Genomic DNA, 72,089 nt, shown 5'->3' with positions numbered 1-72,089 from the left:
TAAAAGACAATCGAAACGGGATTTATTTATTTATTTCAGAGTCGCCACTTAGGAGATTTATGGTGTCCCAAGTCACCTGTTGAATCCCGAATCGAGGAAAATATTGACTCTGTTTAACAGTATGCGCACCAGAAATCCGGATAAGGAATTCTGTTAACCCGGGAGAAGGTGTTAGGCATTCCCGAGTTCCGTGGTTCTAGCACGGTCGCTCAACTGTTATATTCGGCTTGGTTATCTGATATAATATATGTTGAACATATGTGCGAATTTTGACTTTTAACCGCTTTTATCATTATTATTATTTTTATCGAGAATTGCAACATCGTGAAAATATATCTCGAACCACGTCACATCAATGTAATCGTGGTTATCGACATATTTCGACTCTGTTGAGATTTGGATTTGGGTCACATAAATGTGCACCCGAGTTTAAGAAAATAAATTGTTAAAGGCGCGCCTAAAGCGACTAGCATATCATTATTTTTGGGGTAAGGTCGTGAAATTTGCTAAACGGCCGATCCCGAAGTCTATACAATTATTAATCTTTTATTGAGGGCCCCGCAACTTATACGTTTTATTGGGTGAGGCTCATCTCATTTATTTTAACAGGATAATCTTAAAGTGCCTACATTTTTCTATTAAATTTGTCTCTACAAAATGAAAGAGAAAAGGTCCTAATTTATTTACATGCTTACAAGTTGTTATAGTTGGGTTCCGAATATGGTTTGTAAAATCTGAAAATGATGCAAGCAGGGTAGTTTGTTGCCAATGCGGGCCCAGACCCAATGTGTATGGTACAAACTGGACCCGGGTCATCTCATTCACATGTTACTACCTAGTTACATTGTACTAGGCATGCTCACAGTTTGTCAAATTAAAAAAAAAACTTGGCAATCTAATTTTAATCCTAAATCATTTACATGCTGAAATTAACCAATAGTATTTAGCTAAACAATATTCCTACAAGTTCCGAAATGATCTATTCGTTTAATGAACTAACTGTTGAATGTTTAAAAATAGTCTAAATCAGCTAACATGTTTTTTTTTTGACATGATAATCATCCAATAATAACGAATTAACTAGACAGAGTTACTACACCATTTATTTATTTTTAGGCAATACATAGATGGTTCGTCCGCTAAGCTACCGTCAGATGTTCCATTATATATTAAACAGCTACATGATTCTAATTAGAGTAAGCTAAATAATGTATATATACAAATAAAATTCAGTATATAATTAAGATAAATTCAGAACTTCAACTCTTCATTTCATATTCATGCTTCATGTTTCAGTTTACAGTAACCAGCGTGTCAGTTGTGTACCTGATATTGGAAGCAAAAGAAAAGGAAGATCAACAGAAATGCAGTAGCATACAACAACAGCAACACCCAGCAACCAGTAACAACCAGCAATGATAAACCAGTGACAAATTTTAAAATCAAGATAAAAATCCAGCAAACAAGTGAAGTAGTGGCAAACAAGCAACCAAACTCAAGGAACAAATCAAATGAAAATCCAGAGACACCAACAACAATCAACGGGCAGAAGCAAAGGGAATCTTTTCAGATTGAAAGACTAGTTAATGTTTAACCCTTAATTTCTGAATCCGTATATCAGAATATTTAGATTGTATATCAGGTGTATACTACACTCTCTTTAAATTTCCAGAATGTTTTTTTTTTATTTTTTTGGAAGTCTTAATATTTTCGGGATTCCCTCTCTCTTCAATATCCAGCCCCTCTATTTTGTGCCCAGTCCCCCTATTTTATAGCCAAACTCTCCTTATTTAAATTAAATCTCACTATCTTCCACCCATCCCCTTTTAATTTCCCACTACCTAATGTTTTATCCCCCACTATATTAAACAGTGTATTAACACATCACTTATTGCCCCACTACCGCATGCTTTGTCCCCCACTATATTAAACAATGTAAAAATTCTCCACCATTATGTCTTGTCCCCCACTACGTATTATTTTAATATTATTTAAATATTATTTAATCTTAATGGACAGAGCACTAAAAATAAAAAATTGTTCAGATTTTCAATTCAGAAATACCCCTTTGAAATTACTGAAATTACCATTTTACCCTTGAAAATACTGCAATTGACCATTCTACTACCATCAGCTATAACCAATTCACCTAATCAATTCTAACCAAAATACAGCAACTATAACCAATTCTTAATCAAATTCAATCAACAAAATCAAACTAAATGATGAACAACAAAGAAACAACTGGAATTATTTTGACTGAACAATATTTTTAAACAACAAATCTACTTTCAGATTCAACAACAATAACAAACAAGTATATTCAAATCATTGAGCTCAAATTCAAATTAAACTTAAACAGAACAAATAAACGGATTCAAATCACTAAACTCAATAATCAATTGATCTTCAAATTAAATCTAACAACATTACAACAAAGATGAATGATTCAAACTAAATCAAAAAATTAAAAACCAAAACATAAGCTCACATTAAATCACTGGATTAAAAACGAAATTCAAACAAAAAAATGAACACGAATTAAATCTATATTAAACAACAAAGATGACGGATTCAAGTTATCAAACTAACATATTTCTATATTAAAACTAAATCTTTTTAAATTAATAAAAACAAACTGAAGAAATAATTAATTGAACTTCAACTTAAATCTAACAACATTATAATTAAACTAACAATTTCTACCTAAAAAATAAACAAGAAAAAATGAAACAAACTGAAAAAAATAAAAAAACGATAAACACGAACAAAAACAAGAATCAAACATTTACTGATTTCAGATCCGAAAATATCAAACAAATTACGGATAGAAACGAAACTTAAACCAACTAACCGGATCGGAACGACGATGAACTTGAACAAAAACAAATCTGTCCGGAACCAATTATCGCACCATAATAACTTGACGCCGAAGACGACCATGAACAAACGATCGAAAAAGATGGTCGTTTGGTGTCGTTTGAAGACGAAGCAGTGGCGGCGAGGAGGCGGTGAAGCAGTAGCAGTTGCTACTGCTGAACATGCTCGACGGAGGGCAGCTTTGGTGGTCGTCCATGGTTGGACGTAGCAGAAGGCAGCAGAAGCGACGCTGCAGCTCGTCCATGGCTGGACGTAGCAGGAGCAGCAGTGGCGACGCTGCAGAAACTGGATGAAGCAGCAGCAGCAACGCGGGCAGCCTTGGTCGTGCGTCGTAAATCTGGTCGAGCTGCTGGTCGTTTGGGACGAGGAGGTGGAGCTCGTTTTGGACTGGTTCGCTGCGTGCCGAAGAAGATAACGAAGCAGTGGCAGCAGCAGGTGGTGACGATGAGGAGGATGACGCAGCAGGGGTAGGCAGCCATGGTTGCCGGAGGTGATGGTGACGATGAGGAAGAAGCCATGGCTGCTAGGGTTTGGAGGGATTTGGAGAAGAGAAGAGGGAGGGGGCGGGTAGGTTCTTAGGTTTTTTGGGTTTGTTTTTTATGAAATGAAAGATATGGAGATATGGGTGTTGGTTTTTTGGTTTATGGACTGGGTCGACCCGGTTTTAAATGGACCGGGTCGTAGGGGAAGGTTGGGTATCTTTGGGCTTGTGGTCTAAAATTGAAGAAAAGGCCCAATCCGGTCTTCTTCTATTTTTGTTCTTTTATATTTATTCAATTTCCTAAATAATAAAGCTAAAAATGCTAAGATTAAATTATAAAAGCCAAAATTATCTAGAAATACTAATTAACAATTAATAATAATTAACACATAATTAAATAGCGATTAACGATAAAATCACACAATTTGGACATTAAATGCTAAAAATGCAACGTACATTATTTTTATGATTTTTTTTATTTTGTAAAACAAACTTATTTAAATATCAAATGCAAATGCGACATATTTTTTATTAATTTAACACATTAACATGCACATGCAAAAATACAAATAATTATCAAATAATGTCACGAAAATTCAAAAATTGCACACAAAGGAAAATTATTTTATTTTGAATTTTTTGGGAGTAACCCTCATACAGGGCAAAAGTCACGTGCTTACAATGTTAATATTAAAATTATCAGATGCAATTGTTTTCTGTATATGTCTGAACAAATTCTACTATTTTATTTTAGGTATATAAAATGTACAGCTAAATCTATTATCGAATAGAATCTGGTTTCTACGTCTAGCTTAAACTTTTCTAAACTTGAGGTAAGGCTTCTAGCAAATATTTCTGGATTATAGGTACCTAAATTAATAGGCATTAAAAAAATTATTTTTGTTTTTATGGTAATTTATGGTACTGTAAAATTTATAAGGTAAAAAGGTAAAAATTTTTGGTGATTAAAGTCTTATGTTGTAAAATTCTACTCGTTACTCTCTCTCTCTCTCTCTATCTTTCTCTCTTATTCTGTAAACCTATATTGTTACAGTATTATCAAAATTACTTTTTTTTAATTCTTCACTCTGTTCATCTCTTCTTCCCAACTTTTTAAAGAAATAAATCTATTCTTAACTCTCTTTTTCTTTAATTTCACCCTGGCCACGGTTGAATATATATACCCATTCTTGGTTAATTTTGAGTCTAACTTAACCGGTTTCTCCTAGGAATTTATAGGTTAATCCATCAAAATTATTAAGAAATTGGAAAGATAATCATATACTAAGAGTGATGTCTAGTTATTTACAAACTAATAATTGAGGAATAATAAACATAAAGCTATACATAATAACATAAAACTGTAAAAATAGGGGTAATATCTAAAAACATAATTTAGATAAAAATAAGTAACTTACATGCTTACAGGAGAGAGATTTCCCTTTCGGGAAACCCGGAAAAGTTTATTAGACTTGGGAATTAAAGACGAACACACATAAGCGTAAGGATTTATTTATTTTACAGGCTTGAAGTAGGAATTACTAAGTCACACATAAGGAAATATTTTAGAAATGTATAATACAAGGTGTTTGGAGAATGGTGGGTGATGAAGGAGGGTGTTTGGATGACTTTCTTCAGAGTGTTCTTTCTTGTACTTGTGTCTTTCTCTTCTTCTTTCTTCCCCTTTTTATAACTAAGTTTTTTAAACGGATTTGAAAATGGACTTCAAATATTTCCAGAAATCTTTCTTGTCTAGCCTTGTAGGGTACTTCATTGGGCCCCATCTTCACATGGCTTCGGCAGAGATTCCCTTAGTGTTTGCAACTATTTCTTCCACTCAAAAATTCAGCTTGTCTTGTAATACTACCTTTTGTCATATCTTCTTTTCTTTATGTCATTTCTTCTTTTCTTTATGTCACTTCTTCTTTTTCAATTGTCTCCCGCATTATTGCTCTTAGTTCTCTTTGTATCTACTGCTCTTACTTGCTTCTAACTGAGACCTTGCTTCATTTTATGTGTCTAAGTTATGTAGAGCTATTGAATCAAAACTCATTCTTGAATCATCTTTGTATGGATCTTGAGCATCTTGATAATTTAGGTGGTTTTCATCTTTATAATTATCATCTTCCCCCGAGCTTTGAGACATTTTTGGACTTGGATTAAAACCGAAATTTTTAATCATATGTTTGTCTTGTTTTTTTTTCTTGAAAGAAATTTTCTAATATCTGTTTAATTATGTCTTCTATTTTCTCATTTTTTTTTCTTTTTAGAAATTATACTCTTCCTTTTTAATGTTTCTCTCTGTGTTAGTGTTCTAGGTAGTCATCGTCTTGATGAACCTTCATCTTCACTTTTTGGCAAAGTGACAACCATAAACAGATTTGATGTATCTTTACCGGTCATTGTTTGAACCAGACTAGCTGTATTATTATTCGATACAGTAGATTTTGCTGCATTCATTAGGGAATGCACACCCTTCTCATCCATTTTTCTTGAGATGGAGAACTCTGTTTTGGACTACTCATCTCCGTGTCTTGTTGAGAAATAGTTTTAGTTTGGGATTGTGCCAGTTCAAATTTAATGCATGTACTCTCTGTTTTAGTACCTTCACTTACTCCATAAGTCTTGTTTTTTCTTGTGTCAGGATTTCATTCTTCTGGTTTATTCGTTTGAAGGCTTCCGTCATTGAACAATGATCACAGAATATTATTTTATCGTTGTCTTTTTAGATGTTATATTGGGGGGGTTTTCTGGGTTTTGTCTGAGTGCTGGGGAGATATAGTAGTATGGTCCTACTATTCTTCTTGCATAGTCTAATGCTTCAGTGAAGTCATTGAAACCTTTGAAAAGCGTTTTTTCTAAATCTTTAATAGAGTCTAGTACTTCTAACCATGTCTGAAAATACCATTTGTCTTACCATGTATAACTACAGTAGTTAAATCTTTTTTCTTGATTTTTGTCTGTAAAATATTGTCCCAAGGCATTAAGAGCCGCTATAAAATATTTAGTGTCTTTTTTATTATATGTTATCCATAAGTTATCTATTAAACATATTTGAGGTCTATCTATGACATATTCTGATAAAACTCTAAATGATATGTTTGATGGTGGAAAGAATATTAAATTATATTTTCCAAAACTTATCCTATCCATATTAATTTGTTCTACAAGCAGTTATGGCTTAAAATGAAGATTACTTAATACTGTCTGCAAGTATTTGTCTGAGGGTGAGACTTGAATGTCCTTTCCCTTGTCTTCAGTCTTGGGAACTGTTGGTCTCATGATGTACATGTAAAATATTTTTATTAATTGACAGTAATTTTAAGCCTACTTAACTGATCTGTTAGATTATTATCTTTTCCTTTAATATGTTCAAAAACCAAATTATATATTGATATAGTATCAATAAAATTTAACCATCTTCTTCTACTACTATTCTTTACAGTTACCTTTTGGTGAAACTTAACTATAGCTCCGCAGCCATTTCTAATTGTTACTTCTTGTTTATTCAATATATATAATTTAAAGCTATTTAATCCGTAGATTACAACTAATATTCCTGCATATATACTACTCATATTTCCTTTTTCTCTATATTTACCACTTTGGTAAGCACATATTTTTTTTGTATTCTTATTAATATATTTATTTGATTTTTCCATCAAAATTGCTCCTCATCCTTCAAAGCTCCTGTCTGTTTCTATAATTAAGCAGTTTGTTTCTAATGACATATTTAAATCAGGAATATTTTTATTTTTTCTTTAATTTTTTGTACTAATTTAATGTCTTCTGTATTGAAATATTTTTGTCCTGTAGAGCTTGTCTTAGCATATAGTGGTCATGCTATTTTTCCTAAGTCTTTTATAAAATTTCTTGCATAATTTGCTATTCCTAAAAACTTTTGTAGTTCTTCAGTATTGTCCAATTTATCTGGCATTTCTAGAGTATTTTTAGTTATATGGGGTTGTAATTTAATTTTTTCATCCCCTAAAACTACTCCTAAAAATTTATATAATTTTTACATAGTTCCATTTTATTTTTACTAATTATTATTCCATTATCTACAAATAATCTAAATACTGTCTGTACATGCCCTAAATGTTCTTTAATATCCTTACTAAATACTAATATATCATCTACATATACTAAAACAAATCTCTTATATTCTCTAAATATACTATCTATTTTTCGTTGAAAAATTGGTGGAGTTGTTTTTAGTCCGAACGACATTACTAACCATTCGAAATGCCCTCTGGACAAGTAAATGTTGTCCATTCAATACTTTCTTCATGCTTTTTTACTTGCCAATACCCTGATTTACAATTAAACTTACTGAATATCCTTTTTTCTTGTATTCTATTTATCAGTTCTGTTTTATCAGGTAACTTATATCCGTCTGTTCTAGTGTTATCATTAAGTCTCGTTATGGTTTATTACCATTCTTGCTTTTTCTCTTATTATTTCACTATGATTTCTAACCATGAAGGTTGTTGGCCTATATTTAGAAGTAGATCTCCTTAATACTCCTAAATTCATGAGTTCTTTAATTTGAATTTTAACGTCTTCTAAATCTTGATTTGTAGCTTCTATTGAAGTTGTTTTAATTATATATTCTGGATTAATTATATATAATTTATACATAACTTTATTGTTTTCCCAAATGTTTTAAAGGTTTTTCTCCTATTATTTCTATTTCATCTAATATTTTTATTATATTATTTAGACCCTTTTCATTTTTTATTATTCTTATTTTTTGTATTCCTGTTTTAAAATTATATAATTCTGTTTTGATATCTATTAAAGTATAGTCTTTTTCTAATATATCTTTGTCTTCATTTTCTTCTAGTAATGAAGTTTTAGATTCTTCTTTAATCTTACAACATGTATTTTTATCTTTACATTCTTTACAACAGTCTTTCTGATTTTCTTGCAAGTTTTTCTGGTTTGCGTTCAATCGTGTCCTTATCCTGGTTGCAGTTTCTATTGTTTGTACTGGTGTATGAGTAATATTATTACTCCATCTCTGCTGAGTAGGCAGGTACCATTGTTATGTAATATAAAACTTAATCCTAATACAAAGTCTACATTTATATTTAAGCCTCTCACCCGGATTTTATCTACCTTGTAGCTAGGTTTATAGAAGTCTAAACATGTGTTTATAAAGCTAATCTGTAATTTATCTACGTAATGTCTGTATATATTGTGGGTTCCATTCATCTGCATAGCTATAACTAGCTTATCTAAGGTTTTGATTAAATTTGGTGGAACTATCTTTTTATTTATTATACATCTTGTACATCCGGAATCTACTAAAGCTAACGTTTCTATTTCGTAATCTTCTATTTTGATTCTTGCTAAAAAAATTATTGTACTTGATCTTTTATCTTCATTACATATCAACGTGCCATAGTTTTCTATACTTATTAGTTCTTTTATCTACTTTTGTTATATTTTCTGTGATGTTTTCTAATTTATGTTTTCCCTTTTCCATTTTTTTGTATTTTTTTTCTAATTCATTTATTCTGGTTTCCAATGTTATTATTCTCAAATTCATAGTAGAATCATTTATCTCTTGGTATTTTTTTTCTTTATTTATTTTTGTTTCAAATTCCTTTTCTATACATGAAATACATCCCTTTAGATAGCATAGTTTACATTTAGCCCTTTTATCTTTACTAGGGTACCATTTGCATATAAAACGCTGATTACTATCTAATCCTTTATTCCTTTCAAAATTATGGGTACATTCTTCCGATATGTTTACAAAAGTATTTGCTTGTATTTCTTCTAAATCTAATTTTTCTAATTCTATCTCATTTATTAATTCTTTTTCTTCTGATTATGAGGTGTTTATTTGAGTTTTTTCTTCTATATCTACACTTACTATAGAGAATATACTTTCATTATCTGACATATATTCGTCTGTGTTTATTAGATTTTCTTGAAAATCTTCTATTAATTGCGAATTTTTTGTTTTATTATTAATTCTTTTTGGGCACGTATTTGCTAAGTGTTCTACACTTTCACAAGTAAAACATTCTAGTTTATTTTTATAGTTTTTTTCTGTTCTATACTTTCTAACATGTCTATTTTTATCTAGGTATGGTTTTCTAGCTGATGATTTTCTAAGATAATAATTTTTTCTATTATATCCCCTATTATATTGAGGTTTATATTTTCTATATTTTTTCTTTTTATATTCATTCTTATCATAACTTTGTGTTGTATACACATTTGATCTGCAGAAGCTCATATTATTATGTTTTAGTTGTTTTTGTATCTGTATATGGGTACACTTTTCTTGTAGTATTTCCATTATATGTTGTATTTTTGTCCTATAGACCATTTTTGCATTTGGATTTTGTATTACTCCATCACTTTTATACCATCTGTCACGCCTCCTTTTTACCCGCGCCACCGCAAAGGGGTGCGGAGGGAGTTTTTTCCAATTAAAGGACAATCGAAACGGGATTTATTATTAAAGGTCAGAGTCACCACTTGAGAGATTTATGGTGTCCCAAGTCACCGGTTGAATCCCGAATTGAGGAAACTATTGACTCTATTTAACAGTCCGCGCACCAGAAATTCGAGTAAGGAATTATGTTAACCCGGGAGAAGGTGTTAGACATTCCCGTGTTCCTGGTTCTAGCACGGTCGCTCGACTGTCACATTCGGCTTATTTATCTAATTTTAATACATGTTGAACCTATGTGCAAATTTGAACTCTTTACCGCCTTTATTATTATTATTTTTAATAAGAATTGCGACGTCGCAAAAATATATCTCGAACCACGTCACATCAATGCACCCGTGGTTATCGACACATTTCGACTCCGTCGAGATTTGGATATGGGTCACATAAATGTGCACCCGAGTTTCATAAAGTAAATTATTAAAAGCGCGCCTAAAGTGACTAGCGCGTTATTATTTTGGGAAAGCCATGAAATTCGCTAAACGGCCCGTCCCGAAATCTAAGCAATCAATATATACATTTAACGAGGGCCCCATGATTTATTTATTTTGTTCGGCGAGGCTCGTCTCATTTTAATTTTAAAAGGGCAAACCTAAAACAATCTATAATTTTCTACTTTATTTGTCTCTAAAATAAGAAGAAAAAGTCCTAATTAATTAATATTACAAAATCGGGCCTCAAGTTCAAGTCCGGATCCAAACGAAAGGACGAACCTTTTAATTTGAATCCACTACCTAACTTAAAAGCCCAGTCCATCCTTAAGTGCTAACGTGCCATATCAGTCTTGGGTCCAAAGAGCCCAAACCATAAAATTCGTGCAGGCCAACCGTGAATTTTCAGTGGCCCAAAGCGGGCCTAGGACTAGCCTAGTTCAAATGAACAGGATCAGGCCGAGAAGATCGCGGGATAAGCATTTCCACACCACAATTACTCCAATTCTCCAGAGTGTGTTTACCAAATAGTAATAAAATACTACGACGTACGCTCGTTCAAATTAACTACTTATTCATATCCAATTATCATGACCAATTTGTTTAGTCAGTGCTAATGGTGCCTGCTTATTTTAAACAAGTTACTGATGATGCCTACTGATATTACTAGCCTAAACTGTTGATGCCTACTGATATTAGGTTTAACTCGAAATCAAACTTGATGACCCATCATACATTTGCAACCCCAATCATGTTTCTGAATTTGATTTTTTAACAGAATAGTGCTATACTAAAGTGAGCACTATCTATACTAAAGTGGTTGCTAGATAATCATGAATTCAAGTAGTCCCAAAACAAACCAGCGCACATTCGAACATTCTGATGCTTCTGTTTCTAATTAAATTATTGTCCCTAACTAATTGCCTACTTTGACATGAATCACTTATAGCAGAACAAATCAAGAGTTCAAATAACTTCATCTAGTACTAATTGTTATGGTAAAGCAAACTGACAACCAAGCAGCTCAAATTTGTAAACTAACAGCATGTCAACATGAGCGTAGCAGTTCAGTAGCTCTTAATTACAATCCGTGTGTATCCACTATTCACATAATACAAAACATATAATCAATATCGACTAGGTATAATTAACTAACAATTCATCCAATTGTAAACAACAGGCAGCCTACAAATGAACACAAATCTGTGAATATTTCCATTTTTCAACTTCAAGGAGCTACATCAAGGCGATTCAAAAAGTGTACCTGGAATTGGAACAGAAATAAAGTAGAAGAGAGATCAGCAACAACAGTAATACGAGCAGCAATACAATAGCAGTTCAACAACAACAGTTGGGAGTTCAAAACAGCTACCGACACAGCCCATAAAGTTTGTAAAAGACCAAACAACAGCAACCAATATCACCACAAACAAACTCAACCAAGCGTATATTAAACCCGAAACTGAACCAGTAGACCACTAAACTACTTAAGCAATCAAAGGGAATAAGATTCACTATCCAGAATTCGAGTTACTCCTACAGATGCAATGAAACAGGATCTTTCTTTTTTGTTTTCTCTTTTTAAACTCTCCAGCACTCTCTTTCAGATTTTCAGAATCATCCCCTAAAATCTGTCTTAAATGACTCTATTTATAACTAAACACTGACCCTGCCAGTTCTTAGGAGCACTAAAGCTAATTAAGAGAGTATTTTTTTCCATCATATTCCCTTACAGCCCATTATCAACTGTCTTCTGTCCAAAGGCATGAGCAGCTTATAATATTCAATTAATCTCCCCATGCTATTATGTTTTGTTCCCCATTAGCACTAACAAATGCATTAGTTTAATGTTACTTAAGTGCTTTACTGACAGCCCACTTAAACTAGCCAATTTCTGAACTTTTCAATCCCCAAATTACCCCTTAACGCTTGTGTATTATCCTACCTCAACCCCTTTCAATCTGTACCAAATCCATCAGCTATAACCAATTCAACTAAGTTAGAAATCCTAACCATTGACTAAACTAAGGCTCAAAGGTGAACTCAAGTTCAATTCATTATCAGACCTCAAACATAGTTATTTAACCTAGCAAACTCAAACAACAAATGAATTCAAACCAGATCAAAATAGCATTGCAACAAGATGAAGGACATGGTGATTCAGGGAATGAACTAAACATAATTCCATGTCAAACCTAAATACGAACAATACTGTAAATACATTAAATGAAAACACTGAATTCATATACAAAGTGATGGGTAATCACAGATGACATACTTTGAACTTACACTAATCGCGAGCAATTACGCGAATAACTATAATTTATACAAAACTTACTAATACTGACTGATTCGAATCATTCAGGAAAACAAAGAAGAAACAAAATATAGAGTAAGAACAAAACATTCGAATTTAAACAAAAAAAATAAGATAAGAAAGGAGTAGAGTATGAATTTACTGAACAAAAACTAAATAGAAAAAGAAGATACAACGAACCTACCAATTAAACTGGGTCTGGGTTCGAACCTCCGATGCCTTTTGGACTTGGGGCCAAGACGGACCCTAGTCGAGTGTTCCTGAACAAGAACACATTCGACTAAGGTCCGTTTTGACTTCATTCTCTGATCTAGCTTCAGATCACCATTCTGAAACCCTTGATTTGAGACTTTCCGGGATGATTCAATGCAAACTAAGGGTGGTTTGGGAACGAGGGAGGTCAGGGGGTGGCAGGGTGTGAGTTTGGTGGCATATGAACGGATTAGGGTTTGGGTCGATTTCTTTGACCTAAGATTCGAGAAGCTCGGGGGTGATTCGAAGAAAACTGAGCATGGGACTGGAACGAGGAAGTCGTGGGGAAGCTGTGGTATGAATTTGGTGGCATTTGAATGGAGTAGGGATCCGGCCTGATTTTTGATCTACTATTCGAAGCACACGGCTGGGATTCGAGGGATAAGAGTTAGGGATTCAGAATGGGGAGGTCAAGGGGAATCAGTGGTGAAAAGATGGGGTCGTTTGGACCACCGGAACCGCCGTGAGGCGATTTCCGGTGGGCGATGCACGGTGGCAAGAGGCGGGGGATCTGTTTGGTCTTTGAAGCTCAGAGGCAAAGATGTAAGGGGGGTTTGGTTTAGGGGCGGGGTAGGATTTAGGAATATATACGACGTGAGGGATTTAATCACGGTCGTTAGATCAATTAAGATCAACTGCTAGGATCAAGGAACTAATCAAATACGGTGTCGTTTGGGGTGTCTTTGAAATGGACTGGACCAAAGTCGCTTGGGCCTGTTTGAACGGGCAAAACGGGGTGGGTCTAGGCCCAATCCGACTTTTTTTTTCCTTTTCTTGTTTTATTTGTTTCCTTTTCTTCTCAAACTAATTTTCCAAGTTAAAAACCAAAATCCTACATTGATTTATAAATCAAATTAACTTATAAAAATGCTAATTAATTATCACACATAATTGACTAACAAATGGGAAAACAAAATCGCACAATCGGACATCAAATGCTAAAAATGCACAGTACATCATTTTTGTGATTTTCGTTCTCGCAAAGCCAAAATTGTTTTAATTAATTCCTAAATGCACAGGCAACACATATTTTTGTATTTTTCTTAACTAAAGTAAAAATAAACATGCACAGACAAAAAATACAAATAAATCACAAACAACACAAAACCATTTTATTTTGAATTTTTGGGAGTAGTTCTCATAGGGCAAAAATCACGTGCTCATAGCTGCCCCTCTTTGTCCGAAAACACAAAGAGTTTTCGTGCAAAGACAAAGTGAGTGGATACGAACGATTTTTTCCCGTTGGAATACTCCGTGTGAAGCATTTTTGAAAAGATTTAACCGAACCTTTGCTTCAAAGGTTTCCTACGTATCCCTGGCTAGAAGGGAATCAGGTTAATATATTTCGGGAAGTTTGGGTAGCTGGGACTACCATGGGACTGCAATGTTGTTGCTGCTGTTGCATGTTGTTACTACTACTTTTCGACCTCCTTATTACACTGGGCCAAAAGAAAACAAGAAGCTAGACTAAACTGGGAATTGCAACATCTTATCTATTTTCAACTCGCTCTTGTAGTCTTCCTTCTGATTTCTGCGATGGGATTCATGCTGGGGGTATTTTGTTGTAACCCTCCGCATTACTGACCTCTGATTTGATCCTGAAATGTATTCCTCTGTTCTGCAGGCGGGCTCCTGACTTTAACAACTTAAAAGTAACACCTTCGTTCTACGGGCGGGCTTCCGACTGCACAACTCTAAAGTTTAACAACCTCCATTCTACAGGCGGGCACCTGATTTCATCAACTTAAAATTTAACAACCTCCATTCTACAGGCGGACACCTGATTTTCTTCGACTTGAAATTATAACAACCTCCGTTCTACAGGCGGGCTCCTCACTCCAACAACGACTTTGAAAGTAAATCAGCCTCCATTCTCCAGGCGGGCTCCTAACTTCATCTACAAATTAAAGATAATTCAGCCTCCATTCTCTAGGCGGACTCCTGACTTCATCAGCAACTTTGAAAATAAATCAACCTCCATTCTCCAGGCGGGCTCCTGACTTCATCTACAACTTAAAAATAATTCAGCCTCCATTCTCCAGGCGGGCTCCTGACTCTAACAGCAACTTTGAAAGAATCAACCTCCATTCTCTAGGCGGGCTCCTGACTTCATCTTGAAATTGTAACAACCTCCGTTCTCCAGGCGGGCTCCTGACTTCAACAACTTCTTAAAAATATAGTACCTCTATTTTTCAGGGGGGCTCCTGATTTCAACAGCTTCTTAAAAATATAACTCCTCTATTTTTCAGGCGGGCTCCTGATTTCAACAATTTCTTAAAAATATAACTCCTCTATTTTTTAGGCGAGCTCTTGATTTCAACAATTTCTTAAAGACATAACACCTCCATTTTTCAGGCGGGCTCCCGACTTCAATTTATGACTTAAAGTGTAACACCTCCGTTCTTCGGGCGGGTTCCTGACTTCAATAAACTTTAAAATGTAACACCTCCGTTCTTCAGGCGGGCTCCTGACTTCAACTATTTCGTAAAATGTAATACCTCCATTCTCCAGGCGGGTTCCTGACTTCAACAGCTTCTTAAAAATACAGTACCTCTATTTTTCAGGCGGGCTCTTGACTTCAACAACTTCTTAAAATTGTAACATCTCCATTTTTCAGGCGGGCTCCTGACTTCAAAAATATAACACCTCTATTTTTCTAGGGGGGTTCCTGACTTCGATAAACAATTTAAAGATAATACCTCCATTCTCCAGGCGGGCTCCTAACTTCAACTACTTCTTTAAAATATAATACCTCCGTTCTTCAGTCGGGCTCCTGACTTCAACAACTTCTTAAAATTGTAACACCTCCATTTTTCAGGCGGGCTCCTGACTTCGACTTGAAATTGTAACAACCTCCATTCTCCAGGCGGGCTCCTGACTCCTTTAACTTGAATCATCTTCTTTCAGGACTGCTTCCCTCAAAACTGGTGTTTTATTCCTCTGAAAACTGCTGGGGATAACACCGATATTTTATTCACAAATATGTTATTTTCCTTCTTCAAAGACTACTTCCTTTAAAACTAGTGCTTTCACTTCCCTGAAACCTGTCGGGGATAACACTGCTGGGGAATTATCTTCCTCCTTTAAGACTAGTTACTCTCCTCCTTTTAATAATGGTGGGGATGATACTGACTCAAAGTCCACTATCTTTAAAACTTTGGGTTATATTGCTTCTTCCAAGATTGATTTCTTTTAAACTTGTATTGCCTTCTCCCGTAAACTACCGGGGATACCATTTTTCCCAAAACTTGTGCTATCTTGCTTCTTCCCCAAGTGGGTACCGGACATCCAGAAAATTTTCAAAATGAAAGAAAACTTCCTGCTCCAGTTTGACAATCTTTCTTGTTATCATGACGTCTTTTCATCATCTATAACATTTCCTGTCCCTGCTTCGAATCAAAGAAAAATTTTGTTAGTTTAAAACGTGGCGAATGGTCGTTCCACTCCTGCTGGGGATGGTTTTTTTTCTTCATTTCCCTGCTTTGTGCTTTATTAAAAAACTTGCTGAGGATGATATTATTTGCTGGGGATGATATTCCTGCCGGGGATGGTTTTTCTTTTCTCTTCCTTCCCCACTATGTGTTGTCCAACCATCGCGGAACTTAGTCGATAATCTGTCGGAGTTGTTCCTGCATCTTGCAAATCTGCTAGGGATCCTCTTGGAGTTTGATCCACACTTTTCCATTGTTGTTGTTTTTCTCTGTTTTTATCCAACTTCCCCTGTAATCCTAGACCAATCCATCATTTGGTCTTGCAACGAACGTCTTTCTCGTTCCATTGCATTATCTTTGGCCCGTCCTATCCACATTGTGCTTTTGCACCATCTTGGCAACTGGTAATAAGCTCTGAAAAATCCTTTTCAAAAACAAACTGCTGGGGGATAAAGTCTTTAGACCAAAAATGAAAAAAATGACGATTTCAAAAGATAGAGAAAGAAGAAGTCTTTCTGAACAAATGCTCGGGAAAAAGAAAGAAAAGAACTTAGCTGAATGATATAACCGATCCCAACGATCATGTCGTGCATTCCTGATTAATCAAACCAGTCTACTTGTATCAATCAATCTTTCGGACGACCTCATCTTGCTGGGGATAAACAGGCACTCAACTCTTTGCCAACTGCGGATTCTTTCCGCCAATCTTGTCTTGTCGCCTCATAGTGCCATTCGAGGGGTTTTCACTAATAAGACTCTCTCATTTCTCTCAACTCCCGTCGCCTTGTGGTGCCTATGAAGGTTTTCACCGATAAGACTCTCTCGTTTTATTTCTCTTAACTTACGTCGCCTTATGGTGCCTATGGAGGTTTTCACCGATAAGACTCTCTCATTTTATTTTATTTTTCAGCTGGGAATTGGAGTGTTACCGATATGACTCTCTCTGCTGGGGATTCTTTCGGTTATCAATTTATTTCCAGTTTATGATCCTCTTCTCTGCTAGGGATCAGAGTGTTATTCCGGACTTCCATTTGCATGACTTGACACTTCTTAGATACTGATCGGGAGGTCTTTTTTTGGACATCAATATGGGTTTTTGTGTATGGCTAAAAGAAAAAGGGTAAAAGGTTCAAAATAATTTTGATGGGTAAAACATTACAACCTTTGGAATCAACTTTCTTTTCCCAAAATTATAAACACAACTTCTGCCCCAGTTTTTCTTGCTTGGGGATTTTTATTTTTGTTACACTATGACCAAGCCGTGAGGTGCCTACGTATCCTTCTTTGAGGAATCAGGTCAAACGTAGTTCCCAATTCCTTTGTTTTTCTTGTGACTTTTCTTTTATCTTTGTTATCATTATTTTTCTCTTCTCTTTTCCTTTCATTTTTATTACTAATTCCAAAAGATGGGTATGAAAGAATAAATAAGGCTCAAAAGGGGAAGCAAATGTTAAAGTGTTTGGATAGAAGAAAGAATTGCCTCCGTCATTTCATTCTCCGATAAATGCCAAGTACAAACAGACAACAATTACAATTAAAAGAAATCATACATAATATCTCTTAACTGCGTCAGAATTGATAGCCATGTCGACGTATTTCCCTTCGATATTTGTTAAACATAAAGCGCCATTGGACAACACTCTGGTTACAATGAATGGCCCTTGCCAATTTGGGGCGAACTTACCCTTTGCCTCAGCCTGATGTGGGAGGATGCGTTTCAACACTTGCTGGCCCATTTCAAACTTCCGGGGACGCACCTTTTTGTTGTATGCTCTTGCCATTCTCCTTTGATATAACTGGCCATGACACACAGCTGCCAATCTTTTTTATCAATCAAGTTCAACTGCTCCAAATGGGTTTTGACCCACTCATCATCATCAATCTCAGCCTCAGCGACAATCCGAAGGGACGGAATTTCTACTTCTGCCGGTATCACTGCTTCAGTTCCGTATACCAACAAATAAGGAGTTGCACCTACTGAAGTACGAACAGTAGTGCGATAACCCAACAATGCAAATGGTAATTTTTCATGCCATTGCCTTGAACCTTCTACCATCTTCCGAAGTATCTTTTTTATGTTTTTGTTGGCTGCCTCAACTGCTCCATTCGCCTTGGGACGATATGGGGTGGAATTGCGGTGTGTAATCTTGAACTGATGACATACTTCTTTCATCAAACCGCTGTTAAGATTAGCCCCATTGTCCGTGATGATCACTTTTGGGATCCTAAATCTACAGATGATATGGGAATGAACAAAATCTACCACTGCCTTCTTGGTTACCGACTTGAAAGTTTTAGCTTCAGCCCACTTAGTGAAATAATCGATGGTGACCAGAATGAACCTATGACCGTTGGAAGCTGCTGGCTCAATCGGTCCAATGACATCCATGCCCCATGCAACAAATGGCCATGGTGCTGACATTGTATGCAATTCTGTCGGCGGAGAATGAATCAGATCTCCGTATATCTGACACTGATGGCATTTCCGCACGAAACTGATACAATCACGCTCCATAGTGAGCCAATAGTACCCTGCTCGAAGAATCTTCTTCGCCAATACATATCCGCTCATATGTGGCCCACAAACTCCAGCATGTACCTCTATCATAACTGTCGCGGCTTGACTAGCATCTATACATCTCAGCAATCCCAAGTCTAGTGTTCTTTTGTACAACACTCCTCCACTGAGGAAGAACCCATTTGCCAGTCGCCGAATGACTCTCTTTTGATATTCGGTGGCCTACTCCGGGTATATCCCCATCCTGAGGTATTCCTTGAGATTATAAAACCATGGCTCGCCATCCATTTCTTCCTCTATTATGTTGCAATAAGCATTTTGATCACGAACCTGGATATGCAAAGGGTCAACATGAATTTTGTCTGGGTGATGCAACATCGATGCTAAAGTGGCCAAAGTATCGGCAACCTCATTATGAACTCTTGGGATGTGTCTGAACTCCACTGATCGAAATCGTTTACTCAGATCAAGCAAGCATTGCCGATATGGTATGAGTTTCAAATCCCTTGTTTCCCATTCACCCTGAATCTGATGCACCAGGAGGTACGAGTCTCCCAAGACCAAGACGTCCTGGATATCCATGTCTGCAGCTAGTCGTAGACCCAAAATGCATGCCTCATACTCAGCCATATTGTTGGTACAATAGAAATGCAGTTGAGCCGTAACAGGATAATGATGTCCCGTTTCAGAAAAAAGTACCGCTCTTATTCCAACTCCTTTCGCATTTGCGGCTCCATCAAAGAAGAGCTTCCAACCTGGTTCCTAGGTAATTCCAACTCATCTATATGCATCACTTCTTCATCAGGAAAATACGTCTTCAATGGCTCGTATTCTTCATCAACAGGATTCTCAGCCAAGTGATCAGCCAATGCTTGGGCCTTCATGGCCGTCCTCGTCACATAGACGATGTCGAATTCTGTGAGTAATATCTGACATTTTGCCAATCTCCCTATAGGAATAGGCTTCTGAAAAATATACTTTAGTGGATCCAAGCGTGAAATGAGATAGGTAGTATATGATGACAGATATTGCTTCAATTTCTAGGCCACCCAAGTGAGGGCGCAACATGTCTTCTCGAGTTGAGTGTACTTAACCTCATAGCCTGTAAACTTCTTGCTGAGATAATAGATGGCTTGCTCCTTCCTTCCTGTAATGTCGTGTTGCCCCAGTACGCAGCCAAACGAATTCTCCAGGACCGTTAGATAAAGAATTAACGGTCTTCCCGACTCAGGTGGAACTAATACAGGTGGATTTGATAAATATCCTTTGATTTGGTCAAATTCTTCTTGACATTCTGCAGTCCATTCTACCGCTGCATCTTTCTTCAGTAGCCGAAAAATGGGTTCGCAAGTTGCTGTGAGTTGAGCAATAAACCTGCTGATATAATTCAACCTTCCCAACAGACTCATTACTTTTGTCTTGTTCTTCGGCGGTGGCAGATCTTGGATGGATTTGATCTTTGACGGGTCCAACTCAATGCCTCGCCTACTGATGATGAATCCCAACAGCTTTCCAGATGTAACACCAAATGCACATTTGGCCGGGTTGAGCTTAATATCATACCTTCGAAGTCTTTGGAAAAACTTCCTTATGTCTGCTACGTGGTCTTCCTGATGCTTGGATTTTATGATCACATCGTCCACGTACACCTCAATCTCTTTGTGTATCATGTCATGAAACACAGTAGTCATTGCTCTCATGTACATTGCTCCAGCATTCTTCAAACTAAATGGCATTACCCGATAGTAATAAGTCCCCCACGGTGTAATGAAAGCAGTCTTTTCCGCATCTTCTTCATCCATCAGAATCTGATGATACCCATCATAGCAATCCACAAAAGACTCGATCTCACGTCCGGCACAATTATCGATCAAGATATAGATGTTGGGTAATGGAAAGTTATCCTTTGGGCTTGCCCTATTCAGATTGTGGTAATCGACACACACCCTGATCTTCCCATCTTTCTTCGGCACTGGCACCACATTAGCCAACCAATCAGGATATCGAGTGACCCGAATAACCTTTGTTCGCAGCTGCTTGGTTACTTCCTTTTTAATCTTCACACTCATGTCTGTTTTGAACTTCCTTAATTTCTGCTTGACGGGAGGGCATGCCGTGTTAATGGGCAATTTGTGAACCACTAAATCCGTGCTTAACCCCGGCATGTCATCATACGACCATGCAAAAACGTCTTTGAACTCAATAAGTGCTTTGATTAGTTCTTCCCTGATATTTGGTGCAATGTGGATGCTTATTTTAGTTTCCCTGATGTCATCTGCATCCCCTAAATTGATGGCTTCTATGTCATTTAAGTTGGGTTTGGATTTCTCTTCAAATTGGCTTAACTCTCTGTTTATCTCTTCGAAGGCTTCATCCTCATCGTATTCCGATTCATCATCATAATCGACCTCTTGTACAATTATTTAGGTTTCAGATCGATTTTTTAGACTGGGTTGAAGATCCGTTGTGCATGCCATGTCATTAGAACCAATATAAAGAGAACTGTTCAGAAAGGGAAAAGAAGAAAACAAAGTTAAAACAAAGTAAGAAAAGAAAAGCTTTCACTTTATTAAAATACGGGATAACAGAGTTTCACACTTTGCCGATTACAAAACAAAACTAGATTACAACCCTGGAATAATCCAAAAACAAGAAAGAAAAATCAGAGCCCACTACCAAGACTCCCTCCGGGTAGGAAGGGGAGTAGCCATCCAATTGTTGATATTGGCCCTAGGCCCCACAAACTGTATGTTTGCCTTACTGGAACCTTCTCCAGCTTCTATCATGTTGACATCAGCGAACAGCCTTTCAAAGCCTTCATCAAATCTCCATCTGGCCCAATCAGCGGTCCTGGAACTTTCGGGACTGACAACTTTCTGATACCTGCTCTGACAAATGATCTGGATAGGCGCGGGATTGGCTTGGGAAGGACCCAGACACTTTTCTTCAACTTGCGGTCCATCTCACATCCGCCGTTGTAGGCTTGAACCCCAAACCAAAAGTATCCAGATTTTTGGGCAAAGAAACCAGTTGAACAGTACCCTGAAGATCAACCCATAAACCTTTGCCTGGCATAAACCCGTTTTTCAATATCTCCGAGGCTACCATGACAGTTGCAGCTGCGATCCTGGGAAGTGGAAGGTCCTCGCCTTCAGAAATTTTATCCACTGAAACCGTATCGAAAACCTGGTAAACCCACGGTCCCTTATCATCATCAGTCTTTATGAAGGGCACGATGGCATCACTTACGGCGCCTGCATTGTCTTCCCCATGTACTATGATCTCTTGCCTATCCCACTCGAGTTTGACCATCTGATGTAATGTAGAAGGCACTGCTTTGGTGGCGTGGATCCAGGGTCGCCCCAGTAGAAGATTATATGACACTGCCATGTCTAACACTTGAAACTCCATGGTGAACTCGACTGGACCAATTGTTAATTCAAGTATGATGTCACCCGCTGTGTCTGTACCACCACCATCAAACCCTCGAACATAAATGTTGTTCTTGTGAATCCTGTCACCATTGACCTTCAGTTTGTTCAATGTGGCCAAAGGATAGATATTGGCACTGGACCCATTATCAATCAGTACTCGAGTGACTACCGAGTCTTCGCACTTCACGGTCAAATAAATGGCTCTATTATGTTCTGTACCCTCCGCGGGCAACTCATCATCTGAAAAAGTGACCTTGTTGACCTCGAAAATCTTGTTTGCTATTTTCTCCAGATGGTTCACAGAGATCTTATCCGGAACATGGGCTTCGTTTAGAATTTTCATCAATACCTGGCGATGCTCATCTGAATGGATCAACAACGATAACAATGAGATTTATGTCGGGGTCTTCCTCAACTGCTCCATAATGGAGTAATCTTGCACTTTCATTTTCCTTAAAAATTCTTCCGCCTCTTCCTCGGTAACTGGATTCTTTGTCGCTACTGGATTGGCCCTTCTTAACTCTGCGGGATCGAAACACCTTCCCGAACGAGTTAACCCTTGTGCCTCACATATTTCTTCCACAACCTCCTCCCCCTTATGCATTACCATTACTTGACTGTAGCTCCATGACACAGCTTTCTCGCTGATTATTGGCAACTGCATTACTGGCCTGATAACAACTGGTCCTATGCATGCCCCCTTCATGGCTACTGGCTTGCTTTATATCCCTTGCACCGCTACTTTGGCTGGCTCTGGATTCTTGGCAACATCAGACGAACACTTCCCCATCACCACCACTGGTTTGCCTTCTACCCTTTCTGACTGTACTACCGCTTCTCCACTGATCAACTTTTCTTTCGGACTGGCACGGATCATCATTACCGTTTGTGAGGGCTTCTTGAGCTTCCCTCCTTCATGCACTAGTTCGATCAAGTGGGCTTCATGGTGTGCCTGCAATGAGTTCTGATTGATGTTAGGTGCCTCTGGCTCCTATACCTCGATCCTATTTGTGTCAATAAGATCTTGTACGACAGTCTTCAACTTCCAACACTTCTCAGTATCATGCCCGGGATCCCCCGAACAATATTCACAGCTTACCGAGTGGTCCAGATTTTTGGGAAGGGGATTTGGCAATTTGGGCTCCACAGGACTCAATAGGCCTAGCTACCTCAATTTGTGGAACAGAGTAGTATAGGCTTCTCCCAGTGGAGTGAATGTTCTCTGCCTCTGCACCCTTTCATTCCTGAAAGTCTGATTCCCATGGAAACTTGGTCCCGAAGGATTCCTATAGGCCTTTGGTGGTGGATATGTGTTTTGTAGAGGTGGATATGTGTTTTGTAGAGGTGAGTATGTATTATGGGGAGCCGGCGCATGCCATTGCAGGCGAGCCGGAGGCTGGGTGTAAGTTTGGGCGTGATGGACAGAGAAATGTGGCTCTTGTAGTGGGTAGTAAGGTTGTGGAGGGCCGTATGGAATGTGTGGGTAATTTGAGTGATGGGGTCTAGGTTGGTAGGTAGGGGGGACCTCTGGATCTGGACCAAGTACCTGCCTCGACTGTTGCGACATCTTCCCTTATCTTTTTTCTGAGCGCACCTCCCGTGCCGCTTTGGATGGCCTGAGTAGTTGCTTTAATCGCCGAATAGCTCAAGATTTTGTTGTACTTAAGTCCCTCTTCAATTACACCGCCCATTTTTACTACTTCGTTGAAAGATTTGCCAACTGACGTCACCAAGTGACCAAAGTAAGTTGGCTCTAGAGTTTGTAGAAAGTAGTCCACCATTTCCCCCTTTCTCATCAGAGGATCAACTCTTGCTGCCTGTTCTCTCCATCAGAATCCAAATTCTTGGAAGCTTTCCCCGGGCTTCTTCTCAAGTTTCAGCAATGTGAGATGGTCAGGGACGATCTCAAGGTTGTACTGGAAGTGACCTAAAAATGCTTGTGCTAAATCGTCCCAGGTGTACCAACTGCTCGGATCCTGTCTTGTGTACCATTCTAGTGCAGAACCGCTCAGACTCTGACCAAAGTAAGCTATCAGCAACTCGTCTTTCCCTCAGCCCCTCTCATCTTACTACAAAACCCTCGTAGATGTGCCATTGGATCACCGTGCCCCTCGTATAGATCAAACTTTGGCAATTTGAACCCTGCCGGCAATTGAATGTCTGGGAATGGGCACAGATCTTTGTAGGCCACACTGACTTGGTTGCCTAACCCATGGATATTCCTGAAGGACTGCTCCAAGCTTTTAAACTTTCGAAGCACTTCGTCTTGCTCTAGGCTCTTAGCCGGCTTTTTAGTCTTTACCGGTATCTCGAAGTGAGTGTTATAAGTATGAGGCTCGGGTGCTTTGAAGGTTGGTTCAGGGGGTAATATTGGTTATCGTGAGCCTGAAACAATGGCTCGCTGGATGATCTTTGCAGCGTGGCTGGTGGGGTGCCACGAAAATAGGAACATTTGGTGGAGGAGGGTTCTGATTGGGTTGTGAAGCTTGGGGATCATAGGCATTTCTTTCCTGATAGTATTGGTGACTGGGGAAGCTTGTCAAAGGGCCGGGGGGAGGGTATTCCGGCATGTGTCCTGGTGGGAGAGTGGGAATAACGGGAGGGTTAGGCACTTTTTGTACCCTAGCTAAGGCCAACTGCATTTCTTTCATCTCCCGTCTCATCTTATCCATTTCCTCTTTCAGCATTTCATTCTCCATCCTTTCATCATCGACACTTTGGTCTGAACTAGTCATGCTTTTTAGTACGGGCCCTTTGGATCTTGTTTGGTAATGGTAATCTGCCAGAACGTTCTAACAAACTAACTGGTTCGAAATCTCTCTCTGGATAAACAACAAACTTGTTAGCATTAGAGTTTAACACATATTACAATTTCACGTTGGGGTATGCAATGTTCCTAGGAAGTTTAACCATTTCTAACATGTCTTTACTTCGACTGCATGCGTCACTCCGGCTTACTTTGTTTGTGCCTTATTTTGAAACTTTCTTTATCTCTCTTTTTATTTCTTTCTTTTCCTTTATTCACTTTGCCTTTTCTTTTTTCTTTTTAGTGGTGGTCGAATCTTATGTGGACTGCCTACATATCATGTCCCCGCATGAATCAGACCTGGCGTAGTTCTGCCCTATAAGTGCAAAAAACAAAAAGATAATTTTTTGGGAAAATTTCGATTTTTCATTAATAAACATTCTATTACAAACCAGACGCTTCTTGGAAAGGAAAATAACAGACTCGGAACCAAACCAAGTACGAACTCAATAACTACTGACATACTCTAATGCGAAATAAAGATAGACTCTAACAGACAACAGACTCTAAGAGAAAGAAAATGCAGATTCAAACTATGAACACATTAAGGTTTTAAATTTGGGTGCCCGTGGGGCATCATTCGGCCTCACCGCGGGTTTAGATGCAAAGTTCCTCTCCAGTTGTTCCAATTCATACATGAAGTGCTTCACGAATATCGTCACCGCCGAGAAGAAGGTAGTACGGGTCATGTTTTCACACTCCCGACATTTCCTGGTGATAGCACGAGCAATAGTCAGAATCTTGTTCCTGATTCGGTCTTTCTCTAGGAGTAGGCGTTCTATCTGATCCCCTCTAGCCTTCAAAGCCCGAGAATTGTGCAGATGTTGTTTCCGTAACTGCTGTATTTCGTCTTCTATCGAGGCCATCAGATTATATCAGTGTTTACTCTCGGTTTCAAAAGCCTTGGCTTGTTTAGCCGTCTCGCTCTCTAGGGTGGTCACCTTCCTTTTTAGACTGACAATGGTCTTTTCATGATCTTTCCTTGCCTGCTGTAAGTACTGTGTGCGCTCTTTTTTTCTCTTCTCCCATCGTGCCTGGAGTTGTGCTATGGTATCCTCAGATTTCTTCAAATCATCCTGGCACTCACCGATTTCCTTTTTTAACCCTTTTATTAACCATTCATCCGACCGACTCCTTTGTTGTTTGTCAGCATCTCTTCTCATCTGTCGGATTTGGGCTTTCAGCGCCTCGTTTTCTTGGGCCAATTTGCTCTTTTCTCTCCGATTGGCATCAACTTGTAGACTATTTTCAAATTCCAGGTCTCTAATCTGTTGCCTCAGCTTGCCTATTTCTGTCCTATAACTCTCTTCTTTAGCAACCCAATCCCACTGTTCTTGCGACGCCTGGACGAACTCCTGGAGATGGGGCCTTTTGGTCGGTCTCCCAAACTCAATTTCTTTCCTAAACCAAGCAAGGTATCCCGGCGAAACTTTACCTTTGGACCGATCACGTACACATGTATTGGCCGTTAAGTATTGACACTCGCTCCAAATTTGTCGGACTGTTGCTTCAGGAAACTGTCCGTTGGGCCCGATCTCGACTACTTGGTCATTAAGATCTTCATCTTTCGGAACTATTTGGCATCTCCCCAACTGTCTCAAGACTCGATATGGGGCATAGGGCTAAATACTCCGGAGTCCCATCAAAAGGAAATGGGGTCCAGTGGCTGGCATATATATGATTTCATCCACAGTAGTGTCCACCGTATTTGGCTGGCGGGGAGGGTCCGAAAGAATGATGTCCACGTCGTAACTCCCTCGGGTAGACTGACCCCATTGATTCTTGTGTAGAACTCTTCTATGCAAGTTTTCTTCGAGGAACCATAACTCAAGAGCTGGGAACAGTGGCAGAGATGCTCAGTCATCCATATTTGTAGCAACAAGTTACACCCCTCGAAAAAGTTCCCTCTGGCTTTGCAGGCTGTGAGAGCTCGGAAGATATCAGATACTATCATAGGCGCAAGAGTGCTTTTATCTTGAGTGAGCAAGGTACTGACGACCCCGACTATTTTCAGATCAATGTTTTCGTCTTTCTTTGGAAATACCAAAAGGACCAAAAAGGTTATCATAAAAGCCATTCGTCTATGCTCGTCCCATTTCTGACGGCTACTTTTGCTGCATAACTTGTTACCCGGGTTGTTGAATCCTCCGACATGACCGTATCTATCGTATATGAAGCGCGGATTACAAAAACCTGCGGCCAAATCTGGGTTATGGACTGTCCTGGGTATCTTTAACGAATCTAAAAACCGATGCACAGTGACAGCTCTTGGAGCAACCAGGTACATTTGCCTCAACGGAACTTCAGCATTTCCGATGTACCCGGCTATTTCCTCTAAAGTCGGAGTGAGTTCGAAATCGGAGAAGTGGAAGACATTGTGTACCGGGTCCCAGCAGGTGACCAAAGCTCTTATGATATCCCCCCGAGGCTGGATTTTTAATAAACCCGTAAGACCTTTTAGATATTTCTTGACCTCATCTTGCCCTTCACCACCCAAATCATCCCACCATAGCCGCAACTTGAAAGGAATTTTAGTCATCATTGAAAAAGGTTCATTTTGCATCGTGCTCATCCTGCATATTTATTAAGGTGATTAAAAAATAAAATTTATTTGACTCAACAAATTGACTATTTTTAATTTCTCACAGATTAAAAGGAAAATCCAGCTCCGCACATGACTTTTCAGCACTTCGGGAACGAAGATTTTAAAGCTGGGTGAGTCAACCGAACAAAATCCAAAAATGACTAAAAGTGGTCGTTTATGCAAAGTCAGCCCTCTGGCGTCCCTTTTGGAAACATTCGGCTATTCGTGCCAAAAACGGCATCACCCGACTTATTTATGTTGATAATTAAAATTTGACATTTTTTTGCTATTTTTGCAAAAAAGGGAGGTTGGACCCGATGAGGGTTGCCTACGTATCCCGCACCTTGTGAGAATCAAACCGGCGTAGTTCGGGTTGATAAAACAAACTTCTTTTGAAATCAAGACACTTCTCAATGGCAAATAAAACCATTTTTTATAATAAAAAACCCCTTTCCTTTTTTTTTTTCATTTTCTCAAAAAATTCGACAGAGTTTCGACTCTATTTGGACATTGACAATTTTTCAAAACAGGCGATTAGCTACCTCTATCTATCTTTCCTTAAAGTATTCAAGAGCCGATCAGCATGCAAGTCCGAAGCAAAACAAATGCACAGGTAGCAAGCTGGATGCATCAAGATGGTCTTTTGTCATTTTGGTACACCTGTCCTAGACAGACCCAACCCCCGTGTTGAGTCTCCAAAGTCAAATGCACATAATGCAAACAAACATTCCTACTAGGGATCCGGCATGAAGTTGAGTTATTTTAGGTTCGTAACCTGGGTATTTGTTTTAGACTGTGTACCCGAGCAGACAACTCGAGTCGAGGAGGGGGCTACGTACAAGGAACCAAAAGGCCATCCGGCTTAGTAACTTGTCCGACCTCTTTCTTATTTCAAGTATTGACACTAACAGAATAGGGAGTCTCGACCAGCAAGCTCATCCCCTGAGGTAAGAAGAGAAGGGTTTCGACACAGTTTATATACAATTCGGATAATATCAAAGCGGTAAAAGCAGCATTTAGCACATTAGGCCCAAACATGTAACAAAATCAAATAAAGCCAAATATAACAATTCATCTAAGCTCGAATTCTGAACCCTGAACCAGATATTCTGGGTTCGTCCCTGGCAGAGTCGCCAGAGCTGTCACGCCTCCTTTTTACCCGCGCCACCGCAAAGGGGCGCGGAGGGAGTTTTTTTCCAATTAAAGGACAATCGAAACGGGATTTATTATTAAAGGATCAGAGTCGCCACTTGGGAGATTTATGGTGTCCCAAGTCACCGGTTGAATCCCGAATCGAGGAAAATATTGACTATGTTTAACAATCAGCGCACTAGAAATCCGAGTAAGGAATTTTGTTAACCCGGGAGAAGGTGTTAGGCATTCCCGAGTTCCGTGGTTCTAGCACGGTCGCTCGACTGTCATATTCGGCTTATTTATCTAATTTTAATACATGTTGAACCTATGTGCAAATTTGAACTCTTTACCGCTTTTATTATTATTATTTTTAATAAGAATTGCGACGTCGCAAAAATACATCTCGAACCACGTCACATCAATGCACCCGTGGTTATCGACACATTTCGACTCCGTCGAGATTTGGATTTGGGTCACATAAATGTGCACCCGAGTTTCAGAAAGTAAATTATTAAAAGCGTGTCTAAAGCGACAAGCGTGTTATTATTTTGGGAAAGCCATGAAATTCGCTAAACGGCCCGTCCCGAAATCTAAGCAATCAATATATACATTTAACGAGGGCCCCGTGATTTATTTATTTTGTTCGGCGAGGCTCGTCTCATTTTTAAAAAGGGCAAACCTAAAGCAATCTATAATTTTCTACTTTATTTGTCTCTAAAATAAAGAAGAAAAAGTCCTAATTAATTAATATTACAAAATCGGCCTCAAGTTCAAGTCCGGATCCAAACGAAAGGACGAACCTTTTAATTTGAATCCACTACCTAACTTAAAAGCCCAGTCCATCCTTAAGTGCTAACGTGCCATATCAGTCTTGGGTCCAAAGAGCCCAAACCATAAAATTCGTGCAGGCCAACCGTGAATTTTCAGTGGCCCAAAGCGGGCCTAGGACTAGCCTAGTTCAAATGAACAGGATCAGGCCGAGAAGATCGCGGGATAAGCATTTTCACACCACAATTACTCCAACTCTCCAGAGTGTGTTTACCAAATAGTAATAAAATACTACGACGTACGCTCGTTCAAATTAACTACTTATTCATATCCAATTATCATGACCAATTTGTTTAGTCAGTGCTAATGGTGCCTGCTTATTTTAAACAAGTTACTGATGATGCCTACTGATATTACTAGCCTAAACTGTTGATGCATATTGATATTAGGTTTAACTCGAAATCAAACTTGATGACCCATCATACATTTGCAACCCCAATCATGTTTCTGAATTTGATTTTTTAACAGAATAGTGCTATACTAAAGTGAGCACTATCTATACTAAAGCGGTTGCTAGATAACCATGAATTCAAGTAGTCCCAAAACAAACCAGCGCACATTCGAACATTCTGATGCTTCTGTTTCTAATTAAATTATTGTCCCTAACTAATTGCCCACTTTGACATGAATCACTTAGAGCAGAACAAATCAAGAGTTCAAATAACTTCATCTAGTACTAATTGTTATGGTAAAGCAAACTGACAACCTAGCAGCTCAAATTTGTAAACTAACAGCATGTCAACATGAGCGTAGCAGTTCAGTAGCTCTTAATTACAATCCATGTGTATCCATTATTCACATAATACAAAACACATAATCAATATCGACTAGGTATAATTAACTAACAATTCATCCAATTGTAAACAACAGGCAGCCTACAAATGAACACAAATCTGTGAATATTTCCATTTTCAACTTCAAGGAGCTACATCAAGGCGATTCGAAAAGTGTACCTGGAATTGGAACATAAATAAAGTAGAAGAGAGATAAGCAACAACAGTAATACGAGCAGCAATACAACAGCAGTTCAATAACAGCAGTTGGGAGTTCCAAACAGCTACCGACATAGCCCAGAAAGTTTGTAAAAGACCAAACAGCAGCAACCAATATCACCACAAACAAACTCAACCAAACGTATATTAAACCCGAAACTGAACCAGTAGACCACTGAACCACTTAAGCAATCAAAGGGAATCAGATTCACTGTCTAGAATTCGAGTTACTCGTACAGATGCAATGAAACATGATCTTTCTTTTTTGTTTTCTCTTTTTAAACTCTCCAGCACTCTCTTTCAGATTTTCAGAATCATCCCCTAAAATCTGTCTTAAATGACTCTATTTATAACCAAACACTGACCCTGCCAGCTCTTAGGAGCACTCAAGCTAATTAAGAGAGTATTTATTCCCCATCATATTCCCTTACAGCCCATTATCAACTGTCTTGTGTCCAAAGGCATGGACAACTTATAATATTCAATTAATCCCCCCATGCTATTATATTTTGTTCCCCATTAGCACTAACAAATGCATTAGTTTAATGTTACTTAAGTGCTTTACTGACAGCCCACTTAAACTAGCCAATTTTTGAACTTTTCAATCCCCAAATTACCCCTTAACCCGTGTGTATTATCCTACCTCAACCCCTTTCAATCTGTACCAAATCCATCAACTATAACCAATTCAACTAAGTTAGAAATCCTAACCATTGACTAAACTAAGGCTCAAAGGTGAACTCAAGTTCAATTCATTACCAGACCCCAAACATAGTTATTTAACCTAGCAAACTCAAACAACAAATGAATTCAAACTAGATCAAAATAGCATTGCAACAAGATGAAGGACATGGTGATTCATGGAATGAACTAAACATAATTCCATATCAAACCTAAATACGAACAACACTGTAAATGCATTAAATGAAAACACTGAATTCATATACAAAGTGATGGGCAATCATAGATGACATACTTTGAACTTACAGTAATAGCGAGCAATTACGGGAATAGCTATAGTTTATACAAAACTTACTAATACTCACTGATTCGAATCATTCAGGAAAACAAAGAAGAAACAAAGTACAGAGTAAGCACAAAACATTTGAATTTAAACAACAAAAAAAGATAAGAAAGGAGTAGAGGATGAATTTACTGAACAAAAACTAAATAGAAAAAGAAGATAAAACGAACCTAGCAATTAAACGGGGCGTGGGTTCGAACCTCCGATGCCTTTTGGACTTGGGGCCAAGACGGACCCTAGTCGAGTGTTCCTGAACAAGAACACATTCGACTAATGTCCGTTTTGACCTCAGTCTCTGAACTAGCTTCAGATCACCATTCTGAAACCCTTGATTCGAGACTTTCCGGGATGATTCGACGCAAACTAAGGGTGGTTTGGGAACGAGGGAGGTCAGGGTGTAAGTTTGGTAGCATATGAACGGATTAGGGTTTGGGTCGATTCCTTTGACCTAAGATTCGAGGAGCTCGGGGGTGATTCGAAGAAAACTGAGCGTGAGACTGGAACGAGAAAATCGTGGGGAAGCTGTGGTGTGAATTTGGTGGCATTTGAACGGATTAGGGTTCCGGCCTGATTTTCGATCTACTATTCGAAGCACACGACTGAGATTCGAGGGATAAGAGTTAGGGATTCGGAATGGGGAGGTCGAGGGGAATCAGTGGTGATAAGATGGGGTCGTTTGGACCACCGGAACCGCCGTGAGGCGATTTCCGATGGGCGGTGCACGGTGGCAAGAGGCGGGGGATCTGTTTGGTCTCTGAAGCTCAGAGACGAAGAGGTAGGGGGGTTTGGTTTAGGGGGCGGGGTAGGATTTAGGAATATATACTACGTGAGGGATTTAATCCCGGCCGTTAGATCAATTAAGATCAACGGCTAGGATCAAGGAACTAATCAAATACGGTGTCGTTTGGGGTGTCTTTGAAATGGACTGGACCGGGGTCGCTTGGGCCTGTTTGAACAGGCAAAACGGGTTGGGTCTAGGCCCAATCCGATTTTTTTTCCTTTTCTTGTTTTATTTGTTTCTTTTTCTTCTCAAACTAATTTTCCAAATTAAAAGCCAAAATCCTACATTGATTTATAAATCAAATTAACTTATAAAAATGCTAATTAATTATCACACATAATTGAATAACAAATGGGAAAACAAAATCGCACAATCGGACATCAAATGCTAAAAATGCACAGCACATCATTTTTGTGCTTTTCGTTCTCGCAAAGCCAAAATTGTTTTAATTAATTCCTAATTGTAACATTAAATCCTAAATGCACAGACAACACATATTTTTGTATTTTTCTTAACTAAAGTAAAAATAAACATGCACAGACAAAAAATACAAATAAATCACAAACAACACAAAACTATTTTATTTTGAATTTTTGGGAGTAGTTCTCATAGGGAAAAAATCACGTGCTCACACCATCGCTCTCCTATTTCTCTTCCTAAAACTCCTGGGAGTTTATTAAATAATATTTTACCTAGATCTTGGTCAAAAGCATTTCCACTAATAGTACAATAATAAAAATAATCATTTAAAAACTTTTTTATATGAAACCAATTGCTTATACTTAATTGTTCTAGTTTTACTAAAGCGTTCTTCTGTAATACTACTAATCCACTATTTGGATCTTCGCTTGTAATTAAACTATGTATTTTATTTGTAAAATTATAAGGATTTTGTCCCATTGCTATTAAGGTTTGAAAGTCTTGTGGAAATTCTGACTTATAGGCTTCCCTAATCCCTTTGTTGATTCTCCTAAGAAAGTCTCCATATATTTATACATTATTTATGCGTTTGTGTCATTATAGATTTTTATATAGTCTGCCAGTACTTTTGTTTTAGTATATGTAGATGATATATTAGTATTTAGTAAGGATATTAAAAAAAGGTAAGAAATCTATCAATATTTCGTATTAGGACTACGTGCTTTTATAATAGAGAGAGTGTGTGTATATATGTATATGTATATATATTATACATACTCATCTATCAAAAAAAATCAATGCAAAAGTAGATCCTTAAATCACATATTGCTAAAAATACAGTAAAATTTAATTAGTTGAATATAAAGTTCTAAATATTAGATTTTAAATTTTAGTATTTTTAATAAAACTATTTAACATAGATTTATTTGTTGAAGGAATAATTTAGTTTTTTAAAGGCATCGACCAACTTCAACTCTATGGCAATAATTAACTCTATATAAAAAGTTCTATTACATTGTCAGATGTAATAGTTTTTATATTAAGATCATCAAATTGTGATTTCAATTTATAAAATTCATCACTATCACAAGCACAAATATCACCTTTGCATGTAGTGCAAGAAATATCAACATTTTTATTATTATCAGAAAAATCAATTAACTCAACTTCAGCTTCAGATTCAGTCTCTGAGTAATAGTCAGATTCTGATCCCGAAGTGTATAACAAGCCATAAACCTTATCGTGTAACTCATCATCGAGTTCTAAGATAAAAAGATAAGCTATTCCTTTGTTACAGATCCCGTAACTAGAGATATTAATGCCTTGATTAATATGAAACAAAGGCATGTTGATTCATTACAATTAGAAATTCTTAGTATGAATATATTCGATACTATACAATCTGCAAAAGTTCAGCAGAAGATTAAATTGATTGCTGAAAAAATGGCCGTTGATGTTTGCGCCGATCACCCTAGTGCCTTTTGGAACAGGAAAAGGCATATTGTAACTCTTCCATACGAAGAAACCTTCTCTGAGGATGATATTCCTACTAAATCTCGACCTTGCCAGATGAATGCTGAGCTAGTTGAATTCTGCAAAAACGAGATTGATAGTTTGTTACAAAAGGGTTTGATAAAACCCTCAAAATCTCCTTGGTCATGTTCTGCCTTTTATGTTAATAATGCGGCAGAAAAGGAACGAGGTATTCCTCGCTTAGTTATAAATTATAAACCATTAAATAAACATCTAAAATGGATTAGGTATCCTATCCCTAATAAAAGGGACTTGCTATCTAGGTTATATGACGCCAATATATTTTCAAAATTTGATTTAAAATCTGGTTATTGGCAAATTCAAATATTTAAAGAGCATACTTATAGAACTGCTTTCAATGTTCCATTTGGGCAATATGAATGGAATGTTATGCCATTTGGTTTAAAAAATGCCCCTTTTGAATTTCAAAAAATTATGAATGATATTTTTAACCCATATTTGAATTTTATCATCGTATATATTGACGACATATTAGTATTTTCCAAAACTTTGGAGATGCATATCAAACATCTTGATATTTTCAAGAAAATTGTTATACAAAACGGTTTAGTAATTTCTAAATCTAAGATGAGTCTATTCCAAACAAATGTTCGTTTTCTATATAGTAAACATTCATTTTCATTATTAAATACATATCACATTTAGTTTAATATCAATTGCTATTTATTACCAATTTATTCTTATGTACATTTTATATTAATTGACATGTTGCACACGTGCAACGCGCGTAATAAAATGAAAGAATTACAAGAAAATACACATGACTTCACACCATAACAAAATATGGCCAATATTTTTAAGTTTACCCCACCTAGCCCACATTGTACATATTTTGAAAGCACTTGCAAATTCAAAATCTGTGTTCTTATAACCATTGCTTCTAAAAGCTATGGAGTTAATTCTTTGTTCTCACAACCATTGTTTTCAGTCTCTCTTCTTCTTACATCTTCTACATATGCTTCAAGGGGCCGCGTATTTTATGCTTCTCCTCTTGTGTCACCTGCTTGCAATATAAGAAAATTGAAGAGTAGAAGTCCACCATTGAAGACCATTCAAAGCTTTGCTTTTGAAAATGGGTTTTTTGAATTTGTTAGTTGTTTGGAATGGGTGTTGTTCCAATTGATTGAAAATATCAAAAGGAGTTTAAAATTTAAATTTGAAGTGATTTGGAGTAGATTTGAGCAAGATTTGAGTTAAATTTCAGAAAAGACGCAAGGAAAAAGACGAAGTCAGTTTTTTGTATAATTATGTATAATCTTGTATAATAGTGTAGAAACACACCTTATACACTATTATACACTTTTATACACCTTTATACAAGCGTCTGTAGACGAACTTCTTCCACAATTTTCAATTGCAATTCTTGTTCAAAACTAGTCCAAATCTCCATTAAATTGACTTCAAGTTTTATATACAACCTCCTTATACTATTTCTAACAAGTTTAAATAACACCAACTTCAAATTTCTTACAAAATTAAATTCGGAATTTAAACCCACATATTTAAGCTTGTTAAAAATCTAATTTTTACCACCGTAATGAATTTGGTTTGTTGAATTAATATTTCAGTCACAGTTACTGATTCGAAAATTAATTTAAAAGCTTGAGGAGTTTTTTTAAAAATTAAATAGTAATTTTGAGAACCTATTGGAACTGGATATTGAATCCTAGCCTATTATTTTTGGGCTAGTTGGTTGTAGATTGAAATATGGGTTATAAAATTGAAAAGTATGAAGCCTAGTTGTTCTAATGTGAAATTTTCCCTAATAAAATTGCTGTATTATTTATACTTTTAAGTTTTATTTCTGTTAGTTTGTGTCTTGAGAAAGAAACATATAGTTATTTTTATAAAGTAAATAAGTATATATAATGTTACGTACCTGGGAGGGTAACTTTTTAGAAAGCAACATACTCATAATGATAGGCTAGTAGTTATTTTTACCCAAATTCAAATAAGGAATATATTGATTTAAGCTTAATTTTACTTGACTTTAAATTTTTAAGTATTAGTAATTTCTATATAGTTCAAATAACGAAAGTCCTAATAGTCAAAGTTTTATTTAGTTCAAGCTCCTAAATATTAGAAAAATAGTTAATGACGATTTTGTTTAATATAAATTCTATTTTAAAATGGTAAAAAATGCGAATGATATTTACTAAGAATTTTCGTGCTTTTAATATAATGTACTAGTCTTTATGTATGTACCTCGCACATAACTCTTTAGAATTCATAAAAGAAAAAAGTATCCTTAGATTAGAGTAGATTTTAGAACCATATAACAATAGATGCGCCTAATAGTGAATGTAAAAGAAAATTCGGATTCAAAAAACGCTTTACATCATAGAAAAAGTGACATTTTAGTGCATTTTGAAATCTCCTTATATAAAATCTTGGCTCTGGCACTTGCTACAAAGAAATTGCTACTTAATTTAAATAAAGAAAGGAACATTGTAACTTATTGAATTTTATATAGTTGAATATATTGTATAGGGTAAAATTGGTTTACATTAAATGATCAAATGTCAGCATGACACGTGGAACCTAAGACAGGTAGAAAGCAAATCGTGTAATAACCAGTACCGAAAGCAGCAATTGTAATTGACATCGGATAGAACTGGAGAGAGCATAACCAACGTGAACGGATCAAATGCTTGCCATCAGATATTATTCAATGAAGAATATTCTCTGGCATTAAATGGGTAGCCGTTGCAGAGAATATTTGCATTCATGTCCTGTTGTTGCATATTCATCAATGACTCCATTTATTGTCATTTAAGAGAGGCTTGATCCTAGGATCTTATTTTTCTAGGTATAGCTATAAATAGTATACTCAATAACCATTGTAGGGGACGAAATTCTTGGCAAAACTTATGCTACATTCTATTCTCAAGCTAAATAAAATAACTTTTTTGCTCTTTATATTATTCTTTGAATGTTACTGTTTGCCACTCCTCCTTTGATATGTGTTGATCCTCTTGTGTAGATTTGTGTTGATCTTCTTGTATGGAGCTGCTTTGGCCTTCCTTTTCTGCTTCTTTTCCTTTTGTTATTAAGGAGTTTGGTTGGATCTTTATCTTTGCACATTGGCCAGTGGAATGGCCCAGGAAACCGCAGTTTAGGAATAGGAGTTTGTCACACTCATATAGAATCTGTTGTTTGTGTGAGTCAATCCATACATTTGATTTAACTTGTTTATTTAGTGGTAGTTCTACACAAATTCTAGCATATCGTTTACGAAGAGTTGTCGATGTGCATGCATTTACCTTGAGGAGTCTTCCTATTATGTTTTCTACTTTGTGTTAAAATTTTTCATCATAAAACTCTGCGGATAGTTCTGATAATCGTATCCATATTGCAGCAAATGTGTTGTTTGGCTCTTGAGGGCACAAAATTAGATTCCCAACGTTGCACCGATAAAAAGTTACCAAATATAAACCAGAGACCTTTTTGTAAAGCAATTTTCATGTTCTCCTCCTTGTTGAACTTCATTGTTATAGTAGTCCTCTCCCAAATCAATGAGGGGAAAGACCTCTGAAGGCTTCCATAGGTCTGTTATTTTACGTTTGAGAGCTCGGTGAAGGTTTTTTTCCCTTGAAGTTTAATAATAATAGAGAATCTCCAGGGATAATAGATTCGTTGTTGGTCTTTCCCAGTAATTGGTACTAAGTGTTCGATATCCTGATCTTTGGATGTCTTTTCCTCTTCTACCTCGATGGAGTCAATTGCCATAGGCAATAAATATGAAGGGAGTGGAGATAAAGAAAAGCTTCTTTCATGGTCATTGGCTAGGAGTTTTTCCTTGAAGGAGATGAGATCATTCGATTGGATAGGATTAATATCAGGTGGTTTTAGGGATGGTTCCACTCGAACAGTGTGATTTTCCATTATAGTTTCGGTGTGACTAATTTAATGACCGGAGAGAATATGATTGTAGTAGGATTTTACAGAGTTTTTCTTTAGATGGTTAGTTGAAGCTCCCTTTTTAAATTAAGATCATATTTGACTTGAGTCACAATCAACTAGACTAAAATTTTATTTGAGGTTATACTGTTATACAGTATAAATATTTATTCGAACAATACAATCAGCAAGCCCGATTACCACAAATTTACCGAATTCAACTTCTATTTATAATTAAATTGATTTTCTTCATCATTATTGGCGCTTTTGCTATTTAACTAAAAGCCTAATTTTCATCTAATTACTAAGTTTTAATCAATTATCAGTACTGCAGTATTTAACTTAGACAATCAAAAGGATAATGATCCCATTTTTACCTCAAATTGATAGTTTTTTGTCCATATTTCATTAGAGGAGAAGGGGAAGAAGAAGGGGAAGGGGGACAACCATTAAACTCACATATATTATACAATGGACTCCTACTTACGTACTATTCCCTCCGTCTCATATTAACAGTAGTGGTTTCTAAAAATAGTTGTCTCAAATTATTTGTTATTTTAGAAGTTTAAGACAAAATCGATTATTTTTTTCCTTTTTTATCCTTAGTAATAATTGTTGTTGAAGATGGAAATAATACATAAATAGAATAAATATTCAATGAAGAGAGATTATATCTTATGACATAATAAAAGGTAGAATAGTCCAGTCCCTTTCCTAATTAGTATTTCTTAAGGGGTGTGTAGCAGAGAAACACGATACATAATATGAGAGCATTTATTTTCTTTAGTTGGATAGTTTTTTAGGAGAGCATTTATTTATTTATTTTTTTCTGAAAATGTATATGTTTAAGTTGCAGTTTTAATTTATTTATTTATTTATTGAAATGAGTAATTTTTTAAATTTTTTATTGAAACGAGTAATTTTTCTTATGTGTACTCATATTAATTGTTTTTATTGGAACGAGTAAAATTACTTTCACGTACAAAATATTTTATGTTGCTGCTTTATAAAACGTATTGACATATTTATTGAGAGAATGATAACATTTTAAAAAGAACCTAGAAGCATGTGGGATAAACGCATTAGAATCAGGTGGGATTAATAACAAGACACAATCATCTATTTGTATCCAATTCTCAAACTTGGCTTTAATGAAAAAAATTAGTAAATACTTTCTCGCAACCGATATTTATATCAAGGTACTTAATGTATTATATATGTTTATACATATACTTTTCAATTTATACATCATCATTGTTTAAACTTAATAAATTAGCATTATTTGGCGTAAAATGCCACATAAACCAAAAACAACTAAAGATTTTGATCTATTGATATCCATCGAATTCTTTCACTGAATTCTTACTGTCCTTTTCTTTTGGTTTCTCCTTATGCACGAGAGGTTCGAAAATATTTGACTAGTTATTACTCCCAAACAATTTTCTGATTATAATTAAAAGAGATAATATTAAAAAATATTTAGTTATACATGGGGGTCATGAATTTCACTGAAAACCTTTTTCAAACAAATTTCTCAATACTTAATTAGTAATTTGCTATTTACAAATTGATAAATCAAATAAATATTTATAAATCCTAGATATTAATATTTGTTAATATGAAAATATTGTTTATGGGCAAATAAGTATTATGAATTTATGAGGTGGCATGGTTCCACCTCCAACTTATATGACCCGTAGCGAATCACTACCTTAACGAGACCTACCCTGTTAAGTTCTCCGTTTCAAGATTAACCAACAGACGATTACCACGTGTCCCGTCAATGCAACGACCTCGTTTCGCCACCGCATGATCTAAGCACCGCCTACGTGATCTTATTACAATGGCAACGTGTCCATAATGTAACCGGCTACAACCGGTTTTGTAGGGTTAACCAACAGGTCCAGCCGGTCAGTTTCCCGCTAGGTATAAAAATCGCGATCGAAGTTTCCTCCGATTAATTAGTCCCTAAAATCTCTCTCTATCCGGTTTTAGCTCTTGCAAGGTTCGTAGCTCTTCTTTTCCAGTGTAGTTTTTTCCTATCTGTTTCCATTTTTTATTTTTCCTGAAACAATTAGGTAGCTTTAATCCTTTTGGTTGTAATTGCTGTTATCTTAATACGATGAGCTGTCAATATAGATTTTGTCGAATTTTGTCTGTTTGTTTCTTGATCTTTTGATATAATCTACAAGTGGGGTGAAACTAAAGCTAATCAGAATATGAATTAGTGTTATAGAGATGGTTTTCAAAAGAATTTGCTTAAGATTCGAGTAATTTTTTTTACTATTGCACCAAATTTTGGGTAGTGGGTGCATGCAAAAAATGTCTAATTTTGGGAGTTTGTTTGATCTTACTTTTAATTAACCTTTTTCTATATTCTGGAGTTTTTAAGTTAAGATTATCTGGATTTAAGCCAGGAAAAGTTCTTTTTTTTCTTTTTTCTTTTAGCTGTTTGTAAGATTAGGGTTTTTATGGATGCATAAATTACTTGGGTTCTTAATTTGTAATTCTTGTTGTCTTTCTTCTTCTTCTTCTTCTTCTTCTTCTTCTTCTTCTTCTTCTTCTTCTTCTTCTTCTTCTTCTTCTTCTAATGATGAGTATGTAAAAATGTTGTTACTATACAGGACAAAAAGATCTGGTGCTGTCGTTTTGTTGGTGAAGATAGTAATTTATTCGGATAATTTGATGTTTGTAGATTGTTTTGATGAAATTTTGAAGGTTACATAAGAAGTTCTGAACTTAGTTCTGCACTGTAGAGCCTGGAAAAAAGGGGTAAGCACTGGAGAGGTACTTGGATTCCAGCCACCAGGGGATTGTGCCTCCAATGGCGCCTTCTCGGGTGGCTGGAGGGATGGCACATTCTTCTTCAAGTTCTGGTATCTTTTTCCAAGGAGATGGGCAGTCTCAAGTTGCCGGAAATTCTCACTTGACTTCATCTTTTGGGAATTCATCGAATTCACTACCTGGAAATCCACGGTCAAGTTTGGGTCCTCTATCTGGGGATGTTAGTAATACAGTTCTGAATAGTGTAGCAAGCTCAGGTCCTAGTGTTGGGGCAAGTTCATTGGTTACGGATGCCAATTCAGGACTTTCAGGGGGTCCCAATCTTCAGAGAAGTGCCAGCATTAATAATGAATCCTACATGCGGTTGCCTGCATCACCTTTGTCATTTTCTTCTAATAACATAAGTGTGTCTGGTTCATCAGTCATGGATGGATCTTCCATGGTTCAGCAAAGCTCTAACCAAGACCCAAACTCCCAACAACCTCAACATAATCAGCAGCGTCAGGGCGCTTCTAGTGCTACATCTTTGCCCACATCTAGAGTGGGCCAGGTTCAGCTGCCTAATGGTCAAGGCCTTAGGGTTCCAGGATCATTCATCCAGGATCCTGTGGCTTTGTCGCATATGCAAAAGAAACCGCGGCTGGACATCAAGCAGGAAGATATTCTACAGCAGCAAGTTCTGCAACAGTTGCTGCAAAGACAAGATCCTTTGCACATGCAGAACTCCAATCCTCAGTTACAAGCCTTGATTCAGCAGCAGAGGCTGAGGCAACAGCAGCAACAACAGCATCAGTTATTGCAGTATCTGCCACCGATGCAGAGAGCCCAGCTACTGCAGCAACAGCAGCAGCTGCAGCTAAGGCAACAACTTCAACAACAAAGCGTGCAGCCTGTATCAGCCATGAAGCGCCCATCTGATGGTGTCTTGTGCTCTAGACGGTTAATGCAATACTTGTATCATCAGAGGCAACGACCTCCTGTGAGTGACATTGTTTCTAGTTGTGAAGAATGGCCCATAAATATAGAACAAGTTCATGTGTCTCATTTCTATATGATTTACTATGTCTAATAGGACAACGCTATTGCCTATTGGAGAAAGTTTGTGGCCGAGTATTATTCCCCACGGGCAAAGAAGAGATGGTGCTTGTCATTATACGAGAATGTTGGGCATCATTCACTTGGCGTGTTTCCACAATCAACCATGGTAATATTTAATATCATGGATTTTCTATTTGAATTAGTTTCTTCTTTCTCAGGCCTAAAGTTAGAAATAGTTCTACGACCACGGCTATCAGTTAGTGCTCGTTTTGTTCAACCTCATGCGCTATGCTGAATGCTTAGTTCAGAGAGAGTATTGTATGATCATATGCTTGGTGTTGTCTATTTTCTTCTTGTGATATTCTCCTGCTTGCCTGATATAATATGGCTCTGTGGTCTTCCATAACTTTAATTCATTCTCTCCTTAAACTAATTCCATAAGCAACATATTCTATTTTTTTTTTTGACTCTGTTCTTTTTTTGGCACCAGGATGCATGGCATTGTGATATTTGTGGCTCAAAATCAGGCAGAGGATTTGGTAAGTGGAAGTTGTCATAGTCATTGATTTGCAGCCAACACATCACTATTAGTGGTTTTAGGTTGTGTCAAGTTCTAGATGCTACAATTCTATAACTCGTGTAGTATCAACTTACCTTATAGCGCAGCTTGATACATAGAGTTGAACCACTTTTTACAATAGGAGATGCAATTGCCTTTGCGTTGAACTCGAGAACATCTACTTTAAAGACGGGAGGAAGTATGGGTAGGGTTGGTGAATATGATTTTGTCTGCGCGGAAGGTCAAATTTCAACTTGTATCTGACACTATCTGCATAAATTATACACCATATTGTCTAGTTTCACCTCATTGGGCCATAATGAAAGTTGGTACAGTCTTTCTTGGATCCAAGGAACTGTTGGGAAAGAACATATTGATATAAGGTTCAACTTATCTCTTCCAAGAAGGGTAGAGTTCTTGGAGGAATTAACATTTGGACCACAATAGATGGAGCTGTGTGTAAACGTGACATTCAGAAAATGCATAGACGACCTGTATGTTGCTAGTAAAATATATACAAGTGCTTATCCAAATTAGCATATCAATAAGTTCTTAACCTCGGACTTGAGAGTCAATGTCTCTTGAGGATTCAACTTTCCCCCTCTCCTACCCCTCCCCCCCTCCAAAAAAAAAAAAATAGAAAAAAGAAAATAAAGTGTAAACCTGTTTCTAAAGTCTTACGATGCTCATTTATACAGTAATGACTTGGTGATATGGAAAACCGCTAGAGTTGTCAGTAGAGGGTGCTCTTATTGTTTGCTTTAGAATAGGAAATACACAATCTTATTTATACATTGATTCGTGGCTCATGGGATCGTCCTGTGACATATCCATTTCTGGTCACATTTGGTTATCTGTGTCACATCAAAATGTGAAGTATGTCAAGTGGCCACAGTTCCAACTCTTGCTTCCTTTATGCCAAAACTGATAATTGTGCAGCCTCAAAGTCGCTAAGACATCTGACTTAGCAAGTGATATGTAATTCAAATAAGCGTTGCAGGGGAATATGTTACTGATCAGGAAAAGAATTAGATATTTAGTACGATGAAATTAGTCATTCAATCTGATTTAGAAACTTAATATGGCATCTTTCCATATGAAAATGAATAACTTAATTAACTGGTTCTTACTTCATATGTTTCTTTTAATGCAGTTTTCTCAATCCATTTCTCCATGTAATTGTTATTTGTGTTTATAGTTATCTTTTCTTTGCATTGCATGTGTGGTTTTATTTTTTTTCTTTATCAGCTTTCTTCACTCACTTTAATTGCTCCGGTTAAAGTCCTTGGAGACATTTTCTTTTCTGATCTATTTTGCTTGAACGGCTGAGTCTAAACATGCTTGGCATTAGAAGCATCTGCTTCATAAAAGTTTGCGAGATCAAGATAGTTATTATTTACTTTTTTTTTTTTGGGTAAGGGATAGTTATTATTTACTTAGCTAGTACTGGAGGTAGAACTGTAGTAGACTGGCATTTCGAAAAGACATCATTCAGGTTTTTCATATTCATAGTAGAAGTTTTCATCTGCGGAGTTTTAGCAGACTCTGCAGGAAATATAAGGAGATGAGGAGATAGTTGATGTGTTAACAATTCACTATTGCCAGACCTCCCCCCACTTTTATCCCTCCATGGGACAAAAGTCAAAAGAAAGAAAAATAATGGACCCAAAATCTCTTGGACGAAGTACGAGGTTGCACAGGAAGAATCTGAGAGATGATGCTTAAGACCTGTCTACCTGATATCTGAATTTGTGTCAGCATACATTGCAATGATTAGGGTCTTCATATCATAATCATGATCACTACCAAATAATTGATCTGCTTGTTTCTGACTAGCTTCTTGTTCTTGGTGGTTTTTAACAGAGGCAACTTTCGAAGTTCTTCCCAGGCTGAACGAAATCAAATTTAGCAGTGGTGTCATCGATGAACTCTTGTTTTTGGATTTTCCGCGTGAATGCAGGTCCCCCTCAGGATTAATGATGTTGGAATATGCGAAAGCAGTTCAGGAAAGTGTATATGAACAACTTCGCGTGGTTCGGGAGGGTCAACTCCGAATCATTTTTACCTCTGATTTGAAGGTACTGTAAAAATTGATCAGCTGTGAGGGCATAATTTATTTAAGTCGTCTATAGCTTTTTGCTTTTTCTGCTGCTCCTCAGATATTGTCATGGGAATTTTGTGCTCGGCGCCATGAAGAGCTTCTTCCTCGGAGATTAGTTGCACCACAGGTATTGAACTAAATTAAAATTTCCACTTGCTCCAGTGGTTCTTTCAGTTATATGAACTAGGATCATCCTTAAGATACAATTTGGCATTCTTTTTAACATTTAGTATTGTTCACTCCATCGGGTTTGAACCGTTGAATCAGCCGCTGATGCTTGCATCAGGTTAAGCTGCCTACAAAGGGGTGTGGCCCTTCCTCAAGCCCTGTATGAATGTAGGATACTTGGTACACCAGACTGCCTTTTTTATTGTTATGTCATTAAGATAGTGAAGGATCTCAATCTTCGTTCTGCTTTTAGTATGTCCTATTAGGAGAACATGTTCTGTTTTTCTTTCTCATGTATATGACAGTTGCTATCTGTAGTCGTCAATGTTTGGAGGATTTCCCAATTTCGTTTATATGACCACCTCCGTGTTGTTTCTTGGATAGTAGGCTCATGCAACTAATGTATAGGACACATGAAATCTGCTCAACTGTTGTGTTCTGTCACCAGTGATTTGATTCAACTGGGCTGCCGGTGGCCACCCTCTTTGCTGGAGGATCTGGATATTTTCTCTTTGGAATAAAAGAGAAGTCCTATTGACCCTAGCTCCACCAATTGTGCCAACCTAACTAACGCGCTTAACGATTCCCTTTTAACTTCATCTTGGCGACTCACCTGACAATGAATGAAGAGCAATTTCAGTGTTTACAACTTGTCCTCGTAACATTTTTTTTTTGCAGGTGAATCAATTGCTGCAGGTTGCTCAGAAATGCCAAACTACATTAACAGAAACTGGACCTGATGGGGTTTCTCAGCAGGATTTACAAGCAAACAGCAACATGTGAGTTGAAAGCTATTCGTCTGTGCTTATCCAACCCCCCCCCCCCTCCCTTTTCTTCTCTCCCCACCAATGAAAAGCTACTTGTCTGATTTCATGCTACTTTCTCAGTATGTAATTCGTTTTTGTTTCTCCTCCCATTTTAGCTTGATCTCCAGTTTCTCTCCATCTACTAAGTTGCGTGTAAGAATCGACTTTGTCCTTATCAAAAATAAAAAGAATCGACTTTGTACTGAATGTAGTGTCTGTTACTGTGTTTATTCGGTAGGCTCGCTTAGGTGTACCTTAACCTAAATAATAAATCCACTTCCGATGCCCCCCCCCCCTACTCTTGTAATAAAGCTCTCTTGCTCATAACTGAGATATGCACCTATAAGAGAAGTTTGGTTGATATTAAAGTTATAGAGAACCGACAAGGATTTATTTGGAACTGCATGCTTCCGTTATGTTTCTTTCTTTTTTGTTCCCAGGTGTTCAAAGTGGTAAAAGCACTTCTAACCTTAGGGGATATACTTCTCACTAAGTTTGAGAGATATATTGTCTCTTATGTCTTGCAACTGGTTTGAAATATAATCTCATGTCACGTTGTTGTTACTTTTCTTAGGGTTGTCACAACTGGACGTCAACTTGCCAAGAGTTTGGAGTTGCAGTCACTTAATGATTTGGGATTTTCCAAGAGATATGTTAGATGCCTACAGGTATGTTTGAATGAATATGGGATGAGAAGATAGGCTTTTTGGTGAAGAAAATACGACATAAGAATTTTCCTCACTCTTTCATGTTTAATCAAAGCATTGGCTTTGCTTATCTGGCTTTCTAGTGTTTTAGTACTTGAATTCGTTGGTATGATGTTCAGATAGCTGAGGTCGTGAATAGCATGAAGGACTTGATGGATTTTTGCAGAGATCATAAAGCTGGTCCAATTGGTAATAGATTTGTTTTTTACATTTGTTTGGAACTAAGTGGGCGTTTGGACATAAGAATTGTAAAATTCCAAAACAGGGTGAAAATCTTTTTCAAGTGAAAATGGTATTTGAAATTTAGAGCTGTGTTTGGACATGAATATAATTTTGGGTTGTTTTTGAATTTTTATGAGTGATTTTGAGTGAAAATTTTGAAAAACAACTTTTTGGAGTTTCTCAAATTCTTGAAACTTTTTAAAATGCATCTTCGCCATTATTAAAGTGAAAATCTTTTTTTAAAAAGGGAAAATTTTCTTATGTCCAAACGGGCTCTAAAACTGAAAATACTCATCTTTCGCCATTATTATCTATACCATGGTAGATTGTAGTTCTAGAGTGTCTTTTGCATGTTGGGAGAATGCTAAAAACTGTGACATTACTTCTCTGCTTGTTTTGCAGAGGGCTTAAAAAATTTCCCACGACATAGTACTGCAGCCAAATTTCAGGCACAAAATGCACAGGAAACAGAGCAGCAGGTGGGTATTCAGGGCCTGCCAACTGATCGCAGTGCGTTGAACAGGCTTATGTCATTGCACCCTGGGCTTAATAGCCAAATGAGCAATAACCAGCACATGGGTGGTCGGGGAGCTTTAAGTGGCTCTGGACAAGCTGCTCTTCAGCTCACAAACTTCCAAAATTCACTAATGCGGCAAAATTCAATGAATTCAAACTCAAATACAACCCAACAAGATGCTTCTCCTTCTTTCAATTATTCGAACCACTCTCAATCTTCACTTTCGCAAGGGGCCAATGGTATATTGCCAGGGACAATGCAGAACTTACCTGTCAGTGGCTTGTCAAGTACCAATCTGCAGCAACAACAGCAGCGATTATTGAATAGTGGCTTAATCCCGCAAAATCAGTCTCAACCATCGCATGGTAGCCAGGTCCTACAGCAACAAATGATCCAGCAGCTCCTCCAGGACATGAATGCTAACAGCGGTGGGTGTGGAGTTCAACAGCAGTGCCTTTCTGGGCAGAGTGGAGGTGGTATTGCTTCTAGGGAAGGGTTTGCATTTGGAAACAATAGTTCTGTGGCTGCTGCAACAGCTACACATGGGCCGGTAAGCAGTGTTGGACCAACACCAAGTAGAAGCGACAGTTTTAAATCGGCTTCTAACTGTGAACCCTCTGCATCGGCTGGCAACAGTGCTTTCAGTCAAAAAGCTCCAGATTTACCTCAAAGTCTGCATTTATCTGATGAGTTGGTCCCAGATATGACACATGAATTCAGTGAAAATGGTTTCTTTAGCAGTGATCTTGACAACAATATGAATTATGGATGGAAGGCTTGACTGACATGTTTTGCTCCTTTTGGTTTTGATGAGAAAAGGATACTGCTATATATCTTTGTACAGGTTGATTGTGTTAGGTTTTTTGTTTTCTTCTGATTCTTCCCTATTTTGTAGTTCGAGGCTGTTGTGGTGTTAAGCACTTGCCCTCTCTAGGTATTTAGGCCTACTTTCTTTACTTTCACACTCTTGGTGTTTACACCTCGAAAACCACCCACAAGTGTAATCTATAGGAATGGACTGGAGAACATTATTAACTGCTATTACTATTCTGTTCAGTTCGTTTGCCCTTTGGCCTGTCATGTGTGTGAATCCGTGTTTCAATGGTTTGCTGTAATAGAGGATGTGAAATGACTAAGATTTTGTAGGGAGGTCGTGCATGTTTCCTATCAGGCAAGCTCATGGGGAGCATGAAACTTGCAAGATTTCGAGGCGTCATGTCTTGTGTTATTTCTTGGCTTTCTGTTTCTCACTCCAACTAATGCCAATCAATACTCCTAAAATTTTATGTTGATTCATGCCATCGTTCTAGCGCCACAAAAATGATAATTTATTTTGGTTTATTTTTCTCGTTGCTGTTCTTTTTGATATCCTTTTTGCTCCCCAAAGCGAAACGAGATCTATTCTGATTTAGTGATATTTTCGATTTCCCTCCATTAACGTAATGAATGCAATTCCTCCTTTCTTTTTTTTTTGGTGGGTGGCACAGAAAATTAATTTCTTTTTGGGTCTCGTTAAGTCTTTCCCTCAAAGCTGCTCGTTTAGGGCAGGCAAAATGTGGATATACTGCTGGGTTTCTTTTAACTTACTTTTTGTCTATCAGGTAACCAGAGATGCCTCTAGACTTCCAATTTCCATAAAGATCCTCTTATTGCTTTTCAGAGGTTTCAGGTCAAAGAAGAGTTTAGAGAAATCGCGACTCCATTAAGGCAAGTAACCAATATTTAGATGTCTTGGTATCTGCCTGTCTCACACTGCCTTTCACCAAGATAAACACTTATCACTGTGTCCACTTTTACCGGCCTTTTCTTTTGGATGTTAAATTGGCAATTTGTGACCGAGTCATGGTAGAAAGAAATATTACAAGAATCTCTTGTTGGCGCAAGGCCAAGCACTGTTATGGTTGTAAGCAGCAACAAACCCAACACTCAGGTGAATAATTAACTTACAGAGCAGCAAAGAAAGGTAGGATCTATACACTCAGAATCTGTCATCCAACTGTTAAGGCCTAAAAAAGGGCGGCCAAACTAGACATCATACTCCTCATCAACCACGACAGCTCCAGCTCCTAGTAGTGTATTCAGGATCATTTGCTCCCATCCCCTCAAGTTTGAACCAAAACTACGAAGCCGAGGACTACTTGACTCTCCTTCAGAAAATTTAGTACGTGATTGGCTCAAGTTCTCTTTTGGGTAATACTTCAGGGTCCACTTCCCCGATTCATCGAGTATTGAAACATCAAATGCTGGCAAGAGTGGTCTTCCAACAACTTGAACGTGCGACACACTAAAAGGGAATCAACAAAGATTATCTTAGAGATCCCGAAGTCGTGAGATTATATTCATGCCCTTTATAACACATGTCCTCATTTAAATATACGACAACTATATGGTAGACTAAGACTGCAGTAAAAGCAGGAAATAAACGACATTTTGAATTTTGAGGCCAAGAATCCAAAAGAAGGAACTGACCATATATAATATTGACCATCCATTTCTTGTCTTTGAACTCTGCCTAAGAGCTCTAATTGTAGGACTCCACCAATGCAAAGAACAGGTTCTGGCAGCTTAAACTTCTGCAAGCTGTTCTCCTGTAACCATAAGAAGAAAACTTAGCTGTTCCAAAGTCAAGACACAAAAAAAAAAAAAAAAAAAAATCTTAACCAAAACTGAGCTGCAGCTGAAGTCGAGTTTAAATTGTTTGCTTTCGTCAACAGAGAAGAAGATTAGTTCATGACTGAGCACCTAGCAGCTGTGTTAAAATGAGTGATATACTTCCGCCAAGGACATGTTCCGACACAAGTAAGACCAGGAAATAGGCTTAGTTAGGGAAAACCAGTACTATGACTTGGGAACAAGCTATTATCCCAAGAGTAGATGTCAGTATCCATTTGATCGCTTCACGGATAAGAACTATCCAGAATAAAAGAAACTGAAATACTGTTACTGTTTCGCACCTGCTCCATGGGAAATACTGGTGAGGTATATGTCCATATGATGTTGTCCAACAAAGATCCTTGAGCAGCCGCAGATTCATGTCCGTTGTCACTTTCTACATCTATTTTAACATTAGAATGTCCCACTCTGAATCTCACAGCTTTTGCTGAATAAATGGGAAATCCAAACTGGAAATACGCTGTTACAAGATCATAATATTTCTAGTTAATGAGAAAAAACAAATAAGCTGAATCCATAACATAACAGAAGATAAAAACTTGAGGTGCAACCTTGAAATGGTTGCACATGAAATTCTGAAATCAAGCACAACTTTGAGATTAATTTATAAGTTAGTGTCTCAGGAACAGCAGGATCACTTTCTCCTCTACTTGACCAGTATGAAGCCCTGCGGCCAACCTGATCACTCGGTTCTAATGTATTCAGAATGCTTTCTTCAGGATAGTTATCAGTACTTGATGCAAGGATTGCATCTATTAAGCAATCTTTCCTCGTACAGTTGGAAAGGCCTTGTGCCAAAAAAGCATAAACTCTGTGATCCCACTCCAGACATAACAACTCGAGTCTACGCTGAGATACTACTGGTGTAATCGTGTTTTTAACTTCAACCATATTTGCGACACTTGATATTTCAGGAAATCTCCTTAAACAGAGATGCTTACACAATCCATTTCCAATCACTGCACAAAATTGTGGAGTGTGAAGTGAGATGGCTTGGGAAAAAGATAAAAAAGGATGACAAAGACCCTGATTTTTCCGTTTCAGCAAATTAAGAAACTATACTCATACCATTCTTTTAACAGCATATAAGGCACTAAGCATTAAATGTTGATGAAAATGGCTGTAAATAAACTAGGTAAAAAGATAAAGTCATCATCCATAGAAATAACAGCACCTCTATTTGGCTATCTATATAGAATGGAAGTAGTGTAATGTGAAGGGAAGGGAATGGAACTGCATTATAATGTGAAAGATGGTGTATAGTTTACCGAATTGACGCCAAGAAGTAGAAACAGCAGAAACCCGAACAAGATCAGAGGGATCCTCCAAACACATTAGGATCTTTATAGACATATCAGGTAGAAACCATTGCACAAAATCCCCACATCTCTCCATTTCAATCTTTATATCACTCGAAGGCGTTCAGTCACCTATCAAACACAACAATAACAAGAACCAACTAATTTGATGCAGCCCAAATAAGTCAGTCAAAACATACTACTATTTTGAATTCAGAATTCTAATCCAAAATACCCAAAAAACAGAAAATTCAGGCTCTTGGGTCAATTAGGTTCCAAACAAGACCCATAATTAAGTTACTAAAACCTATTCATTAAGAAAGGAAGAGATTGTATAACAGGACAAAAAAGAAAAGGGTAGTGAAGAAAGGAATTTACCTTTTGCAAGAAGTAAACAATACAACAACAACAACAACAACCCAGTATAATCCCACTTAGTGGGGTCTGGGGAGGGTAGTGTGTAAGCAGACCTTACCCCTATCCTAGGGTAGAGAGACTGTTTCCAAATAGACCCCGGACATACTTCTCTCCAAGAACTTCCCACCTTGCTCTTGGGGAGACTCGAACTCACAACCTCTCGGTTGGAAGTGAGGTTGCTTACCATCAGAGCAACCCCTCTCGTCACGATCAAGAAAATGAAAATGTGAAAGAGAAAGGAGTTGATTAATGGGTGGTGGCAGAAACCGCACCAACCGACAACCACAGCTTTAGATCAAATTCTAAAGGGAAAGTAATTAAAACTATAAAGGATATTAGTAGTATATACAAAGTCAAAACTCAAATGTCATTATTGATTGATTACAGGCCAATAATTAAGATTATTTATGTCTTTACTTTCGATCCCTCATTAGAAAACGATCGTAATAGTAATACTAGTACCTGCTAAAATATGGACTATTTCTGAAGCAGAGAGGATAACACAATAGATACAGGAGGAAAGGTAAAGTCGATAAGGACAGGTTTTATCGTACACTGTCATTGTCTGGTGTACGTGTCAAGTTACCATATCCGTCAGAGAAATTGAAACTTGAAACATGGTTGACCCTCCATTTTATGCTCCTTTTTTTCTGGAATTACCGATCCAAGGAACGTGCTTATGGTTATACATATTAAGTTTCATAAGTTGTTGTTGGGTTAAAGATTATATTGCACTGATACTTAAAAGATGTAAAGCTGTAACTTGTTCTATCATACATACAAATCTTATTTTGCTCTTTTGGTTAAAAGTTAAAAGGCTCTTTTTCAAAAAATAATTGTCCATTTGTCATGTTCTCTACCTTTTTTGGAGTAAATTACTTACATCATCGCTCAATTATCTAAAATTATGGACTATAATCATATTTTTTTATTTGTAACACGAAAATGACTCAGCTATTCCTATTACACATAATGGTCATTCATTGGAATTTTTTGACCAAAAAGTATGAAACCTTTTGTTAAACTAATTAAATAAGAGAATAATGAGTAAATCCTAGCTAAACATAATAAATCATAGATCTGAAATATGTTTATACAAATAACATGGAATTGCATTTAAACCAATTTAATACAAGTGGTATTAAATGATACTGCTATGAGTGAGTAGGGGAACAATGATAAGCAATAACTATATTAAATGACAATAAATGTAAATAGAAAGAATGATTCACCCAAATATCGAATGAGGTGCATGATTCTTCTATCTGACAATGATATAAGATAAATGAACGTGGGAATATAGAGAGCTTTCTCGGATCTGATGCGAGAAAATGTGATATAAACAACAAATCAGATCTTTATGGAAATGCAATGTTTGTAATTTAAGAATTCTTATCATATAGAATATTACATGCCCTCTTCCTCTCTCTACCTTTCTCTTTATATGAGACTAGTATACGTACTCGCGCGATGCGCGGATCGATTCAAAGAAAAAAAGAGCGAGAGAGACAATAGAAACATATGTATATATATTGCTGATTAAATTTAACGATCGAATTCAAAAGAATTAAAATAAAAAATGAATAGATGAATTTATTGGGGCCAATATTGGAACCCAAGTATGATTCAAAACCAAATAACAGTACTATTCTAAGAAAATTTTCCAGTAACTGTGAAGCTAGCTTAGATCAACCGTACAAACCTTTGCAATTGATGTGAAAATGTAAGAGGTAAAAAACTGATGCTCGATTTCTATCAAGATAGATGTCATAGGCTAGTTTTTAATCCTTGAAAGTAATAAAATTAAGTTTTTCATCATGGTAAGATTCTCATTGTCCTTGATTCCAAGAGAAAAAAATTGACATATATTTAAGAAAGGGTTATTTCTTGTCAATTTTAAAAAGAAACTGTTTCATCTTTGATATTTGCAATAATGTCTCTGCAGGCCACTGTCAATCCAGTTCCTCTTAATGAACGAAAAGTTGCTGTAAAATTTAGCTCTTTCAAGATAGCTGGTCTTGTAGGTGAAACCTTAATTTTGGCTTGGAAATGTAAGTAGCCTGCATTTTATTGTATTCCTTACGGCAATATGACTGCGACATTAATATATTTTCATTTCTACTTACCTATCTCTCTGTTACTGCTTTCTTCATGGTGAATTAGGTAGAAATACTAAACCAAACGTATAAAGCTTTACTTGTTAACTTTTCAAATAATAATCAACTGGTTGTAAGTGAAGAATAAAGAACTAATTTATGCTTCAATTTGTTACAATGCATAACTACCAAATTGAATATCAGAAAAAGCCTATTCTACTTTTAAAAAACTCATAATGGTGATTAAGGTTCCTCAAATGTATTCCTCCAAGTGTTTATCCCAAACTGTCAAATATATTTTATGGAGGATATGTAAGCACGTGATTTTTGCCCTGTATGAGGATTACTCCCAAAAAATTCAAAATAAAACAATTTTCCTTTGTGTGCAATTTTTGAATTTTCGTGACATTTTTTGATAATTATTTGTATTTTTGCCTATGCATGTTAATGTGTTAAATTAATAAAAAATATATCGCATTTGCATTTGATATTTAATTAAGTTTGTTTTACAAAATGAAAAAATCATAAAAATAATGTATGTTGCATTTTTAACATTTAATGTCCAAATTGTGTGATTTTATCGTTAATCGCTATTTAATTATGTGTTAATTATTATTAAGAGTTAATTAGTATTTCCAGATAATTTTGGGTTTTATAATTTAATCTTAGCATTTTTAGCTTTATTATTTAGGAAATTGAATAAATAGAAAAGAACAAAAATAGAAGAAGACCGGATTGGGCTTTTTCTTCAATTTTAGATCACAGGCCCAAAGATACCCAACCTTCCCCTACGACCCGGTCCATTTCAAACCGGGTCGACCCAGTCCATAACCCAAAAAACCCAACACCCCTATCTCCCTATCTTTCATTTCACAAAAAACAAACCCAAAAAACCTAAGAACCTACCCGCCACCTCCCTCTTCTTCTTCTCCAAATCCCTCCAAACCCTAGCAGCCATGGCTGCCTCCACATCGTCACCATCACCTCCGACAACCATGGCTGCCTACCCCTGCTGCGTCGTCCTCCTCATCGTCACCACCTGCTTCTGCCGCTGCTTCGTTATCTTCTTCGGCACGCAGCGAACCAGTCCAAAACGAGCTCCACCTCCTCGTCCCAAACGACCAGCAACTCGACCAGATTCACGACGCACAACCATGGCTGCCCGCGTTGCTGCTGCTGCTTCATCCAGTTTCTGCAGCGTCGCCACTACTGCTCCTGCTACGTCCAGCCATGGACGAGCTACAACGTCGCTTCTGCTGCCTTCTGCTACGTCCAGCCATGGACGACCACCAAAGCTGCCCTCCGTCGAGCATGTTCAGCAGTAGCAGCTGCTACTACTTCACCGCCTCCTCTCCGCCACTGCTTCGTCTTCAAACGACACCAAACGACCATCTTCTTCGATCATCCGTTCGTGGTCGTCTTCGGCGTCAAGTTATTTTGGTGCGATAATTGTTTCCGGGCAGATTTGTTTTCGTTCGAGTTTATCGTCGTTCCGATCCGGTTAGTTGGTTTAAGTTTTGTTTCTGTCCGTAATTTGTTTGATATTTTCGGATATGAAATCAGTAAATGTTTGATTCTTGTTTTTGTTCGTGTTTATCATTTTTTTATTTTTTTTCAGTTTGTTTCATTTTTTCTTGTTTATTTTTTAGGTAGAAATTGTTAGTTTAATTATAATGTTGTTAGATTTAAGTTGAAGTTCAATTAATTATTTCTTCAGTTTGTTTTTATTAATTTAAAAAGATTTAGTTTTAATATAGAAATATGTTAGTTTGATAACTTGAATCCGTCATCTTTGTTGTTTAATATAGATTTAATTCGTGTTCATTTTTTTGTTTGAAGTTCGTTTTTAATCCAGTGATTTAATGTGAGCTTATGTTTTGGTTTTTAATTTTTTGATTTAGTTTGAATCATTCATCTTTGTTGTAATGTTGTTAGATTTAATTTGAAGATCAATTGATTATTGAGTTTAGTGATTTGAATCCGTTTATTTGTTCTGTTTAAGTTTAATTTGAATTTGAGCTCAATGATTTGAATATACTTGTTTGTTATTGTTGTTGAATCTGAAAGTAGATTTGTTGTTTAAAAATATTGTTCAGTCAAAATAATTCCAGTTGTTTCTTTGCTGTTCATCATTTAGTTTGAATTTGTTGATTGAATTTGATTAAGAATTGGTTATAGTTGCTGTATTTTGGTTAGAATTGATTAGGTGAATTGATTATAGCTGATGGTGGTAGAATGGTCAATTGCAGTATTTTCAAGGGTAAAATGGTAATTTCAGTAATTTCAAAGGGGTATTTTTGAATTGAAAATCTGAACAATTTTTTATTTTTAGTGCTCTGTCCATTAAGATTAAATAATATTTAAATAATATTAAAATAATACGTAGTGGGGGACAAGACATAATGGTGGGAAATTTTTACATTGTTTAATATAGTGGGGGACAAAACATGCGGTAGTGGGGCAATAAGTGATGTGTTAATACATTGTTTAATATAGTGAGGGACAAAATATTAGGTAGTGGGAAATTAAAGGGGGATGGGTAGAAGATAGTGGGATTTAATTTTTTAAATGCTGAAAGTTGGTAATAAATAGAGGGGCTGGACACAAATAAAAAGGGGCTGGATATCGAAGAGAGTGGGAATTCCGAAAATATTAAGACTTCCAAAAAAAAAACATTCTGAAAATTTAAAGAGAGAGTAGTATACACCTGATATACAATCTAAATATTCTGATATACGGATTCAGAAATTAAGGGTTAAATATTAACTAGTCTTTCAATCTGAAAAGATTCCCTTTACTTCTGCCCGTTGATTGTTGTTGGTGTCTCTGGATTTTCGTTTGATTTGTTCCTTGAGTTTGGTTGGTTGTTTGCCACTACTTCACTGGTTTGTTGGATTTTTATCTTGATTTTAAAATCTGTCACTGGTTTCTCATTGCTGGTTGTTACTGGTTGCTGGGTGTTGCTGTTGTTGTATGCTACTGCATTTCTGCTGATCTTCCTTTTCTTTTGCTTCCAATATCAAGTACACAACTGACACGCTGGTTATTGTAAACTGAAACATGAAACATGAATATGAAATGAAGAGTTGAAATTCTGAATTTATCTTAATTATATTCTGAATTTTATTTGTATATATACATTATTTAACTTACTCTAATCAGAATCATGTAGCTGTTTAATATATATAATGGAACATCTGACGGTAGTTTAGTGGACGAACTATCTATGTATTGCCTAAAAATAAATAAATGGTGTAGTAACTCTGTCTAGTTAATTCGTTATTGTTGGATGATTATCATGTCTCAAAAAGTATGTTAACTGATTTAGACTATTTTTAAACATTCAACAGTTAGTTCACTAAACGAATAGATCATTTCGGAACTTGTAGGAATATTGTTTAGCTAAATATATTGGTTAATTTCAGCATGTAAATGGTTTAGGATTAAAATTAGATTGCCAAGTTTTTTTTTTATTTTGACAAACTATGAGCATGCCTAGTATAATGTAACTAGGTAGTAACATGTGAATGAGATGGCCCGGGTCCAGTTTGTACCATACACATTGGGTCTGGGCCCGCATTGGCAACGGACTGCCCTGCTTGCATCATTTTCAGATTTTACGAATCATATTCGGAACCCAACTATAACAACTCGTAAGCATGTAAATAAATTAGGACCTTTTCTCTTTCATTTTTGTAGAGACAAATTTAATAGAAAAAATGTAGGCACTTTAGGATTATCCTGTTAAAATAAATGAGATGAGCTTCACCCAATAAAACGTATAAGTTGCGGGGCCCTCAATAAAAGGTTAATAATTGTATAGACTTCGGGATCAGTCGTTTAGCAAATTTCACGACCTTACCCCAAAAATAATGATACGCTAGTCGCTTTAGGCGCGTCTTTAACAATTTATTTTCTTAAAACTCGGGTGCACATTTATGTGACCCAAATCCAAATCTCAACAGAGTCGAAATATGTCGATAACCACGGGTACATTGATGTGACGTGGTTCGAGATATATTTTCATGATGTTGCAATTCTCGATAAAAATAATAATAATGATAAAAGCGGTTAAAAGTCAAAATTCGCACATATGTTCAATATGTATTATATCAGATAACCAAGCCGAATATAACAGTTGAGCGACCGTACTAGAACCACGGAACTCGGGAATGCCTAACACCTTCTCCCAGGTTAACAGAATTCCCTATCCGGATTTCTGGTGCGCAGACTGTTAAACAGAGTCAATATTTTCCTCGATTCGGGATTCAACCGGTGACTTGGGACAACATAAATCTTCCAAGTGGCGACTCTGAAATAAATAAATAAATTCCATTTCGATTGTCCTTTAATTGGAAGAAACTCCCTTCCGCGCCCCTTTTGGGCGGCGCGGGCGAAAAAAGAGGTGTGATAGGATAAACTATGACTGAGAAACAATGAAGGAAAAAAGTTCTTCGAGGCTTGGTGGAATTTTATATTTTTGACTTCCTATGAATTAGCCTTAAAGTAATGCATACATACATCCGAGTAGTTAACAACTCAGATACTGATGATGCCTTATTGGCTGATCTAGTCCTCTCGTCATACATCTTCAATGAAGGCATCATGTTATTATTGCTCGTAGCTTCTTATAGAATAAACAAAGCGAACATTCAAAACGCTTAATATGTTAAAAAAATTGATCGTATCCATGCATGTACAATCAGCTTGCCTTCAAACTTACATTTTAGCATAACAAATTAAGCTCAAATAAAGACTTCCTTTTTCTACTATGATGAGAAAAAATAGATCAATTGCAAAACTAATTTACAGTTTATCAAAAAGTTCCATGCAAGTGAGTAAAGTATTTTATCGTGTATTAACTAAATTTTAGCATTTCATAATTTACACACAAAACACAATCTTGTGATACAAATATTAATATAGTTTATCAAATTATTTTAATACATCATATATACCTACTTACTGTTGAATATAAACCTTTAATTCTAATAATCAAGTTCTTTAGTGCATTCTTCAAAAAATCTGCGTTTGACCAAATCTAAAATTTTATTCTCAAATATATCTATCCACATATATAAGTAAAATGAGTGCCATCGTAAAGGAGAAATAAAAAATTAGCGATGTATTTACCTTGCATTCCTTCTCTTCATCTACGCCTTGAATACTATTGAAGTTAGGGTCCTAAAAAATATAAAAAAATAATTTAGTTTAAAAAAAGACTTAAAATATGCAATTTAACGGAAATGTGCAACTTAAATAAATTATGATGTTTGTGAGTAACGATCACATACGGTGAAGGCATCTAAACGTGGAGCATGAGTATATTTCTTCATCAGTTGCTCCTCATCTATAATCTTAAAAACACTATAAACTTCATCTTGCATCTGAATGTTCGAGCTCTTGACGATGACCTTAAACATAAAATTTCTTTCAAGGATATTTGTTCAACTCTACTGGATAGAGAGATTCGTCAACAATGCCAGTATTTTAGAAGAAATTTTGCATTAGAATTTTTTTAAAACAAATATGAACTTAATTTAGAAAAAATACTTCAAGTAATCCTTCCTTCAATTCATTTGCAAACTTGCGCGGTCCCAGAGCAACAGTGAAACAGATCCAGTACCGTTTATGACCGTAACCTGAAGCTTGTACCTAAATACATGTTTGATTTGAGATATAAATGTATGTTTTGATGGATTAAGGAAATAGAGTTTCTATTATTACCTATTCGCCGTTGAGTAATCTTCATTTTTACATTTTAGATTTGGCCAACAATAAATACCTTCTTTTTACACTTCTTGCAGTTGACATACGACCATCCTCTTTCAATTTCTAAATTTTCAATACTTGCAACAATCCAACACGGACTTTCCTATTTAACATATTAATACAACTTGTGATATCGAAATTGAGGATAACATATTTGTATAAAGGGGAACACATAAATTAGGCATACTTTAAATTAGGCATATTTCATTAATCAAAAATCAAAATGCCAACGGAGAGCTGAACATATATAGCTTAATTTTTGGTAAATACCGTTATTTCAGTTATTTACATATAACTTCCTAACTAAAGAGATTGAAGAATATAGTTAAATCGAGCAAATTATTAAATATTTAGAGTGAAGAAGCAAAACAGTTAGAACATCAAGTGTATTCTTTTTTTTAAAAAATAGTTAGAATATAAAGTCAAAATAATTACAATAATGCACATATTCAAATGGAAAAAGCAAATAACAGATAAGCAATAACTATATTAAATGACAATAAATGTAAATAGAAAGAATAATTCACCCAGATATCGAATGAGGTGCATGATTCTTCTATATGCCAATGATATAAGACAAATGACCGTGGGAATATAGAGAGCTTTCTCGGATCTGATGCGAGAAAATGTGATATAAACAACAAATCGGATCTTTATGGAAATGCAATGTTTGTAATTTACTTGAGAGTCAACTTTTGATGATAGTTCTTATCATATACTCTCTCCGTTTCAATTTATGTGAACCCACTTGACTGAGCACGGAGTTTAAGGAAAGAGAGAAGACTTTTGAACTTGTGGTGTAAAATGAAGCACATATATTTTGTGTGGCTATAAATCATTGCATAAAGGTAAATTGTTTCCAAATAGAGAAAGAGGTCATTCTTTTTGGCACGGACTAAAAAGGAAATAAGTTCACATAAATTGAAACGGAGAGAGTAGAATATTACATGCCCTCTTCCTCTCTCTACCTTTCTCTTTATATGGGATAAGTTCCTTACCTAATATAAAGTACAAGTGCAGAGAATATTCAATGAAATATTCCCTAAAATATCTTGCTACAAAACTAGCCGTTATGGCCGACCTGAGTATTCGATCTCGACCCCGGTTACTCAGCTCGCCAATAGGTTCCTTCCATCTCTAGTGCGACCTCGGCCTAATCGGCTCTTACCAATCTACCTTTGAACAACATTCCATTGGTCAGATTTTGACCCATACAGAATTATTAAAAATTTTGGTATAAAAATATGATGTGGCAGTTCACTTGAACGCTTTATATTTTTGGACCAAATAAAATAATTAACACTCAAACAAAATATAGAGAATTCACTCATACATCTAATTCGACCTGCTAAAAATTTAAAAGTCACTCGCTAGTTTTTTATTTGATCCAAAAAGATGTTTTGTTTGAGTGTTAATTATTTTATTTGGTCCAATAATATAAAAAAAATCCATGTAAACTGCCACATTATATTTTTTCACCGAAAAGTTTGATAATTTTGGTAAGGTGACCATTTGTGTACAAACAATAGAAACAATTATGTGATTTTTTTATTACAAACGAAAGAAAAATTACTTTAATCTATAATTTAGATAATTAAGCAATCATATAAGTAATGAACTCAATTTTTAGTATCTTAAAATCATCTCATTATTCTTAACGCGAATTTGTTGTCGATATTTCTCAATATATATCTTGCTGTCAACTCTACTCTATAGGAAAAATATCTAAACCTGCTCATAAACTATTTGATTTCGCATAACTACACCCTTTTTTAGACTTTTGCAAACAAAATAGTTGTAGCCATTTTACTGATTTGTGTATCATTTTTGCGTTCCTGGCTAACGGAGTTCACCTAACTCATCTTATACATGCTTGCCAATTCAAATTGCCATGCACGCTTTTAGCATGCTTTCCATTTTAAATTGTCATTCAAGCTTTTAGATGGTAGATTTTTGTTTAATCTTTTTCCTCTTTTTCTTTCGCAGTTAACAGGAAAATGAGGAACGTTCCTTGTGCACGAACTTGTGACCATCCAATTAAAATTATGAGTTTTGAACACAATTAAACAATTACAAAGATCAAGGACAACTATAAACAAAAGCAAAAAAAGTGAAGTAAAAGACAAGTACCTCTACCCGCCATATATAGCATAAACTCTACCAATCTGGTAGAGAAATCTCTGAAGAGCAAAATCATGCAAACCTGATAGACTTTGATGTTTAACTTAACAGATACGTAGAGTAATGTAGCATAAACTCTACTAATCCGGTAGAGAAATACTAAAGAGCAATAACTAAATATGGGTTCGGGGGCCACTTTTTAAATACCATCTATTTTAAAGACATTCAGCTAAGACCAGCCCCTTACGAGGCCACCAACAATAACAACAACCCAGTATAATCCCACTTAGTGGAGGTCTGGGGAGGGTAGTGTGTACGCAGACCTTACCCCTACCCTGAGGTAGAGAGACTGTTTCCAAATAAAAACCCGGCATCCTTCCCTCCAAGAACTTCCCACCTTGCTCTTGGGGAGACTCGAACTCACAACCTCTTGATTGAAAGTGGAGGTTGCTTACCATCAGAGCAACCCCTCTTGTCTAGCCCCTTACGAGGCCATTCATATCAATCACCCAATATGTCATCCGATCAGTTGTTATCATGCATTTTGCCCGTTTAATTTTGATAAAATTAAATTAATAAGTTAATGTTAAGTAAATACCTCAAACATGTAATACTTGATATGGAACTGGAGAAAGAATCCAATTTTTTCTTATAATTACCACCTCTTCTTTTAAAAGTTGTAATGGTAAGACTTAACGTTTGTCAGGACTCTCTTAATCTTCTTGAGAAGAACTTAGGAGTATATTTTAAGCATCGTTCTTTCTTATACTTTCCATTTATCGTTTTATTTTCATCATTATCACCTTGACGAAAAGGATTGGGTTCGTATTTTCGTTCTAATTTCTTTTTTTTTTTTCGTACTCCTTTTTTAGAATCTCCTGTCAATTGTTATGACTTCAGATATAAATGTAAATTCATGCAATGAGTCAAAAGCATTGTCTTGATAGGCTCGTAAAATTTGACTTGCAAATAAGTAATTGTAACAAGTGATTGTTATGGTAATACAAGAAATCATATTTGATATTTTGCGTCCACAGGAGTAAAAGATATAATTAACGTGTTGATACAATTTAGAGTATGACACAATACATTAATGGATTACGAATTCAATATAGTAGCTAAGCTAATTAAGTAAGAACGAAGCAAAAAAAAACTTATTTTCATCTGCAACATGTGATAGTTGACTAGAATTTATAAACAAGACCTACTCACATGATTACATTTTTTCTAAAATTAAATAACGGTAGTTTCGGGAGCAACATACTATGTACTGAATGAGACAACTTTTTAATAGCTACCGATTAAATCATGGCAACAAATTAAATAGGAAGAAATCACCTACCCTTTTTTCATCTCTACTGAAATTTCAAACCCCATTTTTTTCGTCTCTATTGAGATTTCAAACCCCATTTCCGCCATGATTTTCACACTTTAATAATCGCTACACCGCACCTTCGGTACGTTACTTCTGTACCTACAATTTACATTAACCTACTTTTCTTGATCCAATCTCAGCAGGGAGAATGAGCACAGAGTCTAAGGAAAGACCACCTTTCGTGTGGGTGCAATCAATTTGAGCCATTGAGAAGTTTAACTTTGTTGGCATGGTAGAATTTTCCACCACAAAATCTCCCACATGATATTGTATCCATTTTCCTGGCTCATTCAAAAAATACTGTGCAGTGGCATGTTGACCATTTGATGATGATAATTTAAACTGCACCGGTTTGATATTCCAGCCATGGACTTGTTCAACATTGCAGATTCGTCGGCCTAGTATTTTTCTCGAATTTTTTCCCAGCTGCAGACGAAAGAATAGGCTGTAATTCCCTACTGGGAATTCGAATTCGAGGTTTCCTTCCACTTCTACCCACCATATTTGTTTAAGAAATGCAACTGTACCGAATCTGTGGATTTGATAATATATTAGTATAGTCAGGGTTGGTCGGAAAACGCTATATGTTACATAAAATAAGAACAAATTGGAAAGAGACGATTATAATCTTGAAAGCTTATCAAAAGGATATATATGTAGAGAACTGGTTTTCATTTTTCTCAAACACATGTATTTGACTTCTTATATAAGAGCATCTTTACATGGGATGACAGCTAATGCTAGGCTGAAAAATGGAAACCATATATATAGAATTTGCCGTGAAAATATGCACGCTAGACCTAATATGAAAAAGGTACAACTTATATGCATTGAAGTGTAAAATTCTTTTGCACTATTAATAATATATTTAACACGATGAAGCAGTAACCTCTTTTTATAAACAGTTACTTGTAGACCGTTGCAGTTATCTTTTTGGTAAAATGATAGTATAAATATATACGTGTATTTTATCAAAATTAAACTCATGACTGGGAAAACAGTTCCTTTTTCTTTGTCTGATCTTTGAGGTTCCCTCTTTCAATTCATGTTGATTCAGATGTCAAATTTCGTCCCTTCAATTATTCGAGCTTGATCCTGTGCTTTGCTGGCCACAGTACGTTTTATTAGTAGTAGTAAACTTTTTTTCCCCACGTTTTCTCCAATATCAAAGAAACCAATAGTATAAAGTGTTAAAATAATTAAGCGCTAGTCAAACAAAGTATTCATGAAAAGTTAAAAAAGATAGAATGGTATCCTTGGAAGGATCTCTTCTTTGACAGCTTGAGATGCATCATCTCCACCTCTAATTTAATTTATTTCTTTTTCTTTTGAGTAACTCAACTCCTATTAACTCAAATCTTGATATCAAAGGGCCCGATTAATTCAGACTTGTGATGAAAATTACACTTTAAAGGTAAAACAAATATAACTTTATTCCAAAGGTTCGAACTTTAGGGTAACCCGAGACCCACCATAACGATTATTTTCGTTTGTGCTCTACAACAATTACTGACGTTTTTTACATGTTCGGCTTTTTCATAGTGCTTCTGGCCTGACGAATATCAGCAGCAGCATCTCATACTCCATAATCAAAGCCATCTCTAATTTCTTCATTTACTATGCTACCATACAACAACAACAACAATAAATCTAGTGCAATCCCACAAGTGGAATTTAAGGAGTGTAGAGTGTACGAGCAAACCTAACCCTACTTTACGAGGGTAGAGATACTGTTTCAACTCTTGGTAAAATCGTAACGCTACCATATATGTTAAAATTGAGAAGTGCTGATTTAACTGAAAGGCAGAGAATTAATGGAAAAACCTTGATTCATCAGAAGAGATATGGCTCCAATATCTCCGGTCTTCTATGCCTGTTATCTTCATATCCTTCCACGATATACACACACATACCCCTCTATTCTTTTCCAGCCAAAACGCCTGCAATCATTATTATAATCAGAGCAGAAACTGCACTACAATTAACGTTAAACCAAGGTAGACGAAACAAGAAGAAAGCAAGAAATTTGAATAAAATAACTAGCACTACACATTTTATTATTTCGCAAAAAGTACGGGGTTTTCAATCAAAACTCACGAAATTTCTTTTACTCTCTACGTTCTAATTTATATGGCGGAATTCGGATTTGAAAGTCAAACTTCTTTTAGCAATAAACATTACTCGAGAAGAGAGCTGAGAGACCAAAGACAGAGTCGTAGGTACATACCTTGTTGCTGCTGCCAAAGTGATTCGGACGACATAACCTGGCAAATATCTCTTTCTTGGTTAAGCTGTCGGAACATGAATCTTCGTCCCAGAGGTTTTCCACAAGAAATTGAAAATTTTCAGGCAACTTTGTTTCCCATACATAATCAGTCAAGGAAGCTTGACGAAATGTTGTATTCAAGCTAGCAAATTTACAGATCTCAATGGGGTCGAGGTGCGTAAGGACCAAAGCTATGCAGCTCTCTGGCAAATCTTCAAGGCCAGGCTTTGAGGAACCATCACTTGCTAATTTCTCACGATCCTCTAAGCTAGAAAATCCAGCCCCCATATGCAAATATAGCAAATAAAACTAAGTACTAGAATGGGATCATAAAGAGGCCGGGCTTTTATGAGAAGAAAATATAGATTAAGTAAAAGCTACTAATTGGAATGGTATCAAAAATTGAGTAAAGAACAAGGGAAAAAGAACTAGTAGTACTAAAAGAAACTGGAAAAGGGAGAAAGTATAAAGATAGTATGCTTTTGGAATTGAAGACTTTTCAACTTTATAAAGTGTATATATATATATATATATATATATATATAAGAGAGGATGCATGCTCCAAAAACCAAAACAGTGTTGGGAGCATGTGTCACAGTAATAATTATGCAGGTCACCCTGGGAACATCTGGGAAGGGGTCTTGTGTCATTTTGTTTCGCACTTTTATGAGCTACCAGACATATTGATCGACAGCATCAAATTCTACGTTAACCATGTATCCATCTCTTCTCAACTATGGTTAAGTTAACATAGGACAGATCTAGAATTTTTAGATCGGTATACCACGCTACAAAAAGTGAGGAAAAAAATAGTATTAAGCGAGATTTGATTCTTATTTCTTTAGGTAAACAACTTAGTATTCAAATAAGTGTATTATTCAATATTTTTAGGGCAATATGGTCAACAAATGATATTAGATCAATTCTAAAAAATACATATATAAAATACTTAATTTGCGGAAGAGATCATAGGTTGACGTACACTATAATCTGAATTAAATCCGTCCATAATTGAGCATATGCAATATATGCAATTTGAGACATAAAATAAAACTTTAAAGTCAGGCCATCACAAACTATAACAATAGACCGATACTGCTTATGCAAATTTTATTTACACCACTGAACATGCCCGCATAATAAATCAGCAAGTACGATTTGAGAATTTTGGTTGGCTTTCCGCATTACTCTTGACGGATTCCATAGTATATAGTAAATTGTATTGAGTTTCATCTCTTACGTCTTTGAATTTATTAAATATATTAAACATGTAGCATGAACTAACAAATTAAATCTACGTTATTCATTATAAAATTGGAATACATGGATTCTGAGAGAGAAAAATGGCCCACTCTCCACACAATAGGTAGAAGTTTCTTTTGAGAAAGGGAATCACGTCTTGTGGAAATATGCATGATTATTATTCTAACTACTGATGTCAAAATCAAGTAAATATCTTTGAGCCCACAGTCATTAGCACCATGTGAAAGCTTTGGCTGCATGTCTAAATTGGGTTCACACTGCTATACTCGATCGCTACGTACTGTCCATTTAATTTGCTTTAGTTGCATTTTGAAAGAGATTCCTCTTTTCATTTCACTTTACCTAAAGATATTTAACTTTTACACGAAATTTAGTATGTTAATTTAACTTATATACGTATATTATTGATGATAAAAGAAAATGTCAGAATACAACTGATTGGTAGAAGAGCAAACTTCATATTAAAATTGAAGTAAGAATAACTTAATGGATGTAAATATTCAAAAGTTGTTATAGAAATATAATTGTGTTAAACATTTTGAAACATCCCAAAATAGAAAGAGTTTCATACAAATTTAAACAAAAGAAGTGTGAGTTGCTTAAGTATTTCACGGTATTTGTTGCATAAAATAGAATCTAGCCATTTACCATTAGAAAAAGAACACAAGTAATAATTTTATGGACATATTCTCTATTGAAGATGTCAAATTCAATCCGACCGTGTAGTTCTGTAGTTGATCATCCCCTGTAAAAAAAAAAAAAGAACTGATTTTATAATAATTTAAATTCTCTAAAAGTGTATGTAGCAGTAATATAGTATCCTTTATTATAAGTGTGAGAGATAGCCTTTTCCATAAGGTATTTTAAGGAAAATTTACTATTAAGTTCTACTTTCATTTACACTGGACACTCAAGTCAAATGTGAAAGGTCTAGTTTCCTAAGAATTTAGTATGAAGTCTTATAGCCTTTGGCCAAACTTTTACAAAGCCAAAAAAAATTTTGTTTTTAAAAAATACTTTCTTTTTTCAAAGTTGAAATGTTTGGCCAAGTTTTTAGAAGAAAAAGAAATATTTTTAAGTAGAAGCAGAAGCAATTTTGGAGAAATAGAAAAAAGTAGTCTCTCTCCAAAATCATTTTTTTGTAAAGCACTTTTAAGAAAAATACACTTAGAAGCAATTTTTAAAAGCTTGGCCAAATACTAATTGCTGCCCAGAAGTACTTTTCAAATTAATTAGCCAAACACAAACTGCTTCTCACCAAAAGTACTTTGAGAAAAAATACTTATCGAAATAAACTGATTTTTGCAGCTTGGCCAAACATGTTATTAATATGATATTGTTCTTCTACTGTTAACTTATTATGATTCCACCCTTATTAAGTTTTATTTATTTTTCTACATTTTAACTAATATAATCAATAAATACACTAAGAATGATGATGATAATAATAATAATAATAATAATAATAATAATAATAATATTAATAATAATAATAGTAATAATAATAATAATAATTATTTACCCTAAAACCAGATAACAATTAAATTTATTTATAGTTTTAAGGATACATGAATTAATTCGATACAAACGATAAATTGTATTAGATTAAACAAATAAAAGAGGTAACAAATTATCAAACCACTTGAGGAGGATGATTCTGAACTTAACAATAGCCTTAATGAAATATCCGCCCTCGATTGCGGACTCACAATGACCAAACACTAATGAACATGAATAAAAACTTTGAATAACAGAGAAAAAAGTAGTATATTGCCTTGATATGCGTGTTACAATGTGTCTAATGAATAATCAGACCCCCTTTATATAATAAAGGAGTTCTACCCTAGGTGCAATTCCATAAAAGGTAAAAATTCCCTGTTTAACTAAGTATCAGATTTCCGCCGGTACGTGCCGAGATCCACGCCGTGATACCTGGCTGGTCACGGATATCACGGCCTTCTATTAATCGTGTTCGGTTGCCTGACAACGCTATCTAAAGTCTTTTGGGATTAGGACCGATCCCGGGTCATGGCTCCGATATTCCCAAGGGTGGGCGTTGTGCCCCCGGACCCCGGCTCGATGAGAACCTTGCCTTGATTCTGATTCTTTATCATCAGGTCTCTTATTCGATTTACCTTATTGGAAATTGGGGTGTCCCATTGGCCCAATTTCACTCGTATACAGATAGTCTCCTCGTTTCTCGAAGAATAAGTTTACGGAAACAACGTGGAGTGACATGAGCTCTTCAATTCCTTCTTTAACACGCCATGACAGAAACGACAAAAAAACAAAATGTCCCGTCACTTGCACCATCATGATCCCAAATGCGTGTCAGCCATCGGCAGGCCGTTCCTAGATGCGAAACGGTCACAAAGCCTTTATAAATACTCCATCCTTTGTTCATTTTTTACTTTTGACCAAGCTTCTACCTTCGATCCTTCAAGATGTCATTGCCTTTCTTCATACTCCGGCATTCTTACCGTTGTTCTTCAAGTTTTTTCAACAAATTGCAATTTTTTCTTTATCCTCTACTCAAGGCAGCGTGCTTGATTTTATTATCAAGTTACTACCCTCCATCTCCTAATCTTCCTTCACACTTTCAAACCTTTTTCCAGACAACAATGGCAAAGACTTCCAAGACTGTTCCCCAAAAAGGTGCTTCTTCTTCTTCACAGCCGACCACCGAGGTAGAGGAGACCGCCCCTGATGTGGTTGTCCTCGAGAGATCCGCTCCTGACGTGGCAATCGATGAACCAGTAGCCGAGCCTCCCTTGAAAATGTTCGTCCCCAGGGGCTGTTCGATCGCGGATGACTTTACGATCGAAAAGCCCTATTCGGTGCAAGGCCGATGCGAGGCAGTGTCAAGGTACATTTGCTCCATCACTGAGACCATTCTTCCTGTGGTTTAAAAGGACTACGGCTGGGAGGGCAAGGACGTAGTGATCCCCGGCCCCGATGATGATATTACTACCCATGTGTAGGGGTATTTGAGTGTTTACACTTACTCCTTCATAATGGTCCCGGTGGACCCGATCATTTTGGACTTCTGCAGGAGGTACGACGTGTGCCTTGGTTAGATCCATCCGTCACTATGGAGGATCGTAATCCTCCTTAGATTCTTTGTGAACAAAGTCAACTCTTGTTTGTTCACCATCGATCAACTGCTCCGCATGTACAGGGGGGCTGATAAAGCTCGTACGCCGGGCTAGAAAAGCCCCATTCTCAAGCATTGATGAGGAACAAGATCCAGGTTAGCAGGGACGCTTTGTTCGGGTGAGGACTGCCGACCTAATACCTGCCGAATTTAGGCATTCCCTGAGAATTGGAATGTAGCACGTAAGTGTCCTATTCTTTCAGATGTCGATTTTATGTTTTTACCTCCCTTTTCCTTATCGGTATTTGCTGTGATGCAGCAGTCGCTCGAGTCCCAAATGCTATTCCTTGGCTCAAGGAGTGGATCGAGGATATTTGTTCGCAGATACCTTATGCCGAGCGCTCGTGGCACGAGCTTTCAAAGGGCTGCTGGGAGGCCCGTTCCCATGGTAAGAATTTTTTTCCCGAATAGGTAGCACTATGCTTTCTTTTTTAGAACTATGTTCTCATTCCGTCTCTTCTCTTTTTACAGGCTTGCTTAAGACATTTGAGCTTAGGACTTAGTAGGGGCCGAAGACCTACCCTTGATCCTTCTGCTTCGGGGCAGCCCTGGGCCGCAATAGGAGAGAAAAAAAGAAGGAGGGGTCCGAGTTCCCCGAGCTTAGAGAAAAGAAGATAAGGAGAAGGTTGGCTCGTAATCCAAAGGAAAGCTCCAGCTCCTGAGTGCCTGACTCGGACTCGCTTTACCGACTCAAGGACAAGCTCGAGGAGGACGACCTTTTTGTGTCTTGCGAGCCATCCTCGAGGAGTGGGTGGTAGCCGAGGGGGAAATAACAGAGGCTAATCCCCCTCAGGTTCATGAGGCTGGTGTAGGGGTGAGGGCCGAGACCTCTCAAGACACCGACTCCGCCCCGCCCGGTGTTATAGAAATTTTGGGGTCACCTTCATTTATAGAGTCCATGTTAGATGAAGACCGAGCGACGAAGGAGCGATCCAACGAAGGGGCTCATGGTGCGGACGATCCCCTCCATTGCTTTTTTTTATGGTGTGGACTCAACCGCTCTAGAAGACTTCTTCGGGTTGGGTGATTTAGAGGTACCGAGGAAAATCTCATCCCCGGAGGTCGGTGGGCCAAACTCAAGCCTAAAGTTGATCAACCGGTTCCCTGCCTCGAGCATGGATCCCGGCCGGAAGCGGTTAGTTATCATCACTGTCCTGGAGGATGCCCGGGTTCTTTCTACCCCTATTGGAGTTGCTAGCTACCTTCGGTGCCTGGTAACTAAGGAAGATCAGATGAAAATGAACGAGGTGGATGCCTCGTGCTTGTTCACGAAGTACAGCAGGCGTTGAACCGGGTAAGGTGTTATTACACTCTTTTATCTTCGAATTTAGTTTTTGATATCTCTCATGCCTTTTCCTTTTCATATTTTTGCAGGCCTCAATACTTCATCATGAACCTTTCTCTGGTACTAGGCTGAGGTTAACCATCTCGAGGCTGAGGTCAAGGAGCATGTTGAGAATAGGGACATCTATAAGCTTCTCAGTGAGCAACGCGAAGAAATAGCCAAGAATCTACAGGCTGAGTTGGGCGCGGCTTAGAAGAAATATGCCAACCTGGTGGAACAGGTAAAAATCTTTGAAGTTACAGATGACGAGTTAGACATGGCGACTAACGGTCAAAACCCGCAGGTTTAGCAGAAAGTTGACCGGATCGACCAACTTCAAGCCGAGATGGATGAGGTCAAGGCCATGACCGAAGAGTGGAAGGGAAAAATAGACCGACTAGCTTCAGAGAAGGAGACTGCCCAGGAGAAGCTGGCCTCGGTGGAGGTTCAACTTTGAGTAGCGAGGGAGAAAGCCGAGGCCGGGCCCAAAAAATTAAAGACCTTCAGTCTCAACTAGGCTCGACCATCGCTGAACGGGATTCCCTTGGTAAGGAGATCAAAATAGCCAAGTCACTAACGGAAATATCCAGGGCCGGTGCTGAAGATATGGTGGCCCATAAAAAGCTGATGTTGAGGCAACCTAGGACTGCCTGAAAGTCACCATTGAATACGTGAAGTGGCAGTCCCGAAGAGAGGCTCTCGAGGAGGTCTATGCCCGGGGTTTTGATCTGTCAGCCAAGATCGAAGATGCTAAAAGACTCGAGGCCGAGGTCAATAAGATGTCTAGCCCTAAGGATGAGGAAGGCTTTGAGGGCTTCGGCAAACCCGAGGGAGGAGAAGACCCCAATGTCCCCGGTGACAAGGCGGGCTCCGACGGAGATCAGGTTTAGGTGCCTTAGAGATTTTTCTTTTATTTTTGTATTTTTGTTCATTTTGTCGAGGCCGTTTGGCCTTTGTAAAGATCTTTATTGGAATATATATATATATATATATATATATATATTGCTCTTTTTCCCTTTGGCAATTTTTGAGTTTGTTTCTTTTGGTTTCTTCTTTATGATTGCAAAGATTTCAAATGCCTTTGCACGAAATAAATCGTAGTAATAAGTTTTTGTTCAGAGGTTCAAACATGGCTCGTTCTCGATGTAACTTTGTTTGAAACTCATAGGGGCTTGGTATGACCATAAGT

The 72,089-nt window shown here is 36.8% G+C and overlaps 3 protein-coding genes across 6 annotated transcripts; 1 reads left to right on the top strand and 2 right to left on the bottom strand.

Moving 5' to 3' along the window:
- Positions 1-40,172: 40,172 nt before the first annotated feature.
- Positions 40,173-48,208, top strand: LOC104215736 (probable transcriptional regulator SLK2). 2 transcript variants are annotated; one of them, XM_009765607.2, is made up of 10 exons: positions 40,173-40,244; positions 40,864-42,002; positions 42,096-42,227; positions 42,552-42,600; positions 44,484-44,698; positions 44,780-44,848; positions 45,568-45,668; positions 46,270-46,363; positions 46,522-46,591; positions 47,027-48,208. In XM_009765607.2, exons 2-10 carry the CDS (start codon positions 41,064-41,066, stop codon positions 47,920-47,922), a joined length of 2,565 nt encoding a protein of 854 aa, XP_009763909.1. In that variant the 5' UTR covers positions 40,173-40,244; positions 40,864-41,063; the 3' UTR covers positions 47,923-48,208. The 2 variants fall into 2 exon arrangements, with proteins under 2 accessions (XP_009763909.1, XP_009763910.1); XM_009765608.2 differs by having other exon boundaries at positions 40,194-40,244; positions 40,996-42,002.
- A 754-nt stretch (positions 48,209-48,962) lies between these two features.
- LOC104215735 (F-box protein At4g00755-like) lies at positions 48,963-52,209 on the bottom strand. Of its 3 annotated transcripts, none has more exons than XM_009765605.2 (6): positions 51,992-52,209; positions 51,083-51,244; positions 50,366-50,773; positions 50,096-50,274; positions 49,611-49,729; positions 48,963-49,425 (listed from the first exon to the last, which is right to left on the bottom strand). In XM_009765605.2, the coding sequence occupies exons 2-6, from the start codon at positions 51,207-51,209 to the stop codon at positions 49,167-49,169; spliced, it is 1,092 nt and encodes a 363-aa protein (XP_009763907.1). In that variant the 5' UTR covers positions 51,210-51,244; positions 51,992-52,209; the 3' UTR covers positions 48,963-49,166. The 3 variants fall into 3 exon arrangements, with proteins under 3 accessions (XP_009763907.1, XP_009763908.1, XP_009763905.1); XM_009765606.2 differs by having other exon boundaries at positions 52,084-52,209; XM_009765603.2 differs by lacking the exon at positions 51,992-52,209 and adding an exon at positions 51,491-51,936.
- A 10,453-nt stretch (positions 52,210-62,662) lies between these two features.
- Positions 62,663-65,612, bottom strand: LOC104215734 (F-box protein PP2-A13). Its single transcript, XM_009765602.2, has 3 exons — positions 65,121-65,612; positions 64,718-64,833; positions 62,663-63,425 (listed from the first exon to the last, which is right to left on the bottom strand). Exons 1-3 carry the CDS (start codon positions 65,445-65,447, stop codon positions 63,005-63,007), a joined length of 864 nt encoding a protein of 287 aa, XP_009763904.1. The 5' UTR covers positions 65,448-65,612; the 3' UTR covers positions 62,663-63,004.
- Between the last annotated feature and the right edge of the window lie 6,477 nt (positions 65,613-72,089).

The sequence above is a fragment of the Nicotiana sylvestris genome, chromosome 3, assembly GCF_000393655.2.
Source record: "Nicotiana sylvestris chromosome 3, ASM39365v2, whole genome shotgun sequence".
Classification (NCBI taxonomy): Eukaryota; Viridiplantae; Streptophyta; class Magnoliopsida; order Solanales; family Solanaceae; genus Nicotiana; species Nicotiana sylvestris.
Note: the sequence above shows the minus strand (reverse complement) of the source record. Positions and strands in the feature narration are given on the sequence as shown.

Coding starts and splice junctions, on each gene's coding strand:
- LOC104215736 (XM_009765607.2), top strand. CDS start 41,064: ATGGCGCCTTCTCGGGTGGCTGGAGGGATGGCACATTCTTCTTCAAGT. Junction 42,003..42,095: donor ATCAGAGGCAACGACCTCCT/GTGAGTGACATT, acceptor TATGTCTAATAG/GACAACGCTATTGCCTATTG. Junction 44,849..45,567: donor GGAGATTAGTTGCACCACAG/GTATTGAACTAA, acceptor TTTTTTTTGCAG/GTGAATCAATTGCTGCAGGT.
- LOC104215735 (XM_009765605.2), bottom strand. CDS start 51,209: ATGGAGAGATGTGGGGATTTTGTGCAATGGTTTCTACCTGATATGTCT. Junction 50,275..50,365: donor TCATGTGCAACCATTTCAAG/GTTGCACCTCAA, acceptor ATCTTGTAACAG/CGTATTTCCAGTTTGGATTT. Junction 49,730..50,095: donor CAGTATTTCCCATGGAGCAG/GTGCGAAACAGT, acceptor TTATGGTTACAG/GAGAACAGCTTGCAGAAGTT.
- LOC104215734 (XM_009765602.2), bottom strand. CDS start 65,447: ATGGGGGCTGGATTTTCTAGCTTAGAGGATCGTGAGAAATTAGCAAGT. Junction 64,834..65,120: donor ACTTTGGCAGCAGCAACAAG/GTATGTACCTAC, acceptor TAATGATTGCAG/GCGTTTTGGCTGGAAAAGAA. Junction 63,426..64,717: donor ATCTCTTCTGATGAATCAAG/GTTTTTCCATTA, acceptor TCAAATCCACAG/ATTCGGTACAGTTGCATTTC.